The sequence below is a fragment of the Sceloporus undulatus genome, chromosome 6 (genome assembly GCF_019175285.1).
Source record: "Sceloporus undulatus isolate JIND9_A2432 ecotype Alabama chromosome 6, SceUnd_v1.1, whole genome shotgun sequence".
NCBI lineage: Eukaryota > Metazoa > Chordata > Lepidosauria > Squamata > Phrynosomatidae > Sceloporus > Sceloporus undulatus.
The window spans coordinates 161534351-161606130 of NC_056527.1; the positions used below are offsets into that span (position 1 = coordinate 161534351).

The 71780-nt window shown below is 41.2% G+C and overlaps 4 protein-coding genes and 1 long non-coding RNA gene across 9 annotated transcripts in view; 2 read left to right on the forward strand and 3 right to left on the reverse strand.

The window, feature by feature from the left end:
- The window catches only part of IL16 (interleukin 16), a 38448-nt gene extending 31830 nt beyond the window's left edge, over positions 1–6618 (reverse strand). For all 3 annotated transcript variants that reach the window (XM_042474227.1, XM_042474224.1, XM_042474225.1), the window contains exon 1: positions 6045–6618. The gene's annotated coding sequence lies outside the window, so the exon portion shown is untranslated. The remainder of the gene's footprint in view (positions 1–6044) is intronic.
- Positions 6619–17201: 10583 nt separating this feature from the next.
- CFAP161 (cilia and flagella associated protein 161) lies at positions 17202–26877 on the reverse strand. 3 transcript variants are annotated; one of them, XM_042471334.1, is made up of 8 exons: positions 26456–26874; positions 25299–25388; positions 23892–24130; positions 22670–22754; positions 21133–21291; positions 20523–20530; positions 20327–20400; positions 17312–17445 (listed from the first exon to the last, which is right to left on the reverse strand). In XM_042471334.1, exons 1-7 carry the CDS (start codon positions 26543–26545, stop codon positions 20328–20330), a joined length of 744 nt encoding a protein of 247 aa, XP_042327268.1. In that variant the 5' UTR covers positions 26546–26874; the 3' UTR covers positions 17312–17445; position 20327. The 3 variants fall into 3 exon arrangements, 2 of the variants coding, with proteins under 2 accessions (XP_042327267.1, XP_042327268.1); XR_006104380.1 differs by having other exon boundaries at positions 17401–17445; positions 20523–20697; positions 26456–26877; XM_042471333.1 differs by lacking the exon at positions 20523–20530 and having other exon boundaries at positions 17202–17445; positions 26456–26870.
- Positions 26878–27846: 969 nt separating this feature from the next.
- Positions 27847–39539, forward strand: LOC121934652. Its single transcript, XR_006104660.1, has 2 exons — positions 27847–28071; positions 39323–39539. It is a non-coding gene; the product is annotated as an uncharacterized LOC121934652 (long non-coding RNA).
- A 14092-nt stretch (positions 39540–53631) lies between these two features.
- Positions 53632–59487, reverse strand: TLNRD1 (talin rod domain containing 1). Its single transcript, XM_042476496.1, has 2 exons — positions 59110–59487; positions 53632–57199 (listed from the first exon to the last, which is right to left on the reverse strand). Exon 2 carries the CDS (start codon positions 56779–56781, stop codon positions 55723–55725), a length of 1059 nt encoding a protein of 352 aa, XP_042332430.1. The 5' UTR covers positions 56782–57199; positions 59110–59487; the 3' UTR covers positions 53632–55722.
- A 5814-nt stretch (positions 59488–65301) lies between these two features.
- MESD (mesoderm development LRP chaperone) lies at positions 65302–70439 on the forward strand. The gene is made up of 3 exons (XM_042475742.1): positions 65302–65521; positions 66403–66635; positions 69158–70439. The coding sequence occupies exons 1-3, from the start codon at positions 65351–65353 to the stop codon at positions 69420–69422; spliced, it is 669 nt and encodes a 222-aa protein (XP_042331676.1). The 5' UTR covers positions 65302–65350; the 3' UTR covers positions 69423–70439.
- The last annotated feature ends 1341 nt before the right edge of the window (positions 70440–71780 follow it).

Below are 71780 nucleotides of genomic sequence, written 5' to 3' on the forward strand. Positions count from 1 at the left end.
TCAGTGGTGTTGAACTCAACCCCACTGTTTCAACCTGAATGTATCTAAAGCAGCACTTTCTTTGATATAAATTAAGCCTGTTGACTGAGCTGGTCAAAGACTCTTTTAGGAGATTACAACTCGTGGCTTTTAAACCACAATGACACCAGGAAAAAGGTGGTTTTGGTAATACCTATTGCACGATGACATCTTCAATGGTAGCTGTCGTGTTCCCCAACCATGTTCACAGTGGCATCATTAGGGGAGTGTGGTGAGGCAGACTGCACTGGGTGACACCCCAAAGGAAGGAAATATCAGTAGCAGAGCACATGTTTTTGCTCAGTGAATGGAAATTACTTCTGAGTAGATTTTTAGAAATAAAGATAGAAGCAGGAGTGTAGAAGGTCATGAATTTAGCTCAATGTATCTTTTAGCTGCAAGCTCCACATTTACCAAATCCTGCAAAGAGTCTGTCCAAGGAGGAAGTAGAGGAAGAATAGATGGGGTGGGGAGAAGAGAAGAGGAGAGGAGAGGAGAGGAGATGGAAATGAAAGGAGTGAGGAAAACCTTCCATTTAATTACTCAAGTGGCCAGCACTGTATGGACAATAATACACACACTAAAGGATTATGAAGGCATTCAGTGAGTTTTATTTCTGAGTGCATGAGTTTAGCTAAATGAATATTTTGGTTCCAAACTGATAGATCTAAAGTGGAATTGGGTGACAGCAGAATAGGGAAATGGGGAAATGGGGAAAGAAGACAAGAGAGAATGAAATAGGGGTGTATTTGAGGAAAACCTTCTGTTTTATCCACTACGCATCACCTAGAAATAGACACGGGCTGATGGGGAGGGATACCTGTCTTTCAGGCCTAAAGAACCTGGCATAGGTGGCACAGAAGCATAAATATGCCACAGTGTTGGACCTTGGGCCCTATTTGAAAAAGTGTGATGAAAGAGTATTAATTGGGATTGTTCTTGCCAAATCAGGGCAGTTGGAGGGTGTGCAGAAGAAGAAGAGGTAAGAATATCTTTAAGACATTAGTTTACTTTCTTACACCAAAGAACAATTTAGTCCAGAATTCTGTTTGATTCCCTATTTCAAAAAAGCTATTTTGGGACATGAGATGGACTGGACAGAAAGGGGTGTGGCAAAATTGGCTTCCATAGCTCATATGGGGTATAGCCAGGGATGATTCTGGTAGAAACAAAAATGAGTTTCTGGAAGGCCTTGAGGGGCTGCATGGAGCCCACCAGATGTAATTTCCTCACCCAGATCTATGACATGATGATTCCATAGAAAAAGAAATTTTGGAATGGAAAATGTTCATTGCAAATAGAGCAGGCAATTCCAGGACAACTTGTCTGATGGTGCCTTGCCTTTTCTAGCCTTCCTTAGCCAGATGCTTTGGCAGCCAGTAAGATACTGTGTGTAGGTAAAAATGTGTGGGCTTCTAGGAGAAAAAAAATGTCACATGCCATATTATATGTAAGAAATATGAGTGCCGCATATGTTGTGCATAAAAGAATAATACAACTACAGAAAAGACCTCTGAAGAGCCATTGCTGTTTGGTAAGACACGTGGGCCATGCTAGGAATGTCACACTTCAAGAAAGCTTTTAAGCAAACATGTGTTTGGAGACTGAGAATAGTTGTAGGTGGGTGAGAGAGGAGGAGGCAAGAATGTCTTTCAGCAATGCCTTGTTAGATCAGGCCAAAAAACTCAGTGTTTTCTCATTCCACAATAGGGGTGAGCCTGGCTCCCACTTTTCAGAGCACAGTCCTCTATCTGAAGATGTCTTCTGTTTCAAGGACTGTCCAGTCAAAGTCTAGATTAATACCAATTGCTAAGTTACAATAGCAACCAGGTCCCAGTGTGAGAAATGGGATCCTGGAGGCACAGCAACTTGTGAGGCTTTAAAGAGCAACCTTTCCTCTTGAACTAATTTCAAAAGCCCTCTACTGCAACCAGCTGTCCCAGACTTCAGGCAGAAGTATCTTTCCCTGACCTGCTGCTTGGAAAGAAATTGGGCAGGGAGAATCAGGAGAGAGAAAGAGAATAAAAGACAGAGCAGGAGGTGCAAGAATGGGAAATAACAGTGACCTGAATGATTTCAATGTTTCATTTTCTGCAATGCTGGAAATTTGAGGAAGGAGAATTTCATAGGATGGCAGAAGACCCTCATACCTTCCCACATTTTACAGATGAAAACCAGGACACGTGTAGCCAAGTAACAGCAAAGTATGGTCAGGATGGCAAAAGTTATTAAAGAGGAAGAAAACAAAACAGGCTGCTGCAGTTTGCTGTTGCCTTAGCCTACTGAGAAAACAAGACTCTGTCTCTTCCTCCTCTCCTAATTAATGGAGTACAAACTACTTTTGCACTGTGAACTCAGTTTGCAAAAGCAATAGCAGCTTCATTTATATACCACTTCATACCACCTAAGCATTCCCTAAGTGGTTTACAACTGTAAGCTAATTGTCCCCAATAAGCTGGGTATTCATTTTAGCAACCTTGGAAGGATGCAAGGCTGAGTCGACCCTGAGCCCCTGGCTGGGATTGAACTCACAACCTTGTGGTTTCTGAGTGTGACATTTAACCACTGTGCCACCAGTTTACAGCAATGGCAGCAAACAGGACAAGGTGGTGATGTGGGAGAAGAAGAGAGAAATGTGGAAATTATAAAAACAGCTGAAAAAGTGGGATAAGACACGATTACTTGGAACTAATCCAGTCAAATCAGGACATTTGGAAAGTGTGGATCCTCCTTACTATGTAAGCCACCATAGTAAGAGGACTACATGAAAATGCCATGGAATGGTACTTTTTAGGATTTTCAAACATTTAATATCATCATTGTGAAGAGGAGAAAGGCTTTCCCTCTTCTGTTTAGCAAAGAATATTGTCACCTCCTTTCCCCCTTGGAGACGTCTGGGGCCAACTTTCAAGAATTTACAGCATCTTTTGGAGCTGTTGTTATTTCAGCTGCAAGAATTTAGCAGTACAGTATATTCTTTAGGCCTGTCCTATGTACCATGAACCTGGCAAAGGCAGAAGTGTTCACTTCAAATGTTTATTCCTTGGATCTCAGATTAATTTTGAAACCTTGTTTTCTTATTTATACTTCTCTCCTTCATTCCTCTCTCTTTTTTAAAATGTGAGATTGTACTACCAAAGATTGTAAGAATTACATTCTTGTGGGCAGGCGGATTTCTTCAGCAGGAATTCTGCAACATTTGAAATTCTTTTCTGTTGCTCTTGTGAAACATCTCAGCTTTTATAGTCAGCATTATCATTATTAAACATAAAGCCATTATGATGCAGACAAGAAGGCATGGACTCAGTGTCAGCATAAGCAGGTATCACAGCCACACGTTTCCTCTGCAGAACTTGTGTTACCATTGCTAGAGTGAGGTACTAACCTATAGGAGATGATGCTGGATGCTTTGGGCATGTGGTCCAAGCAAGAAGTTTCCTCACACTGCTAGGGAAAATCTCATCTCAGTTTCCAGTGGGCAAATCATAGAGTCATAGAGTTGGAAGAGACCATAAAGGCCATCCAGTCCAACCCACTGCCATGCAGGAACACAGAATCAAAGCACCCCTGACAGATGACCATCCAGCCTCTGTTTAAAAACCTCCAAAGAAGGAGACTCCACCACTCTTCAAGGGAGTGTGTTCCCCTGTTGAACAGCCCTTACTGTCAAGAAATTCCTCCTAATGTTTAGGTTTTCCTGTAGTTTGCATCCACTGTTCCGTGTCCTATTCTCTGGAGCAGCAGAAAGCAAACTTGCTACATCCTCAATATAACATCCCTTCAAATATTTAAACAGGGCTATCATGCCACCTCTTAACCTTCTCTTCTCCAAACTAAACATACCCAGATCTCTAAGCCATTCCTCATAGGGCATGGTTTCAAGACTCTTCATTATTTTAGTTGCTCTCCTTTGGACATGCTCCAGCTTGTCAACACCCTTCTTGTGTTGTGGCGACCAGAGTTGGGCACAATATTCCAGGTGAGGTCTAACTGGAGCAGAATAGAGTGGCACAATTACTTCTCTCTATCCAGACACTATACTTCTATTGAACTACCCTAGAAGTGCATTGGCTTTCTTAGTTGCCACATCACATTGCTGACCCATGTTCAACCTGTGGTCCACTAAGACTCCTAGATCCCTCCCACATGTACTGCCTTCAAGCCAGGTGTCACCCATCCTACATCTGTGTACAGTATTTCATTTTTATTACCCAAGTGTAGAATCCTACATTCCTCCCTCTCAAAATTAATTTTGTTAGTTTTGGTCCAGCTTTCTAATCTATTAAGGTTGTGTTGAAAGCCAATTGTCGCCAACAAGCTGGATATTCATTTTACCAACCTACGAAAAGATGTGCGGCTAAGTGAACCTTGGAGCCATGGGATCGAATTCACAACCTTGTGGCTGCAATACCGGCATTGAATCACTGTGTCACCAGGGAATCAAGAATCAAACCCTGGTTTTCAAAGTCATAGTCCAATGCTCAAAGCACCACAACATGCTGGCTCTTGTTTATTATGCCACTGAATATGGTATGACTGTAGCATCCATCGATTTTGGTATCCATGAGGGGCGGGTGTCCTAGAACCAAACCCCAGCGGATACTAACATATTGAGGACGCACTTCCAGTATATAGAAACACATACACAAAACAGACTAAGCTAGATTCAAAGCAAGATTGACAAATGCAAATCCAAAAACTCTTTCAAGGAGCCAAATCCAGCCTTATTCAATTTTGCTTCAATTCAAATTCTGTGACAGGGGTGAACATAGGTGATAGGGAATATTTTCATGTAGAACTTCATGTCTTTGTTGATGGTCGGGATCAAACACTATATGGATACATGTTGTCCAGAACAGAAAGGATTTAAGTATCCCAGCAACCAAGCAACTTCACTGCTAGAGGCAAACAGTTTGTGCCATTATCATATTATCAGTAGAAAAGAAGCAAGCAAAATTTGCAGCAGGATAATACTAGAGTTGCTACACTTTCCAATCCAGGTAGTTCAGTGGTTCACAGGATTGAGTACCATGCTCTCAAGTATCTCACAGATGAAATCTAGCACACATGAGACCAAACAACAACATCAGAGGATCACCAAGATGACAGAAGCGATCAATGGGGGAGAACATGTACACTAAGAAAGGCCACAGCCGTTTGCTTTTGCCTGAGCCTACAGGGAAGACCAAATTCTAGCAAAATGTCCAAATGGGGACATTTTAAGTGCAGCTGAAAATGTGGGATGACAGAGGATTTTTCCAGATTGTCCCTATCTAATCAGGGCAGCTGGAGGGTATGTGAAGCAACAGTTACTATGAATATGATTGTAGCTTTTATAATTATAGTTATGCAATGTAGTACTAATATACTGTACTACAAATTGGCCAAATGGCCTATGCAGATTTTGTGCAGAGTCCTGTTTTGTTTGTCTGGAATCAAGCTCTTTTCTTTCTTTCTTTCTTTCTTTGGCAGTGCATAAATTGCCACCCTACTTGATGTGGGGGAGGGCAGCCATTGTATGTCTGGCCCTACAAACACCTTTCTGTCAAAAGCCCTGCCACAATCCCATAAAACGGCACACTGCCTGCTTTTGTTGGACTTCGCATCTGTATCTTGGTTGTGTTTCTCTCTTTTTCTGTCTAGCACTGTATTTATTTTAAAAGCCTTGCAAACACCGTCATTCTCACATCACACTGAAGCTGAAGTTGGAACATTTAAGCCAAGTCTCATTTTATAATCTTAAATCCTTTTTAAATTTGGTTATTCTTTCTTTATTTTGATTATCTATCTATCTATCTATCTATCTATCTATCTATCTATCTTTTTAAAATCCTAGTAGAATTTTCCTTCTCCTGACTCAATCCCTTCATTTTTTTTTTTTTTACAAAAACTGGACCTTTCAAAGCCTGGATTTTAAAAAAGTATCTGTTAGCAGCACTTACTCAAAAATAAATGTGCTGGATATCACAGCGTTTACATTACATTACAGCAAAGACTTTATGCATATGTTCAGCAGAATCACTTACCATCTTTGAGAAGCCCAAGCCATCTTTGCATTGCATAGCTGTAAGAAAAATGCAGCACGGTAACATTTCCACCGATTTAGAAGTTGTTGCTATATATATATATATTAAAGGGGGGGGGGAGCACAGCACATCTGAAGTTTTGCAGCACTCCCAGGCACACAGTCAATGTCTCAAGACAAATCTTTCCTTCTGCAGCATATGGCTTAGTTTGGTTTTCCTAGGCCGGATGGTTCGGTCAGCTCAGCATCCCGCCTGCCATTCAGCTTTCTGGAGAGGCGAGAGTAGTAAAGAAGATGTGAGTTTACCAAAGCCACTGTCAAGCTTGTTGTCTGTCAGTTTCCCAAATCACAAACAGAAATTCTGGATCTTTCCTTCTGGGCTTCTCCTGACTGGCCTCTACAGAAGTGGCAGCAAGGAGGAGGGTTAGCCCAAGTATTCCAAGCTTTTTCTTACACACACATGGAAAAAGTGTTCGACTGTTTAGATAATCCTCTAACATCCATGCCTTTCCACTCACTGGTGGACTGGCTGCGCCTATGTTTATGTAATTGCATGGTTCACTTCAAATCCAGCACCTCAGACCCTTTGCCCAAGGTTGAAATGAAATGATTCATTTATTACTCTTTTTTCCAAAGGCGGGGGAGCAGGGAGAGAGAGAAGGAGGGAGGGGAAGCGAACACACTGGGTTTGTTTAACACTGGATGAAAACGCCTTTCATAGACAGTTCTGTTAAAGGTACTCAGGAGAACGATGAGCTTTTGTGATTGAAATCTGCGAAGTGAACAATGGGAGTTAAACGTAAAGGAAGGGGAAGAAGGCAGAGCTTCATTGTAGGCTGCGGCCAAAAATGAATTACTTGCAATTAATTCATTTTTTTCTATAACTAAGGCATGTCTAAATATCGTGACTGCAATATGTCAAAGGTATACATGTACTGGTTTTGTTGTTCCAGAAGATAAGGTAGCCATGTGATCCAAAGGAATAAAACAAATACGTAGACAGCTCATACCTTTATTAGAAACGTTCAGGTACGAATGTGTCCAATCTTGTGTTTTCTCCAGAATAGTTATTACCATCTCTATATGGTAATAAATGCTAAGGCAAGGAGATAAGTGCGGTCTTCATCTTGAGAAATAGTTTAATTTTAAACCTCAATGACATAACAAATCTAACCAATTTGGGGGTGAATTCCATTATACTTTCCACCATCTTTTTTTAACCATCTAACCTGATGAAGAATCAAACCATCGAACCATCTTGCTTGATGAAAGGTTTGCACCCTTTTGTATTAAGAGATCCTAATAAAAGTATTATCCGTTTTGTGGATTTTGGATTTCATTTAATTCTTTTGGGTCCCATGGCCACCATCAGTTCTGGAACCACAAAAGGTGGTTCCAGAACATCCCTTGTCCTGTTGCAATCATAAAGTAATTTAGTCATCCATTAGTTTTAAGTAAGTACAAGTAGCTCTCCTTTTTCTTTTGGTAACGGCTTACTATCAAACTCTGCTTCTTTTCACCCTGTGTTACATTTTTAAACAAGAGAAACTAATTTGTTGCTGAATTTAAAGATATAGCCACGTTAGTCTGTAAAATTAATATGTATAGAGGCTAGATCCGCAGTTGCCAACATCCCTTTTCAGTTTTCTTCAGTTAAACTCCTGCACTCCTCTCTGAACCTCACTTTGACTCCATCATAAGCATCTGAAGAAGTCTACAAAAAGCTCATGCTACAAACTTCTTTTTCCCCCCCGTTAGTCTCAAAGCTGCTACAAAATCTCTATGCATATTAATTTGCTGCCATTTGAATCATAATGAATGTTGCACGTACAGTATTGAAAATAAAGAGTTGCCTTTTTAAAAAAGACACCAGCATAATAGTAACAACTTACTTTTTCACTGCTGAGAAATATATATATATATATATTGTAATTATAAACCTCATTAACTTTCAGAAGCAAGTTGCCAAGCTTTAAAAAGTAGATTTGGGGCAAAATACCCAAAGTTCTACATTTAGTCTAACAACAATAAAAGAAAAGGAGTTGAAAAGGGTGCAAACATGCTAGAGCAGTAAAATGTTTTGTTGTGCATTCTCTTCCCACCCCCTATATATGCAAGTTTGCCTGCCTTCGCTGACTTAGGAGTTTGTTCAGCTGTTTTAAATCATGCACTTTTCAGTTTCTTCTACTCTACCAAGGGCTCTTACCTTTTTGAGCATTTCCAGATGGAGGCTTCTGTGAGTGACAAACATCCCCTGCCCCCTTCGCCCACAGCACTCTCTCTTTGCTTTCCTTCTTTTTCAAGGAGTCACAGAGAACTTTGCAACTATTGTATTGTATTCACTTTTGCAATGTGAAGCAGGTCATAGTTAATCCCATTTTACAGATGCAAAGTTAGGGCTGGGAGCCTGTGACTTTACGCTGTTGTTGTTGCTATGCACCTTCCAACTATCATAGGATCTTCTTGGTGAGATTTATTTGGAGGAGGTTTGCCAATGTCTTCCTATAAGGTTGAGAGAGTGTGACTTTCCCACATTCATGCAATTGGTTTCCATAGCTGAGCAGGGATTCAAACCCTAGTTTCCTGAAGTCCAGCATTCAAAGCATAACACCTCTTTCTGTCTCTCTCCACTTTTCTCTGTCTGGGCACACACACAAACACACATATCTGCTACAAGCCTAAATGCTACAAATCTGTTAGAAATCTAGGTGATTAGTTGGAAGTCCATCACTTGGAGAGCCAGTGTGATGCAGTGATTATGACTTTGGAGATCAGAGTTCAAATCTCTGCTTGACCACGGAAACCCACTGCATGATCTTGGGCAAGTCACCCTTTCTTTGCCTCGAAAGAAGGCAAAAGCAAACCTCCTCTGAACAAATCTTGCTAAGAAAACCCTGTGATAAGTTCACCTTAGAGTTGCCATGAGTCAGAAATGACTTGAAGGCACACAACAAATACCATCTTGAAAATATGTTGAAAATGGGTTCCAAGTTGGAACTTGGAGCTTCTTTTTTTATTATTGTTATTTTTAACTTTTCCACACAAAACAAAACATTGCACACATTACAAATTTGACAATAGACCACCCCCACACCCAGACTGCATTATTAAAACTACATATAACATAAATTGAGCTTCCTAATACTACTTGAGGCTTGTTCTGATGTTTTCTTCCATCTTGTTTTATCTTGAAGTGTTCTCCTTCTTAGTTCCTTCACCTGGATCTGTCCTTATGTTATATTGATTCCCCCCCCCCCAAAAAAAAACATTGTTGATCTTCTTCGGAACTTGGAGCTTCTACAAAGAGTTTGGACCTTACATTCCCATAAGTCTCAACCAGCCTCATTGTGGAGGTTTGGAGCACTTGAACAGATCTTTTCTTGAACATTTAAGTATTCTTTCCATTGCTATCCTCCTCCCCATTCCATTGATTTTGATACTGTGTGCGCTTCAAGTCATTTCTGACTTATGGCAACCGTAAGGTGAACCTAGCATAGGGATTCAAACTTTGGTCTCCCAAAGTCCTAGTACTACATTCAAACCACTACTGCTTACAGAGTACAAAATAATTCATTTTTAAACTCCTAGCCTGAAAAACTGACAAAAAACTACTTAAGAAGTTGCTTGTTATTTTTCGCCAATTTGTTTTTAAAAGTTTTTGTTTTACCAAGTAATTATTTCCCTCTTACAACGAAGAGAACAAATTATTTGGGGTGGGACAGCAACTCTCCTAGTTCTGTACTACACTGTGTAATTGTTGTTGTTGTTATGTGCATTCCAGCTGACGCTGACTTGTGCTGACCATATCATAAGATTTTCTTGGCAAGATTTATTCAAAGGAAATTTGCCATTGCCTTCCTCTAAGGGCATAAACCCATGAGCCCATTCTCACAACAACTGCATCAGTTTTAAAAAATGGAAACATAATGGTTGCAAAGCAGCCATTATTGTGGTTGCAACTGTCTTTGCAATTGTGCAGTGAGGGTTGCTGCCACCATCATATGTTGGAGAGGCACAGAGAAAGCCACTACTCTCCTACTCTGTTTCAGCTTTCTTTACTCATGCAATAAGACTACAAGAAGGAGAGTAGGCTCTCTCTGCATTGATATCTCTCCAGACCATCTCAACTGACAAGAGAAGTAACATTTGGGATGAAAAGTAGGCTTGTGACTCTAATATCGTCACTTTTCTTCCTCTGCATCATTTTTAACACCTTTGCCTAATGAAGAAGCCAATGAAGCTTTGAACGCTTGTGTGATGTATTTTGTACATTTCGGTTGGCCAATAAAGATATTACTATTTTGTTGATTTTGGATTTTGTTGTACGTTGTGCCACGGCCAACCCAGCTACCTCTGAATGCCTCTCAACTCACTGTAACTTCTTTTCTAAAGAAAAGAAAATATGGAGCACATGTTGCCCATTCTATAAAAGTCAGTACTGTTTCATTTTTTCCTCTCCTGCTTTCATACTTCAGCCCAGCAAAAAAAAAGCCTTGTGACATCTTCCAGATACTTTAGGGTTTGGTTATAGACGTCCACGTTCTGCATCAGAAAACAACTCCGTTTCCAACCACACCCTTTTTGGGCCATGGCAGCGCTGATGGATTTCCCATCTTGGTCACTTAGGCTCAGACTAAACAGTGCACAGTTGGCAAATCCTAGTAGCTATTTATAGAGACAGAGTGTGTCTATCCCAGTAACTAAGGAGGTTGATGGATATCTACCAAGGAGGTGGGCAAAGTGTGCAAATTAATATTTGCACAGTCAATCTTTCCACCTGGAATGTAAAGTCCTCAGCATAGCACTTTCCCAACAAATTAATGAGTAATGCCAGACTTTTATCTCTACTTTGGCACTTCACAATAAGAAATTCATCTGAGCTTTAAATCAGAGGTGAGAATTATCTGAAATATTCCAAATAATCAGTACAAATATTGCTTCACTACAACTCACCTCATCCCTAGCAAGCATTGGCAATGAGTGCTCTTCTGGTATATCCCCTGGCAAGCAAGAAATAGCTCAACAGATTTATTACTGCCACCATGGCTTCTGCAAAGGACTTGTTTTCACCAAGCAAACCCAAATCAAGTTTTATTATAGGCTGTAACTGGCACAGAAACCCCATAAAAACAAACAAACCAACAAATATATGGGAGAGCTCAGGGAAAAAGTGGCTTGAGCTGAGAACAGGCTGGCTGGGCAAAAGAAGGGGAGTAGCATGTGCACAGAGGTGGCAGCATCAGTATGGGAGACAGCCAAAGATGTAGTTTTTGGTATTTCAGGATCTCAAGGGAAGAGGAGAGAAAGAAGGAGCCTAAGAAGATTGGAAGGTGCGGGGGGCAGGGATGGAAAGAGGACTGATTTAAACCAAAATAAATTCATCAGAAAAATACGGTTTGAGTGTATAAAATTATTATTATTTATTATTAACCTTTATTTATGAAGCGCTGAAAAGTCCAAATATTGCTCCACTGCAACTCAGCTCATTCCTAGCAATGGGATGCAGTGGCTCCGTGGTTAAGATGCTAACACTAATGATGGCAAGGTCAGCAGGTCAGCAGTTCGAGGCCCAAGCACAACATGATGGAGTGAACGTCTATCACTAATCCCAGTTGCTGCCAGTCTAGCAGTTCCAAAGCATGTAAAAGTACAAGTTGATAAATAGGTACCACTTTGGTGAGAAGGTAACAGCGTTCTCTGCAGCCATGTTGGCCACATGATCATGGGGTCACCTTTAACAATGATGGCTCTTCAGCTTAGTAACAGAGATGAGCACCACCTTCTACAATTGGATATGACTAGACAATCATGTCAGAGGGGAAACCTTTTACTGTACTGTATATGAAATATAGCTGTAAATAAATAATATGAAATGAATTTATATTAGCATTTTTAGCTTTTATTGTATAAGATTGTAAATTTTTGGGAATGTCCTACATTTTGCAGTGCCTTGTCCCCCTTTGCAGTTATGACATCTGGTCCCCCTGGCCACCAGAGGAGGATTGTAGAGACTCTAAGTAATTCCAGTGCTTTGAAATGCAGAAACTTGATTCCTGGTCTCCTTTCATGCCAATAGTAGTGAGTATTTAGTAATGATTTAAAGAAATGCATCTTAGGTATGGATACAAGATCTGATAGTCATAGAGCACCTTAAATGTGCAAATGCCGCTATTAATACCAACTTTTATTTAATCTAACCTCTTGTCTTTTTTCTCTTTCTCTAACATTTGTAAACTACCATTTAATTCCTTTTAAGCTCAATGCTTGGAGCATGCCACACGTTAATTCTTTCTTCTTAATTCAGCTTTCCAATAACGGCAGCCTACATTAGAATTGCAGCTTTACGAGGGATAACTTCTTTTCGGGGTAATGATTCCTTTACAGATGTTTTTATAGTGACAGGGTGGAGCCGGCTAAATGGGAAAGCAGGAATATCACATGATTGAGAGCTGGCGCATGCTGAGCCTCTTGCTGTGGAATGAAAACACTTGGATGCTTTGTAAAAGCAACCGAAAAGGCCAGTTTTAGTTACTTTTGACACAGAGCAAAATAAGAATTACATTTTAAAATTGTAACCATAATGGTAAACTGATTACTTTAAAAAAACCAAAACTTCCCAAGAACTGCTATAGCCAGAATGTCTTTAAACCAAATGTTCCCTCTATGCAGCTGTTAGAACCGTTTTTGTATAAACTATTCTTCCTAATGTAGTTTCTAATACAGCCCCACAGTTTTGTTTTGCTTTCCTTTTTTTGACCACTACTATGTGCTGAGCAGAAGTTTCCACCAAGCAGTGTATAGGAATTCCTAAAAGCTGCCCCCGTCAAGAGGCTAATTTGGAAACAGGACCTTTGAATTTATACACGTGTTCGGTCTCCCTCCAGGCCTGTACAGTATTACCTTATGCTTACCTACCTATAGGATGGCTGATCTGGATAACATTTATATGTGCACAATTATATATGTTGGGGCAACACTAGAAATAATTACTTATATTTAAATCCTGACACATTTAACCAGACTGTGGAAGACGGTACTTAGATGTCCTGAATGCTAACCATTGATGGTTAGCCAGCTTCAAGTCGCCCATTCTCTTGGCTTCTTATGCTTCTTGTTTTTTAATGTAGACTTAAGAATGGATGGCTCTCCAAACAGAGAATGCTTTCAAACTGTAAAGGGTATGCAGAGTTACCTTACCTCCACTGGATTTTAGCCATCGTGTGTTTGTATCTGGGATGGGCAACCTTTCTGGGCTTGAGTGCCACATGCAGTGCTGGGTCATGCACACCTTCCAGTGTTTTACAGATGAAAATGGGGACACACAAGGCCAAGCAACATCAGATCAGAGTGCAAAGTGCATTGTACAATGGGCTGTTTGACAATGGAATATACTCCCTCAGAGTGTAGTGGAGTCTCCTTACTTAGAGGTCTTTAAACAGAGGCTGGATGGCCATCTGTCAGGGATGCTTTGATTGAGATTTCCTGCATGGCAGAATGGGGTTGGACTCGATGGCCCTTGCAGCCTCTTCCAACTATATGAATCTATGGTTCTATGAATCTATGATTCTATTATCTTCAGGGGACATATGTCCTTTTTAAGACGCAAGCATCCTAAGTTTATGCTATAGAGAGCCAAGTGTCAAAAGCATACCCATGTTGGTCCCCCTAGTTTTATCCTCTTGCACACTCCTGGAACTACTGCTTGGCTGAGTGATATCTCCTCTGGCCCAACCTTGTCCTTTCCATACCAGCTTGCTGTGTCCTGTTGTGCATTAAGCAGAAAACGGTAATAGTTCATGCACAACCATGCTGTTGAGGATATATGAGAACTTAAGTGTCTGTAGTTTCCACAGTTACTTGGGGGGGGGATGTTCAGTTTTAAATCATTTCTTGAATGTGCCTGGAGAGCAACAATGTCTGAAGCGACAACAAGGTGTTAGTTTCTTATAAAAGGTGCCGTTATGGACCCTACTCATTCTAAATTAACATCCTGTTTATACAAAAAGGCTTGTTTTATTGCAATATGCATGCGCACACACATAAAACTTGAGCTACATTGTCACCTACATAGGACAAACAAAAAGAGCTTTCAGTCTGACTCGAATCTTTATATAATGTGTAGTGTTCTTGAAGCTAAACAGCGCACACTGTAGTGTTGTGTAAGAAGCCTAATGTTTGGCATAAATCAATTTTGCCTGCTGGAGCTGGACTTTGGGGTGGGAAGCAGAGAGAGAATTGTGTGTGTGTGTGTGTGTGTGTGTGAGAGAGAGAGAGAGAGAGAGAGAGAGAGATGAATGAATGCTTTGTTCAGGAAAAAAATAATTGCTTGCAGAGGAAGGTTGAGCACATTGTGAACATGCTGCTGTTTGATGCAAATGGCCATTCCTCATGTCCTTGTAACTGCATTTTGCAGAAAGTGAACTCTCTTTTTTGGTATTCTGTTGATCTTTCTTTCAATATGTGTATGCAAAATCTGCACTGGAGGCTTTCACTTCCAGGGATGCTTTAGAGACAGCATTCTGCTGTCTCCAAATCGAAAATAAGGCAAACAGCAAGAAGGCTTGTTCTCAAAATTCACAACAGTTTGGAAGGGAGTATTTTATATCACAGATTTTTAAAGGGAGAAATGGAAAAGTGGCATGTGCATTTCAGTGTCATTTCCCTTCTGAAAAGCTCACAGGCACGATTTTCACAGTACATCTTGTGTTTTTGGGTGTCCTAGGCCAAGGGTGGGCAGACTTCAGACTTGCAGAATCTCTTATGGCTTTTACTCACATGTAAACCAAACACACAATGCTGGAAAATATTGCATTTTGAATTACAAGTTGCAGAGCCCCAGCCGGCATAGTAGAGATGCAAATCTTGGCTTATTTTGTTCCCGGCTTTAAGAGACAAATAGATTCAAAAGTTTTCTCCCAACTGAGTGAGAGTACAAGCATTCTGTGCATTTTTGTTGGGGAGGAGGTGGTTTTGTGTTCTTTCGGGGAAAAGAAAATAATTTCTACACCTTTTCCAGCTGAGCACAAAAAATGTGAGTATTCCACTATTCCAGGTAAGGCCTGACCAAAGCAGAATAGAGTGGCACTATTACTTTCCTTGATTTAAACACTATACTTCTATTGATGCAACCTAAAATTGCATTGGCCTTTTTAGCTGCTGCATCACACTGTTGACTCATGTGATCTACTAGGACTCCTAGATCCTTTTCACACATAGTCTTGTTAAGCCAAGTGTCCCCCATCCTATATCTATGCATTTCATTTTTTCTCACTAAGTGCAGTACCTTTCATTTCTCCGTGTTGAAATTCATTGTGTTAGCTTTGGCTCAGCTTTCTAATCTATTCTTGAATTTTGATCCTGTTCTCTGGGGTATTAGCTCCTAACTTAGTGTCATCTGCAAATTTGATAAGCATGCCTTCTGTTCTTTCATTCAAGTCATTGATAAAGATGTTGAATAGCGCTGGGCCCAGGACAGAACTCTATGGCTTCTTCACCTTAGAGTCATACTACCGTCCCCTGAAGGGTATCATGAGACAGTTCCCATCATCCTCACAAGGCATAGCATGTGGGGAAGGGCTTGGAGGACACTTCCCATCATCCTCACAAGGCACAGCATGGGGGTCTTGGAGGACACTTCCCATCATCCTGACAAGGCACAGCATGGGGGGGTCTTGGAGGACACTTCCCATCATCCTGACAAGGCACAGCATGTGGGGAGGGGTCTTGGAGGAGCTTGTATAATTGTATAATTGTATTACTGGATTTTATCTATTTTTTATGAGATGGTTTGTAATAGTTTTTAATAGTCTGTAAACCACTTTGATCTATGAAAAAGCAGTATATAAATTTATTATTATTATTATTATTATTATTATTATTATTATTATCATCATCATCATCCACAGACCATGCAGAAGTTGGGGGAGATCTCCCTGCAGCCTCTGCCCTGCTCAGCCCCCCTTCCCTTCCCTAAGAAGAAGGGGATGAAGAAGAACTTGGAGCAGTCGGAGGGGAAGCGGACTACGTTCTGCAGAGGGAGGCTGGCCTCTCTCCCTCTCTCTGTCCCTCTCCTTCCCTCCTGCACCTTCTTCAGAGGAGCCTGACCAGCGAGTGACAGACGGAGAGGGGCTGCAGATGACCGGCTCCCGGGACTTTTCTTGAAAACCGGGCAGGGACATTCCCTAAGCCCAAAAACCGTGCAAGTCCCGGGTAAAAGGGGGACATGGCAACCCTACATTAGTCTGACCTCACCTGGGTGTAGTGTGGGCATGTCCCCTTGCTTTGGACTGCACTGCAGAGTCCATCTGGGGTCATGTGGAAAATAACTCACCAAAAATCAGAATTATTCCATTTATTGTAACAGGAGTGTGAAAGAAGATGTGATGGAACTACTAGTGCTACCTCCAAGACACGCTGCCAGTGGGGACCAAGAAGCTGTGTGGGTTGTAGCCAGCCTGGCTCTGTCCAACTTGTTCTATATTTGAGCAATCAGAGCCATCAGTGAAGAAACTGTGCATCTGTTTGTAGACCCACAATTCCAGAAAGTGTCCCACCTGTGAAAAATACTCTAACCACTACTGCTTATCTATGCTAACTCACAGGTATGTGTTTTTGGAAACATCTGTTTGCTGGTATTAACATGTAGCTTGTTTTCTTAAGCAGTGAAGAAAATGCGTTAATTGTTGATAATTAAACAAATACTGATTGATATAGCAAGGTTCATTGACACTGCTGTTTATGCATTTATGGAGGTTTGTTCTTGTTAAGGTGTGCTATAAATAATAAAATACATAAAAACAACAACAACCATGCAGCTTGTTCATTAAACCAAAATAATGACTTTGGAAAGTTTGGCTATCACATTAGCTTCTACTTGGAAAACAGCAAAACTGACATGCTTTTTCCCCCATCTTTGTGGGCATCTTTCTTTTTTACAAGATGCTGCCATCTAGGGATCATAATAGAAAATGGTATTGGGATTTTTCATGTCTGTCTTTTATCCACCCTGATGGTCTATAAATTTGTTCTACAGTGTTTTATTTTCAAGGTGCATCGTTATTAGAGAAGAATATTAATATTAATAATATTAAGCATCAAAGAAATTATGAAGCATTTTTTATAGAATCATAGAATCATAGAATGTTCTAAATATGTTCTGTTTATTTATTTTACAGGAGCATTAACAAAATAAATCGTTTTGAAAGCATAGTTATGCCTCTTCATGGAGTTCAATGTTTTGTATTCTCGTCTCCTCTGATGGAGGTTTAGGTCTATCAAACATGGTGGTTGCATCACTACTAGGATTTCCAGTGACCATTACCCAGTAGTTCTTGTCTTCTTCAGCTTTATGGGTATCCAGATAAGTGTGGCAGTTGACTTCATATTCCTTTCCAAAGTATGTCCTTTAAATGAAAAGAACAGCAGGTCTACAAGTGTACTACACTATGCTCACCCTCATACAGTAGTCATGAAGTGGAATAAAAACACAGGCGTGGTATTCAGGTTGAACTGCTGGGTACCTAGCAGCGGATAAGTAAGGGATTTTTATTTTAATTGTGAGATGAAAAACATTGATTTGGCATATTAGATCTGACGTTGGATCACTTTCAAGTAACACTCCAGTCCTGACCTAAATGAAGCTGTGGTCATCAAGTGACTCATATACATTTGGCAGCTTTTCCAGGATTACTTAGGGCCCAGACAGGTCAAAATAAAGCTGCTTCGGGTCACTTTGGAGGTATGCAATTTCAATGACACATGCATCTTAAGAGGCCAGAAGCTGTGCCAAATCTGCACTCCAATGCTTAGGACATGGAGCATGGCTTTGGCGTGGCTTCCAGCCTCTTAGGATGCATGCATCATTTAAATAGCATACCTTCAAAGTGACCTGAAGCAGCTTTATTTTGGCCTGTCTGTTCGGGTCCAATGTACTCTCACACAGACAAATGTGGCACACTAGTTCAAATGATCATATCTTGACTTATGCAACTGAGATACAGGCCTTCAGCTAAACTTGGAAATCACAATTACCAGCTTCAGATTAAGTCAGGATATTAAGCTAACTTGAATCTGTGGCTTTAAAATAGGTGGGCTTTTCTTAATAAACCAAGGTATAATCATCCCATCTTAGCCATGAAGCCATGAGATGAACAAAAAAAATTAACTAGCAGATATTTCCATAATCACAAGAGCACTTTCTCCTCTGTGATCAAAGCTATTGCTGATCATTATAGATTAGGATGGGAATTGTACACACACACACACACACACAGAGAGAGAGATGTTTATCACACTATGCTCTTAAAGAGCTACTATTCCAGTGTGACTCCTCTAGCAGCCTCCTGTTGCATGCTGGGATTGGCAGTTTTAAGGAGCTGAACTTCTCTGCCTGAGAATTCTAAATTCCCCTCCTTAAAACTGCCAATCCCAGCATGCAACAGGAGGCAGCTAGAGGAGTCACACTGGAATAGTACCTCTTTAAGAGCTCGTCTGATAAAGAGTGAGTGTATTGGACAGCCACTTCCAACATTCCTTATCATTTGCCATTGGTTAGGACTGCTGGGAACCCTAGTCCAGTAACAAAGAGCCTCACAGTTACCATCTCTGATGGAGACAACCATTTTGTTACCATCATCTGACCCAACATATCATTAATTTGGGGGGAGATTGGGGGAGCTGTTGTCTTGACCTCTCTGGTCCCCATGATAAGAGAATTGGTCCCTGGAGGAACTGCACTGCTATTCAATTTTTTTCCAACAAAGACAGATTTTCTATGTTTGTAGAGGAAAAAGTAGTGTAGGGAAAATGTAGGAGAAGCACCATTGGAGGACAACATCAGCTGGTCAACGATGGGCAGATGGGAAGATGTATGAAACTCTGGGGTTTTTTTTACTTTCCCTGTCTTCCTCCAGGTTGGTCATCTGTCATGTTGACCAAGGCTGTTTCAGTCCAGAACCCAGTGTGAAACCAAGCTAAAAGGTGTCCAAATAAACTACAGTGTGCCCGCATCATATGCAGGCATGCTTTACAAAGCTTTCAGCATACACTGAAAGCCGCATGGGAAGGAAAGGGCGGCGCGTCCCATAGGGACGAATGGGGAGTGGGTCCATGGCGTGCATGCAAGCCCCATTCATTTAAATGGGGCTGGAGCATAGGCGTTTTTTGTTTTATGTGGAGGAGTCTGGAACAGATCCCAGCGTAAGCAAAGGGTGCACTTTATTTTCTACTACTTTAAGAACAACTGAAGCAGGCCAATGATCCTGGGCTGCACTGCAACATATAGTCTGCATTGTTGACCATAAGAGCAGGACTAGTGGCATCACAGAGGACAGCTGATACTAGTTCTTAAAGTTTGTGGCACATTGCCTGTATGGGATATCAGATCACAAAGAAGGAATTACTGGGGCTGGTCATAGGGAACATATAACCTCCTTGCTGAAGCTGGCTTCCAATCTGTTTCTGGGCAGAATCCAAAGTGCTGGGTATGACCTGTAAAGCCCTATACAGCTTTGATCAAAACTATCTGAAAGACCATTCTCTCCCTATATAAGCCTACCCAAGTTTTAAGATCTTTGGGGAGGGCTTTTTCTCACTTCCATCACCATCACAGGGATGTCTGATGAAGACTTGGGAGAGAGCCTTCTCAGTGGCTGCTCCCAGGCTCTGAAACTCTTTTCCAAGGGAGGCTTGGCTGGCCCCCTCTCTGCTCTCTTGTCACTGGAGGACAAAGACCTTCTTATTTAATTGGGTCTTCCATTTTCAGATTGTTTTAGCTATTTTGTTTTAATACAGTCTTAGCCACTTTGGGTCTCAGATGTGAGAAAAGTGGGATATACATTACATGAATAATTAATTAACACATGACCTGAATAGCGTATGTCCTAAACCTGATCTGTGTCCCCAAGCAACCGCATGAATCACAGAACTCCAGGATTGCTCAGTAATGGACTCCAGAGTCTTTCTCCCTATACTAAACATCTGAAGTGGTTAAATTCTCATGATTTTTTCACCTGGAACCCCAGGAATTGTAATTCTTTGAGGGAGGTGGGTCAACATCTCTGTTTTCTCAATCCTTACAAGATTTGAATCTTAAAGTTTTTAAGTTTCTTTTAAGGTCTAGTAGTTAAAAGCTTCCAATATTGCCCAGCAGTGTACTGGCTGGGGAATTCTGGAAGGTGTTGTCCATGGAAAGAAAGAAAAAAAGAAGCTGGTGAAAACTAATATTACCGGTAAGACCATATATGATGATAATGTTAATATGCCATGCCTACAGAAGGCGCTTACCTTATCCAGAAGGTTCTAGGTACTGCCAATCCTTGGTTTGTATGGCTGTGGACAATAAGGATCTTTGTGTTTGCCTGGGAAAAGTTAGAAAACATTTGTAGGTTTTCACTGTTTGTACATGAATTTGATGTAGATTTCCCCAGGAATCAAAGCCACAGAAGGAGAAGAACATGTACTGACAAAAAGACCAACTTACTTGAACATCTGTAGAAGAAAACAAAACCTCATCATCTAACATGCTTCACCAGAAGAGAAAACGTGGTGATGTTAAGCAAAATCCAATTAACTGTTGCTGTAAGGGTTTCGGGCATCAGAATATTTACACACATATCACACATCCTCAAAACTGCTCCACAATATTGGAGGACCCTCTGGAAAAAGTTTTAGAGGATGCAGAGGAAGAAGAGGAAGAGAGAAAACTTGTGTGAATATAGGTCTGTTTATAGGACATTGTATTCCACACAAAGACTGGAAAAGGCAACAAATGTGCCCATATGGACTGGCCAAAATAAAGCTGCATTGGGTCATTTTGGAGGTATGCTGTTTAAATGATGCATGCATTCTAAGAGGCTGGAAGCCATGCCAAAGCCAAACTCCAGTTCTAAGGATTGGAGTGCAGCTTTGGCGTGTCTTTTGCCTCTTAGGATGTAGGCAACATTTAAACAGCATACCTCCAAAGTGACCTGAAGCAGCTTTATTTTGGCCTGTCTGTATGGTCCTATAGTATAAGAACTTCTACAGAACAGACACAGTAAAAGGAGAAAATAGCTTTCAAGTTGATCTTGAAGTTCTATATCGTTTCTTACAGGAACTGGGAGACCTTCATTTTCCAGGCGTAACTGTGGATCCAGAAAGGTAGCTTGCCAAGAAGCCAGGTAAGTAAGTTCATCTGTCATGATTGCAGACTGGTGGTGGGATTTCTTAGCCATATTCACAAATGTCTTGTGGTCACTTGCTAGAAATAGCTGAAAATGGAAACATAAGGCAGTGATTTGCCAGGAAATTTGACAAGAAGCAGCATAGTTTGAAAGACAAACGTAAGATGAAAACAGGTATTAGTGTAGTTACTAGAGTCTGGGGCTGTATTTGTAGTATTATATTGATCTGGGCGAAGTTGTGTTCTTCAGTTTGCTAATTCATTATGAATTGTTCCATATGAGGAGCACTGCATACTATCAGGAAATTAGCCATGACATAGAAACACTTGTAAGAAACAGGATCCTATCCAAATTTACATTGATCAGTGGGTTATACACTGGAGCCAAAATGAAATGTTTGAAGTGAAACAATATAGAATTATTTTATCTCTTACCTATAACGATCAATGCACACATTCCTTAACTCTGGATGAGAAAACAGAAACAATCATAGAGTTGGAAGATACCTCCAGGGCCATCTAGTCTAGTCCGACCCCCTGCCATGCAGGAAATCACAATCAAAGCACCCCTGAAAGATGGCCACTCAACTCCTGTTTTAAAATCTCCAAAGGAGGAGTCTCCACCATACTCCGAGGGAATGTCTTCAACTGTCAAACAGTTCTTACTGTTAGGAAATTCATCCTAATGTTAAGGTGGAATATCTTTTTCTGCAGTTTGAATCTATTGCTCCAGGTCCTGTTCTCTGGAGCAGTGGAAAACATCTTCAGTATGACATCCCTTCAAGTGTTTAAACATGGCTATCATGTCACGTCTTAACCTTCTCTTCTCCAGGCTAAATATCCCCAGTTCCCTAAGGCTATCCTCATAGCACATGGTTTCCAGACCTGTCACCCACCTGTGGACACACATCAGCTTCTCAACATCTTTTTGGGGATATGGAGCCCAGAACAGGACACAGTACTCCAGGTGAGGCTTAACCAAAGCAGAATAGAGTGGTACTAATACTTCCCTCGATCTAGACACTATACTTCTATTGATGCACTCTAGAATCACATTGGCATTTTAGCTGCTGCATCACATTGTTAACTTATGTTCAATGTCTACTAGGACTCCTAGATCCCTTTTGAAGATGGGGACAACATTTGCCCCCCTCCAGTCTCCTGGGACTTCTATTCTCCTGGAATTGTCAAAGCTTATTGTATTGGTATTATGGACTGTGTGTGTTTTTAATTTTTCTGTAAGCCGCCCTGATCGTTGGAAGGGCGGGGTATAAATAAAAAATTTATTATTATTATTATTATTATTATTATTATTATTATTATTATTATTATTATTATTGACAGTGGCTCTGTCGACTTGATAGGAATTAACAACAATACAGGACTAACTCCTGTGGAACCCCATATAGTTATGGAAACCTAAAAGTACAGTCAACAGTATGATATGGACGCTGTTAATTAATTACCATTCGACCTGGAAAGCCGCCTGTTGTTCCAAGACCAAAGTTCTGTCCATATCGGAGAGGATCTCCCATTGCTTCTCCTTCAGTGCTTTAATAAAAAGACAAAATTTAAACTACTTCACAAAAGGGAATGACTGTTCTGTACTTTGATTCAATGGAAAGGAGCCAGTGTCATATAATGTCAGACTCTGAGCAGTTTTGACTAACTTATTAACATGGGAACAGTCTTCCCCATTATGATGAGATGCAATATATTCTCTTTAAATTGGAATCACTGGCTGGCATTGTACTTGGGACTTAGGTCTTTATAAATGACCTTATTTTTGTGCAAAATCTAATTTAGTTATTTTGTAGCTTCTATATTCTGTGATGTTATGACATATGGGCATCCATTGCACAACAGTAGCTAGTGGAGAGATTGATCCACCATAGCCCAATGGTCACCAATGGGCATTGGGACACTCTCCACTGTACTTCAGGGCACTGTCTAGGAAGCACTAGACTGAAAAAAGAGGACCCACTGTATATCAGAAGTGCCTGGTGGACATTGGAGCCATGGTCCGGGATGCACATGTTATCGATTCATTTTTTGGTGATTTTTTGTGGCTTTCTTGTGTTTCTGCAACATAGCTATGATTCATAATGCTACAAAATGTCAATGGTAAAGTCAGATCTTGGCCATTATTTTTAAGCTTGCATTTATATCTATAAATTTAGATATTCCAATCTATGTTCCTTTGGTATTTTCTGTGCATGCAGGGGTGATCCATAGGTGATGATCCCACCATTGTGTTGTTATCACACATCACTTCTGATTTCATTCTTCATATAGGAAGTTGCATGGAAAGTTGCATGCTTGTGGGTTTATATTATTGAGCAGCGATTTGAACCCTGGTCTCCAGCGTCATAGTCCAGAGCTCAGACCACTACACTACACTCGCCCTCATGACTACATATTAATGTATGCAAATTTTACATAGATTGGTGATCGCTATTTTGATGACATGCTTCCTCTTTTTAGTAATTGTACAATTAACCACAGCAGCCAGAGAGCTGACCTGGTCATTTTCAGAGGTCTTTTGCAGGTAGACTGCATTAAATTAGTCTGGAGACTGCATTGCTTGCCTCTGTTATATTGAAATTAATCCTTTTTAAAAAAAACCTTTTTGCCTTAGAAGGAAAATTACATTTCAAGGAATCTATTAAATTATTCAGTCTCCCTCACCTTAAAATCCGAAATGCATTCCGTCCAACTGGCGACACACTTTTTATCGCACTAACTTCACAGGGGGCCATCAGTTCTTGAGCTCTATGTAAATCTGCTTCGTCGGGATTAACAGCTAGGGAGAGATCCCCGCACAATCCAGGTTCATTCTCTGCAGATGCTTTGCCGTTATCTAGATTCACCAAGAGAACAGTGTCTCCAAAGTGAATAAATCCATCGTTTGAAATGGAGAGCTGTTCCTGTTTTAAAGAAGAATGGATTACAATGAACTGTACCCAATATTCTTTAGACGTTTTGGGAGCTGAAATACAACATCATCTGGAGGGTACAATTTGAAGGAGAAGCAGTGGTTCCCAAATGTTGGTCCTCCAGATGTTTTGGACTTCAGCTCCCAGAATTCTTGACCATTGGCCAATCTGGCTGGAGCTTCTGGGAGTTGAAGTCCTAAACACCCAGAGGACCAAAGTTTGGAAGCCACTGGATTATAGCATGGAAATTCTCTGCAACTGTTACCTTCTTAATATCTAATTGAAATTATCAAAGCACACAAGTGGCTTACATTCCCATCCATCATATATGTATAGTTTGGATTACATATGGGAGGGTTGTAACTCAGAGACAAGCATTATTTTCTTTGTGTGTGTGTGTGTGTGTGTGTGTGTGTGTGTGTGTGTAAATATTTATTTACTGTTCATATCCAAAAATTTCAAAATGGTGTCCACAGTAAAATGCAATATGCACACAATACACACAGACACATAATACAACCTATGAATTCTTTTGCAAGTCCAAAATACAGATATTAGCTGGAACTAAACAGAGAAGATTTGCTGGGGGGAAAAATAAACTAAGAAATATTTTTAACATGCATTAAAAACTAAATACAGTTGGAACATGTCAAAGGTCTGAAGGAAGACGATTTCAAACAGTACTTGCTGCTACACCAGATGCCCTGACCGAAAAGATTGCCAAGAAGACATCTTGGACATGTGGCCCTACTGAGGGGAAGTCTTCAGGTGACCTCAGTGACCAAATGGATCTATTTGGGAGAAGTTGGTCTTATAGGTAACCAATTGCTGGGGCTTTATAAACTAACAATAAAACTAAGCATGGGCTGAAAACAGATAAGTAGCCACAGCAATTCCTTCAGCATTTGTCTTATGCAGTGCCATTAGATTACCCAATTCAGAAACCTAGATGCACTCACAGACCAGCTGCAGTTGTCAGACCATCCTTCACAGGTTCTTGCAATACAGAGTATGGAGGCTCACAAAACTACAGCCCTCTGAAAAGCCTTACAAATGCACATATGTGAGATCAACTGGGAATACTATGCACATCACACAGGGCTCTGTCACAGAAGACAGGTAGAATATAAATCTAAGCAAACTATAATAATGATTATACCTTCTTGTAAAGTAAGTCCTTAATTCTTTGTGATTTCTGGATTAGAAGTTCTCCTTTTTCTCTTTTATGTAAGAAGTCTTTCAGGAGTTCCTGTTTTAAAGAAAAAAGTTGACATGGCATTTAACTTGCATCCCATACATTATCGCTGCTTGGTCTGAGCGGTACAATTTTCACACTTGGGAAACAGATTTTAGAAACATTGTAGAGCCTAAACACAACATTGAGCATTTTTCTTTTTTTAACTCACAAAAAATATGTCCCCAGTTCTGTTTAGAACCATCACAAACTGTGTGATAGTGGATGTTCAACCCACCTTCTCCTGATGTTTCCCAGCAATAGTACCAATGGAGGTGATGGCTTCTTCTTCCTCAATCCTCAAATGGGGAGGGAGCAGACAAGTGCAGGTTTAAATCATCCTAAATACCTAAATGGCCCTAGATCCCATTTTGGAAGCTACAAGGTCAGCCCTGGGTTAGACCTGGATGAGGACCATCAAGGAATACCACCTTTGATAGGCTATGTTTCAGTGGAAGACAATAGCAAACTACCTATGAGTATTCCTAGCCCAAGACAGTTGTCTAAAATTCATGGGAATCACCATAGATTGACATGCAACATGAAGGTGCATACATACACACATCTTTCTGTGGAGATTCTGATCTGATTTAAAGCCACACATGCTTCCTTGTAAGTAAAACAGTAAGTGATCCTAAGCTATAGCCTATGCATTTCATCTCTTACGGCATCTATCTCGTAATATCTACATAAATGTGGCCCTGAATGGGGGTAAACTGAAAGCTAAGCCTGTTGCTATGATCACACAATCATTCACTGCATTTTTTAAATCTGCACAGGCACATTCCAACCTAAACAGAGATCCAGCATGAAATAGTGGTTTGAGTGTTGGACTATGACTCTGGAGACCAGGATACGAATCCCCACTCGGCCATGGAAAACCACAGGGCAACCTTGGCCAAGTCACCCAGCCTCAGAAGAAGGCAAAAGCAAACCCCTTTGAACCAATCTTGCCAAGAAAACCTCACGATATGTTCACCTTAGGATCTCCATAGGTCAGAAACGACTTGAAGGCACACAACCACAACAATGGTGGAAACTAAATGATGCCAAGCTGTGATAAAGGAATAGATATTAGTTACCTCTTCTAAACAGACATCTTCATTCCAGTTTCCTATACGCACTCCTGGGCTGTAGACCCTGCCACTCATGCTTGTCCTTATATTGAACATGTTGCCTGGCTCAGAAGTCAGCCTGGAAGGAGAGTGAAAACATTGACCTTGGCGGTCAAGAATCAAACCAACTGTGCTTTGCTGTACGCTTTTCCAAGCACAACAACGGATCTGTGTTGCATTTGCAGGTTGTCATGGGGATCTTGCATGCAAGAGATTGGTCCAGCTGGAGGAAAGCTGTTAGCCAATCAGAATAAAATGGAATGCATAAGAGAGGCTGCTCTTTTGCATCCCATTCACTATACAGCAGAAATGGAGCCAGCTTGTAGATCATACATGTTTGATAATACATGGAGATTTTAAAGAAAATGTTGTTTTTTCTTAAGTCCTAGAAATTCCCAGCCTGCATAACTATGGATCAAAATAACTGGGGGATTCTGAGACTGGCGGTCTAAAAATAACTATTCCAAACTCTAGAAATACCCCCATTAATTATATATATGTGTGTGTGTGTGTGTGTGTGTGAATAATAGAAAGGAAGATTGTTTTTCCTCCCACAAACTCACAGCATCAAGTGAGATAGCAAACATGAGGAAAAGGCCCTAGCAATGGATGTAAGAGGTGGGATAAAGCCAGAAAAGGATGGCATGTTGTCGGTAAAGATGACTCCTGCGCTCCTATGTTTTGGGCTCGGACATTATATACACCCATTCAAATTAGATTTAGACATTCCATCTATTTGTCAAAATGAAAGCTTCATTAAATTATTAGCATTGCAAAACCAAAACAATCAAGAGCCATGCCTGCTTTGACATATTTGCATATCCTGTTCCAACTACCTTTGCATCTCCCTTTAAAAATCTGTCTGTCTGTCTGTCTGTCTGTCTGTCTGTCTGTCTGTCTGTCTGTCTGGCAGGTTCAGATAAGAGGGGACTGGATTTATCTTTCTATTGTCTTCCCTTTCAATACAGAACTTCTTCCAAGGCAACTTACAAAATAACAGTATCATAACAAACTGAACATAATAGGGTTGAATATAATGAAGTTTAAATGTGCAAATTCCTCTTTTAAGACTTACTCTAAACTGCAGACTTCAAATCCACACCTTCCTTCCTTTTGGGAATTGTTTGTGTCCCTTTGATTTCCTCTGCTTTATACTACATTTTACGTATGGAGAGTTCTAGGCAACTTGAAGGCATGCACAGTATGAAATTTTGGTTAGTTCTGGCAAAGGCACTGCACAGTTTTGTGTTTTGGAGTTTAATACAATAGCTCCATCTTCTGGTACATTTGGTTCAATTTGTTGCCTTTCTTAGCACACTGTGTTCATCTGAAAGCTGGTTCACAAACTCCTCCTCTCCGGCTTATATAAGACCATGAATAAGCATTTGTTTTTGTTCAAATATATTGGGGTTGTCAAATTAGGTTTTTGGAAGGGATGGGAGTGATGATTTGTACTTTTTATAATGCTAATGAAACTATCCAGCTGCCAATCCAATCAGTTTTTGGACATGAAATGGAGGAGAGTACTTGACATTGTGGACTCTGCGCATGGTGGTGTTGGTGTACTTATTGGAGACATTAAGGTAAAGTGTGGATATGTATGAAATGTACAATTAAGGCTTTGCTGCACAAACCCTGTTCTCGTCTCTATTGCACTTGTCAGTGAAAATAGAATTATACCTGTTTGTATTCATGGCATTGCCACATGTCTTCACAATCACACAACTGCCACCCTTGCACTATTTTCCTGACTCCCTTTTAACTGTGCCTCCCTGCCCTGTCTCAGAGCCTCCCCACCCAGGTCCAACATGGGGGACAGAACCTACAGGCTCCAAGACCCAAATCTCAGCCCCAGTGCTGGTGCCAGCTCCGGCTCCCTCCAGCTGATGTGGCTCCAGCTTTGCCCCTAAACTGACCGTGAAGCCAAGCCTGGGGCACAAGCATTGGAGGGGGGGGGAGGGAGAAAGGTGGGAAGAATTCAGTCCAGTTGTCCCTAATGGTGGCATGGCTGCATGCATGCATTGCTACTGGAGAGAACATGGCCTTGCCATCCGCAGATGCTCAAATCCACACACAGGAAATATCATCTAACAGGAAATATCATCTAACAGGATGGCCGACACCTAGCTTGACAGCAGTACATATAAAAATCGATCCAGGGGCTGTAAAAGACCATAAGCAAAATGGCAGTCCACAGTTTGATGTGACACTGGGGGGGAAATGGCGCAGTTGTAGACAGCACCAAAATCACTATAGGGGCCAGGGGTGCCTCTACAGTGTAGAAACAATGCAGTTTGGGAGTTGAAATTTTGTGAGGCACCAGTACTTGGTAGAAATGGCTAAAATCCTTGTAAAACTACAGATCCCCAAATTCCATAGGGTGGTGCTACAGCACTTAAAGTGGTGGATTATTTCTACACTATGCATCTACTCCAGAGCAAGAGGCATAGCAGGCACCAATTTCTATCTGATCTTAGAAGCTAACCAGGGTCAGTCCTGGTTAGTACTTGGATGACAGGCCACCAATAAATGCCAGATGCTTTGGGCTATATTTCAGAGGAAGGAATGAGCAAAGCTACCTCTGAGGACTCCTCACATAAGAAAACCCTATGAAATTAATGGGGTTCCGTACGTTAACATGTGATCTGAAGGTACATACACACTGGAAGAACAGCAGGGTCTTTCCAAAAATGGTCCCCAAACTGTGGAACAATTAGTAATTAAGCTACTACTGCTGCTTCCTTTTAGGTTTTTCTAAATGATTCCAGGGAAGTTTTTTCTTATGTGTATTTGGTGACCAAAAAAGTGTAAAGATGGGAATGCTGTTTTTTTACTTGTTGTGTATATATTTTCTCTACTGAGATCACAGAAGGATTGCTTCTATCATTCTGTTATTTTTTTGGAAGTGGGGTAAAATTTTAGGGGAAAAAGTTTTTAAAAAATACAAGAGGATCAATTATTATCTTTTTAATGCTCATTATAAAATTGTTTTTGGAGCTCCCTTATACACCCTGTTGGTTCTGTTTTTAAGCTCTATGGCCAAAGAAGCTAATGTTCATTGCCCTTCCTCAGAACAGAGTCCGCTAAATTTGTCTTTACTCATCCACTTTGGCTGTCCATTTCCTCTTTAGCAGGAAGTCCCCCATCAGAGGGATTTTCCAAGTTTTCCAACTATTCATAGTAGTGGGAAAGGATATACACCCGACCCGCCCAAACCTCTTAGAAGCGAGCCATTTTTAAAGCTCACTCCTGGGAAGATAAACTTCCCAAAAACACCATTGGGAATCAGGAATGGTCTCTGACCCTGCCTACCATTCTCATGCCTGATTCCTGTTTGGTCAGTTCCCCACCCTTCTAAATTACCAAGAGGTGAACAAAGGCAAGAAATAGAGATTGTAATGGTAAATATTTAATTTCCAAACAGGAAATATATGTCTAAATCAGAAAGGGCTTCAACAAAACACTCTCTCATTGATGCCTATCTACATGGAGGCAGGTATTTTTCGGGCATCACAGTAGCAGTACTCTGAATCAGTTCTGTGCTACTGTCATCAAAATTGCAACACACCATTATAACATTATTATTCCATTTTTAACTCCTATGGAATTCTGGGGTTTGTAATTTAGGGAGTCCCAAAAGCTCTCTGGCTGAGAAATATAGGCTGAATTGACCTTAGAGTTCTTCAAGATGGAATTCACAACGTTGCGGTTACAGTACAGGCATTTAACCACTGCACCACCAGGGCTTAAATATGGCTAAAGTCCAGTTATCCTTTTGATTTCCCTTATCTAAATGCTACAAAATGTGAGCAAAATACTTTTACCATATATACTCGACTATAAGTCGACCTCATGTATAAGTTGAGGGCAGGTTTGGGGGCCAAAATTATGGATTTTGAAATGAGTGGGGCTAAAATCTAGGGGCATTTAACAGAGGATCTAAAGGATGGTGCAAAAGAAAACAGTGCCAAAGAACTTGCAAAATTCTAGCAGGCGTGACTATTTGAACTCAAAATAAAGGCTAGATGAATGAATGAATGAATGAATGAAGGGGGGGGGTCAGTGATTTCAGGACAGATTACATTTTTGCGTTTCACCAGGGGATGGTTCCTTTTTTAAAAGTGTTAGAGTACAGTACTGACAGTAGCTATATTGACCCAATTTGTTTTTTGGGGGGTCAATTTTTTGACTAAAATTTCTAGACTTATACATGAGTATATACAGTATGTGTTAATATATATATTAAGAAATAAATATTCTCTTTCTTTAAAAAAATCAAACATTGATGTGGAAAGAGTCAAATGTGGTTTATGAATGAACACATGCATATTTTACATGGACTGGAAATAGACCTCTTTCCTGGTCCATTCATAATTTAAACAGTTCAAGTTTCAGTTGCATGGACTCCTGATAATATCACCTTGCATCCTTCATTTGAGCACTGCACAGCATATCACTGTCTGCTGCACCAATGTGCACTACTGCTTCTTTCTGCTTCTTTTTTGTCTATTTGGGGACATAAGAGGAATGCTGCTTTCTACTCTGCCGCTGCCTGTTTCTAATATTAGAATGGAGGGAGCAGCTCACTTCCTGGAGGCATCAGCACAGTTTTGTTCTGCAGAATGTCTTCACTTTTTCTCCCTCTCCTTCCCTTTCCACCCCCAGAAGTATCAATGAGCATGTGGAAACAATTGTGATAAACAGCTTTCAATTAAATGCAAAGCATCACCTAGACTTGTAGCAGTTCAGCTTTCAGTTTTATGGGGGATATAAATCTATGAAAGGAAAAAAAGGAAGGTTGCATGGTTTCTTTTAGCATCTAAAAGTACTGTTTTCTTTTGATCAGAGAACAGAAGGTAATCCATGTTCTTTTCAAGTTCCTCACTGATCCAGATAACTCAGGATTACGTGCAATGGAGCTGGAGAACTAAAATGATGTCTTTTTGCAAATGGGTTGGCATCAGTATCTGGCACACTGTGCCCTGGCTGGGTCTACCAAGTTGGTTGTTGTTGTTGTGTGTCTTCAAGTCATTTCTGATTAACATCCTAAGACCCTAAGGCGAACCTATCATGTCATTTTCTTGGCAAACTTGTTCAGAGGAGGTTTGCCATTGCCTTCCCCTGAGGCTGAGAGCATGTGACTTGCCCACTGTCACCCAGTGGGTTTCATAGCCAAGTGAGCAATCAAACCCTGGTCTCCAGAGCCACAGTTCAACACTCAAACCACTATGCCATGCTGGCTATACACCAGGGTTGGTAGCTGACCTGAAACCACTACAGCAGATAACAAATTCTGTGAGGCAGCCATTTTAAATTTCCCACAATGCCCTTGACATAATGTTTCATTGTGGCCCCAACTAGGCACTGCATTTTGATTTTCCACTTGCTCCACCAAATGCATCTGAGAAAGTAAACTTAAGTCTATGAAAGCTAGTCTCAAATGTGTTACAAGATATCTCTACATGCTGAAGTGATGTACATGAAGTACTCTAGGACACAGATACAAATGTTAAAAGGCAGATTCCCAGATACCCACTACTTGATACAGGTTAGTCTACAGCTGGAAGAAGCACACTGTTTTAGGAGCGGACCTGGAATCTGCTCTAGACACATCTGGTGTCAGAGGTAATATCCGCAGGGAGTTCCAAGATCCCATGATGCTGGCATGGACTGCATTTTCTGGCACTCAAATCAGTGCTGGGCAACCACCACTGTAACTGCTTGCAATATTCTGAGTTTTTCATTGCTCCAATTAATTCTGGGTGATAAGGAGCTGAAGGGCCATGCAGGACAGATGATTATTTTATCCTTTCTTCCTGTTGAAGGTCAGGGCTGAAGAAGAACGAGAAGAATGCTGCAAGTAAGCAACTGGTTGCACAGATGGGAAAAGATTTGACTTTGGAACCATGATCTGTGCTTTCAAGATGGATTTTACGAAGGCATGGGTTGCAATGCATGCCAACTGTTAAACATGTATTTGCTAGGAGTCTTACAATCTTGATCAGGAGGGCTTTAAACTGAATCCTGTGGAGAAAGAATGAAATATCTCAGAGTACAAGGAGACCACCAAGTAATAGAGACAATAGTATTAATGAGGAGGGACAAACTAGGCAGGAAAAACACTGGACTAAAAGAAGTGCCAACTGATTTCTGATCTGAAATAACTTGGGACCTTAATACTTGAATGAGTGTCTGTCTCACCAGTAGAAGCAATACATTGTGGGAAGCCATGGATGAGGGCCTTCTCTGATGTAGTGCTTTATTGCAGATCCGATTAGCACAGCACTGGTTCCTTTCTGACAACAGGTCAAAGCACAACCTTTCATTAAAGCCTTTGGAGTCTGATTTACTTTTCAGATGCACACATACATGTAATGGAATGAGCAATGGCAATGAATTAAGATTTTAAAACACAATAGTGATTAACAGGAATGTATCACTTTGAAAAGAAAACATCTTTCCAAGCCCTGTCTTAAGCATGGGCAAGAACAGCCTTTATGTAGCGGGGCTTTTTAGGAAACAAGCATCTTTGATAGGAGCAGGATACAGAGCAGACTGCAGCCCTGCCCTGCGTCTGTTGAGGAAGTCAACTCCACCCCAGCTAAAATGGGCAAAAACATAATAGCTAGTAAACAGATTACTAGGCAGGATTTTTAGATACTGTCCAACTGTCCTGTTCTGGGGCAGTTCCCATTAATCTCCTGTTGCTTCATTTTTCCCACTGCTTTTAAAATGTCCCAGTTTCTCTCTCCTCCTTCTACTTTCCCCCATTGGTCTTGGCTTCTTTCCATAGTTCAAACTGAGTTCAGAGTGCAAAAATAGTTTGCACTCCATGAACAGGGAGAGGGAGGAAAGAGCAGGAGCTTGCCTTTCCCAGTAAGCTCAGGCAAAAGCAAATTGCTGCATCCTGTCCTAGATTATGTAGTCACCTTGATTAATAATTTTTGCCATCTTGACTGCCCTCTGATCTATCATGTTGCTTGGCCACATGTGCCACAGTTTCAATTGGAGGGTATTTTAAGAGCCAGCGTGGCATAGTGGTTTGAGCGTCTGACTACAACTTTGGAGACCAGAGTTCGATTCCCAGCTGGGCCATGAAACCCACTGCATGACCTGGAACAAGTCAGACACTCTCAGTCTTAGGCAATGGCAAACCACCTCTGAACAAACCTTGCCAACAAAACCTCATGTTAGTTTCACCTTAGGGTTGCCATAAATCGGAAATGACTTGAAGGCACAAATGGCAACAGAAAAGGCTGGTTTTTAAGCGATTAGTTCCTGAATTCAGGGCTGGTTCATCACCTAGATGAAGCAGAGTAATCCTTGTTTTCCCAGCTCATTCCAAGAAAGGAATTATTTGGGGGTTTTAACAGTAAAGGACACATAGACATGTTCAGAGTGATTTTTTGCTCTTCTTTTGAGGCTGAGAGTGTGACTTGCCCAAGGTTTCCATGGCTGAGTGGGGATTTGAACCCTGGTCTCCAGAGTCCTGTTCAAACACCCAAACCACTATACTACACTACCTCTTACTTGTTTCTATGTAAACATGCACCAAATTATACCAAACCGTGAAACACTTATAGGATTTCAGCCTGATGGGACTCTTTGCCCCATCCTTTTGCTCACATACTGAACTGTTTGCCTGAGTGCCTGTTTATTTCCAAACTGGTAAATCCCAGCTCTGACTGTATAGGAAGTGTCTGCACAGGGAACCTAATGCAAACCAGCAGGATGCTTTGTTGCACTGCGTACATTCTCTTGCTATGATGTCACCCTTATTGCTGACTTGGGGCAGATGCTTTGCAATGGCGTTGTTTGACCACCTCTGCTTCTAATCCACTTTGATGGTCTGGAGCCATCTGTACATCGTCAGCCAGTTATGACAGCCCACATACACACACTCATGTTACTTACATACATACTACTTCAAGGATAACTTAACTTTCCCACTAACATACACACACCAAGAAAGGACAAACTTTTAGTAAAACCGATGACACACTGTAAAGTGGAGCATAAATATGGACAGTGGCCAAAGTTTTCAAAATGCAACTGCTACAGTTTCTTTCTTTACCAGATTGTGGCTGCGGCAACTGCACACTGCAGCCCCAATCTGGCCTTTCTACAGCACAAGGAGCTGCAAAAAGTGGCTCCTTTCTGCACCGTGGAAAGGGCGCCATAGCTGCCAGTGCTGCAGCTTTTTGGTGTTCCTTTGGTGCTGCGTCATCTGGATGCAGTGCCAGAGGAGCACCGTGATGCCGTCTGCTGTGTAGTGGGGCACGCAGCGTCATGCCAGCGTGGGAGCAGAGTTGGGGAATGCATTTAACCACTGTGCCATCAGGGGCTGTACATACAGCCCCTAAAGGGTGGCAAGACCCTTTCCTAGCTGGATTAGATCCTTTCCTAGCTGGATCAGATCCTTTCCTAGCTGGATCAGATCCGCAGCAACCTCATGCTGCGGCCCCTATCCGGCCTTTTGAAGGTGTAAATACATCAACATATACAAATATTATGAATGTCCATATCCTCCCTGTGTGTGTATGTGTGTGTGTGTATATAATATTTTTTAGTGATGCCTAAGTGGACACCCTAAATAAAACGGTCTCACCCTCTTTGACTAAGCAATGAAATGTACATATAAGTTCAAAAAGAAACAAAGAAAGATTGTGCTATTCACGTTTCCCATGCAGATTTACATGAGGATGCAAATGACCCAATGCTTGCTCAGTTCTCCAGTGTGGGTTAGCAGCAACTGTTTTCTCTTTCCTCCACACCCACTCTCTCTTTTCATCTAATAGTGAAGTTATTTATAGAATGCTTCTTCATGCAGCCTTCTTTGCCAGCGAAACAATGTCACGTGAACAGGCTGTCATTAAATCAGGGTGAAAGGCAAAGGGAAAATATAGAAATCGCCCACCTTTTAAACATTTGAACTCGACAAAAACAAGCTGGGTGTGGATCCACTCTGAAATTGCAACTTGTCCAAAGTTTAGAAGAAGGGAAGGGTGGGAAAACATTTTTTTAATCCCTTTAGTTCCATAGTCTGCTTGATTGAAAACATACCCAACATTATTTTGGGCTCACAAAAATGAGGATTATCTCTGATGTTTTGAAATATATATATATTTAAAATAAAATAAAATAAACCAGTTCTTTTTCCTTGCTTAGTTTTATTTAATTCTTGGAGAACTGTGAATGAATTCTGCAGGATGTATGAAGCTGTAAGAGGGGAAAGAGAGTGTTTGTTACATTCAGGAAGAGTTTCTGAAAAGAATATCAGTTTAAAGATGATCCTGATATCACGATACTTTATATTATTATTATTATTATTATTATTATTATTATTATTATTATTAACCTTTATTTATGAAGCGCTGTAAATTTACACAGCGCTGTACATGCAATCTTTTTAGTTAGACGGTTCCCTGCCCTCAGGCTTACAATCTAAAAAGACATGACACAGAAGGAGAAGGGAGTGGTGGAGGGAAAGGGTAAGAGGTCCAGCAGTTCCTCTCAACCTCCGAGGCCTGGACCAAGGCAGATGGACTGGAGGGAGGGCTTGGCTTCAAAATGGAAGGTTAATCATTATCCAGGGAAAATACATACTCACAAGTAGGATAATACATATACAGTACATAGCAATACAGGAAATGGATCGATAAACAGCCAACAACAGAACATCAGATAGTAAGCGACAATTATGCGATGCCTGGGAAGGCTTCTCTGAATAGGATGGTTTTCAACTCCGTTTTGAAGCTGGTTAAAGAAGTGATGGCTCTTGCTTGTGGGGGAAGGAGGTTCCAGGAGTGAGGGGCAGCAAGTGAAAAGGGGCGAATCCGGGATGGGGCAGAGGAAATCCTGGGCTGAGACAGGAACCCTTGACTACCAGAACGGAGGGCCCTGGTGGGAAGGTGAGGAGAAAGAAACAACATTTGTTGTTGTGAAATGAAATGCTATTTCAGTCTTTATGAATGAGGCATGCAGGCTGTTGTTTACTGTTCCTCTGATCCCATCTGGCAGGGTTTGGTGAATGAAATTCTCTGCCACTGGAAGAAGTAGAAAAATATCTTTCCCAAAAGCAGACATGCACACAGACACACAGGTCTAAATCCTATTGTTAATCCTGACTAAACTAGAGCCTTTAAATCATACCCTCCGAGTAACCCAACCTGGCAAGGACAGTCCAAACTAATTCTCTGTCATCCCACATTTTCAGCTGCTTTCACAATGCCCCAATTTCTCTCTTTTCTTCAGTTACTTCAATTGCTGCAAACTGAGTTCCAAGTGCAAAAGTAGTTTTTACTCAGTTACTTCAGCAGTGAAAGAGGGGGCAGAATCTTCCCCCTTCCAGTAAAATCAAGCAAAAGTAAACTAGTCTTATCTCTCCTAGCTTGTGTGTTCTTCCTTATTAACAACCTTTGCCATCCTGACCACACTGATGTTGCTTTGCACACAATCAATCAATCAATCAATCACCCCTTCTCTGCTTCGGTTGTGTCCTCATTTCCTGTGCAAAAGTTCAGTTGTGCTGTTCTGCTTATTTGGGGTGGTCACTGGGTGCGGTTTGGGTGAGGAAAGGAAAAAGGGTGGACATTACAATCTGATTTCCTCCTCCGCAACTTGCTTCTTTTTCCAACACTCCAGCCCTGTTCAGGAGTCTCTCGGTCACTACAATGGTAAAACACCATGGTGTGCTAATGCTCTCATTCTCTCTCACCAGGGGCCAGATGTAATCACCACAAAAGGAAGAAAAGGCACTGCAAAATATAGGACACTCAAGAAAAATGTAGGCTATCCCCAAATAAAAGCTAAAAACACTTAATATAAATATAAATTCATGCTGCTTAGTGCTGTTCAAAATGGTGGACATTTTGGAATTTCTTCTGTGCAGAAGGCAGAAATATAGGGCCTGTCCTGGAAAAGGAGGGTGTCTGGTCATCCTGTCTCTTACACACAGACATGGACATTCACACATACACACACACACCTGGAAATGTCAGAGGAAAAGGCAAAAGAGTCATACAGTTTAAGGTAGCATTTATTTCATTAACCTGCTACTACACAAAAGCCGGGGATAGATCAGACAGACGGACAGATCAATAACTACTGACTTTCCTCAGTTCGCTATTAGTTTAGTCTGAGAGTCTGATTTATCCTGATCAGAAAGCCCCCCCGCCCCAGGAAAAAAGGTGTATTTCTATGGGTTAGGGTCATTTGTGTGTGTGTGTGTGAACATATGTGGTAGACAATGAAAAAGGGTAAGAATAATGTCTTCATTCATCTAATGGGCAGGCAGTCCCAAATGCTGGGTACGCTAAGGTTTTTGTGCAAGTGGATGAATCCAAGAATGGTTCTGAAAGTGTGAAAGGAAAGAGAGAGATTCCTATTAAATAGCATTTTTACAGATGTCACTCTAGCAAGAGAACAGCCTCGTGAGATAAGGCTCAGAGTGCAGTAATTCTGGGTTTTTCAGGCTATGTGGCCATGTTCTATAAGAGTTTATTCCTGATGTTTCTCCAGCATCTTCTCTGAAGATGCCAGCCACAGATGCTGGCGAAATGTCAAAAATAAGCTCTTCTAGAACATGGACACATAGCCAAAAAAAAAAACCCCACAAAAAACTATGGATACCAGCCATGAAAGCCTTTGGCTTCACATTTTTGAAAGGCTAGTCTGATTGAATTTTGGAAGCACCTTTCTGACTGAGTGACTTCTGTCCATCTATAGTAGAGATGGAACTGTAAAAGACAAACCATGAAAGCAACAAAACCCCATCCAACTTTCTTTCCTACGATGTACAAGATAAATTATGACATAGTAATGTCTGTCTGGAGTTAAAAAATGTCCTTCTCTTCAATGACTTTCTGCCATTTAAAATATCAGACCTAGCTTATCTGAAATTGAAAAATGGCACTCCCAAAATGAGCTTGCTCTTAACTTCTCAAGGTGGTCCTGATCTCTGAGGAAGGTTTATCAGAAGTGGTATATGGCTATGCTGTTAGGTCTGCTGCACTAGTTATCCACATACCCTTTTGTATTTATGTCTTTTGGGGTTTTTCATTTGCATTTGAAAATGAATATTAGCATGCTAATGGAGAACTATAGATTTTCCAATCTAATTATAAGCGGAGGGTTGTGCAATGAGAGAGGGTGAGGAGAAGAGGGGAGAGCACATGAGCTGTGTAATATTCTGCTAACAATTGGAAATATGATTAGTGTGTCAATGTGTTTACTAAAGCATTTTCCATAGAGAATATCAGGACTGTAAGGAGAAGGCGTTACATAACCTGAAGCTGAGGTTGTCCAAGGCCCAGGACCTTTCGTATGGTGAAGCATGTGACAAGTAGGTCCTGCGAATAGAAACAGAATAAGAGAAGTGTGTGCGTGTGCGCGCCTTTGAGTCACCTGTGAACTTATGATGATCCCACGAATTTCATTGTGTTTTCTTAGACAAAGGATCCTCAGAGGTGGTTTTGCCAGGACCTTCCTTTGCACCTGGCATTTGGGCATCTGCCCAAAATGCCATTGTTAGGCAAGGACTGCATTCAAAATCTTTAGCGTGTAAATAATGATCTCTGTGCTGTGGGTCCTTCCTTTGACCTGCAACTGGTCTGCATTTTGCTGTTGAATGAAGTCAGGTTTATTGAAGCACAGGATATCACAGCAAAAAGGGGTGGAGGAGAGGAAGGGGAGAGATCCTTTTCTATATGCAGAAGGCATTACATCACAGAAGAGATGGAACTGGAGAGCCTGGACAGAGGAGCGTGTGCATTCTTTCCTCCTTTTGCAGGAAATGGGTGAAACCTTGCTTAAAATCTTTTCTTTTTTTCACAGTGAAGGAAGTGTCTCCTTGATAGCACAAGCTATCGGTTTCCTGTTGTGAACTAACAGGTTTTTCTGGCATTGCTAAGCATGGACAAAGAGGACAAATATTTGCCATGGCGATACCCTACAAAATATAACTTCAACACCACTTTGCATTTTGCCTAAAGCATGTATTAAATAGCATGGGGGCTTGTTTTTGCTAATATAAAAACAGGTTGGTTGATAAGTAATTGAACATTTTATCTGTGCAAGATTCAGAATGGGGAATGGGTGTGTGTGACTATGAATCAATACCAGGTGCTTACCAGATGGAAACAAACAACTGGAAACCAAGAGCTGTACATATCCTCCAACTTTTCATAGATGAAAACCAGGACACATATGGCCAGGCAATATCAGAGCATGGTCAAGATGGCAAAAATTATTAATGAGAAAGTACACACAAGCAAAGAGAGGTCAACAACACCTCCAGCATTTCTCAGATGAAAACCCGGACATGTGTAGCCAAGCAACATCATAGGGGTAATTCACAAATTGTGGGTTTTTAAAATCAGAATAATGTGAATAACCTCTGTCACACATTCTGGCTTTGTTGTCCACATCATTATTTTATTGGAACCACACTGATGTGCATCTCTTTGAGTTCTGTTGTTCACACGTGCGAGCACTCAAATTAACATGGAATCAATAATGCGAATGCATTTTGAAACACCTATAAGGCATGTAGAATTTAATCCTGAATCATCACATGTCTATCACATTGGTTATTCACATTGCCAACGATGTGAATCTTTTTACAAAACTCAGGGGGGGGGGGACTCCAATATCAATTAGCCGGGGGTAAGTAGCTTTTTTTGGCAATCCCCCACCAACAAACTTAATCGGGTTCATTCAGGATTTTTGGCCCTGGTTCCGAGTTTCCAGTTTTCCAGAGATAAATCCAAGTGAGAGAGAAAGGTGTAAATTCGCTAGCTCTGGGCAAGAGTGAAGGGCTGTAAGCAAATCTCCTGCTCAATTATTACAGCATCAGAATGCTACAGTTTGCTAGGTTTGACTGATTTGTTCTGCCACTTGCAAAGACTGCTCACAGGATCTGTAGATTCACCTAGCAATGGTTCCTAACCTTTGATCCCTTAGATGTTTTGGACTTCAGCTCCCATAATTCTTCACTGTTGGCCAAGTTGGCTGGGGCTTGTAGGATCTGAGTTCCAAAACAAATGGAGGACCAAAGTTTGGGAACCACTAGACTTAGCTTCTTCCTTGCCTCCCAGTTGTTGTAGTGCCTTGGTTCACACTTTGCTCTGAATCTTATCTTCCGGCTAGAAGGAAATAGGCTAGATTCCACATTCCCTTTCCAATCTTCCTAAGTAAATCCCCTCAATAAACCTTAATCTGGGAACTGCTTGTTTCAGAGTCACCTAAAAACAAGGTAGCAAAGATTTCTGTCTTAATTTCCAAACGGGAAATATAGGTGTAGGGCATTTGGAAGATAATATGTGAACAACTGTGGTTGGTGCTTAATGCATAACATTTAATGATATCACCATTGGTGATCCCTAGATCTCAGGTTCAGGCCCAGAAACTTCATAAACTAACAGAGCACAGTACTGTTGTGCCCAATACATGTCCCGCACATCTGAAGGATTTGGCACATAGCTGCCAAGAAACATTGATAACAGCTGCTGTGTCTGTTCACTTCTAAGCTGGTAATTGCAATAAATTCTGCAAGACAGTCCACAGATTTTAATACAGAATGTTTAAAAAATTAAGAGTTTATTGAGGTGATGGGCTCAATAATAACCCAAATAGTAAAAGGATGTTGAGAAGCTGGAGCATGTCCAAAGGTCAAATGTCAAAATGGTGAAGGGTCTGGAAACTGTGCCTTATGAGGGAACTGGGTATGTTTAGCCTGGAGAAGAGACGGTTAAGAGGTGATATGATAGCCCTGTTTAAGTATTTAAAAGGGTGTCATATTGAGGATGGAATAAGCTTATTCTCTGCTTCCAGAGAATAGGACATGGAGCAATGGGTGCAAGCTACAATAAAAGAGATTCCACCTAAACATTAGGAGGAACATCTTGACAGTAAAAGCTGTTTGACAGTGGAACACACTCCCTGGGAGAGTAGTGGAGTCTCCTTCTTCGGAAGTCTTTAAACAGAGACTGGATGATTGTAAGTTCCTGCATGACAGAGGGTTGGACTGGATGGCCCTTGTGGTCTGTTCCAACTTTATGTTTCTATGATTCTAAGATCTGAATATAGTTTTAACTTCTTGCCTTCTGTGTTTGCTCCTAGCCATTCTATTTCTGACAAAACAATAGCTTCTAGTATCTGTGAAGAGTCTCTCACTTGCCTCAAAACATGAAGACATGTGCTGCTAGCAAATTCAAACAGTGAGGAAAGTAGTGAGAAAAGCCAACTTGCAGATGTTCCCTTACGCTAATAAAAGTATTCTGATATGTGTCTAATTTTAGATTGGTTGCTTCATTTCTGTAGAATTACACACACACACAGCTTTCTCTTCTGAGTTCATTAGCTCTCTTAAAAATTCCATTGCAAGCATCCACCACTTAGATATTTTCAAAGGCAAGATGGTGCAGCAGCACAGACGGCTGGATGCCCACAGAGATGCCCAAAGCGACAAACTGTTAAGATGCTTTGCCAGCTCTTAAGAGACAGGGGGTATTCATGGCAATTGCTCTGGCCCCAGGAGTGTCAATTGTGTCATTCCCTTGGCTCTCCAGGCCAAAGTGCTACGAAAATGGAATTCAAAAACTGTTCCAAGCCACCACCTGGGCGATGGAAAGAAAAAGGAAAAACATGAAGAGTGTGCCGCAAAGAACAGCTTAACCCCACACGACATTTGCCTCCGTATATGTGTGCACAGATACTTGAGCAGTAGCTGCAAAAGAAGAGCGCCTCTGTATACTGCATCAAGGCCAATGGAAAGAAGCACAGGAAAAGAAGCACTGCACAGACTCTTCCCTGAGGATTTTGTTCATTAGCAAGGATGGTCTGAAGTCTGGTTTTCATGCTGTGAAAACAAAACTTGGCTCACAATCCCACAGGGTGAACACGTGGGGCGAGGGGAAAGGACAAGCAGAAATGGCTTGAGAAGCCTTCAAACCATGACTTCAGCAGGAAATTAGCAGGAAGTGGAAGGGTGTGGCCCACAAATACTCTCTACTTCTATGGGGAAAAAACCTTTCCCAGCTTTTGGGCAAGATACAGCATTTCTCAGCGGCCGCCTCTTAATTATTTTTAAAGCCAATCCAGGAGTACAGTACATGTTCAGATACAGCCATGCAAGCCATGTAATCCCAGTGGCCACTTCTCCACTGCAAAGAAGTACTGCATATCCTTCTCTGCCATCCCGTGTTTTCAGCCATTTTAAAAACGTCCCAGTTTCTCTCTCTGCCTCCCACTTTCCCTCTTTGTCCTCCACTATAAGTAAAAATAATTATGCCCAAAAACTGACTTGAAAATCTGGGGTCAATTTATATGCAGGTCAATACAGTCACATATATTGATGGTTCAACACTTTGTGTTTGCAAAATCCGTCTCTGGGAAATGTGTTGTGGAGGGGAGGAGTGTAGCAAATACCTTCTGCCCAAAGATTATCCCGTATGTATTCTTACTATGCAAGGTAGCTATCTGGGCTACATTATGTTGAGTAGTGTAGTGCATAGTTTACCATTATCAGCTTCAGCTGTTATGAGAACTATACCCCTTTCTAGAGCTGGAGGACCTAAATATGGTAGTGCACATGCTGGAAACCACAAGGCTGGACTTTTGTCATGTGCTCTACAATGAGCTACCAGTGTACACCCACAAGTAATACCCACACAAATAGCAATAGCAATAGCAAGTACATTTCTACGGTTTACAATGTGTAAGCGAATTGCCCCCAACAAGTTGGGTACTCATTTTAGTGTCCTCGAAAAGATGCCAGACTGAGTCGAACCTGAGCCCCTGCCTGGGAAGCTAAAAGTAACATTCCAAATTCTGGTTAAAGTTACTCCTTCCCTGAGTTAGTGTAAGAAACAAAAAAACTAAAACTAACTGGAATGTTTAACTTTGTCCTGATCTGACATTAAGACACACATTTTTGCAATTCAGAACTTTCCGCTTTCTCTGGTGAAGAAAAAACTAAAAAGGTAGCTTTCACTTTCTGTTTGACATAGCAAGGGCAACAGCAGGCAAACTCCTCTCCATTTTGGTTTATTTGAAAAGAAACAAAAAGATCATAACGTTGAAGAAGCATCCTTGTGTGTGTATATGGGGGGGACCCTGTTACTGAATTGCAAAATACAATTGCATCACGTTTCACTGGTGGATTAATAGCTTCCCTTTCCTGTTTTTTTTTGTAAACCACTACACAGTGTAAACTATGCAGATTGACTGACCCACCTATTGAACCGGTTGAACTTTTGAAGGATGAGCGGACCAAAAGAGCTTGGAAAGTCCCAGCTGAGAAATTAGGTTCCATTTTCAGGAATCTGCACAGAAATCTCAAGAATAAAAGTAATTTTATGTATTGTCAATTCTTGTAATTCATGTGCCCAGATACCTAAATTTAAACTACTATTTACTCAACCTGTGCTCCATGCTAAACGCTCCAAGAGACAAATCTAGTTTTCCAACTATATCTGCCCCTAAAGAAAGCTGCCTGCTGCCTCTCTGCATAATTTATTGGTGCATCCCAACCTTCCACCAGTGTTTGCTGCAGCAAACAATTCAGCACAAAACAAGGACCTGTTTTGTTTCCTGTGTCATGTTAGTAGGACATTGTGTAGACAACAATCAGAAAATATGTGTCCCTCTAGTTCAGGGATGGGCAAAGCGAGGCCCATACTATCCCCAGTGCTCCCTGGAGATTAAAAACATCTTGCAAAATGTTTGGGTTAACCCTAGGGGATGTGGAGATTGTTAGACTACACCTCTCATTAGCTTTTGCCAGCATGGTCACGGTTGAGGAATGATGGGAGCAGCAGTCCAAACTAGTGGAAGGTCATACATTTTGTACTTAATATTTACTGATGGTACAAAACAGGGGTGGGCAATTCCACAGCTCCGGGGAACAATTTTACTCCTCCACAGAGATCCACTGCCTTCTGCATAGTAAAATTTGGGACAAATCAGGAAAAAGCCTCTGGAGCAAGTTGGTAACACTTGTTTGCATGGCTTTGAGTGGCTTGCTGGAATTTAGATTTGGACAGCATGTGTTTGGTTTTGATTTGAGGGTACGGTCACTTCGTAGAACAGCAGCACTCCAATATTTCAATACTAAAAATACTAAAAAAATTGAATAAATTACCTGCCCACCAGGAATTAATGAAGAAACAAAGGAAGGTGGACTTCTCTGAAAGTGAACTTTAGGGCCAAGTCTTAGCCAGTCACAGCAGGACTTACTGTATATGCTTGACTATAAGTCAACCTAATGTATAAGTAAAGGGCAGGCTATAAAGCCAAAATTATGGATTTTAATATGACCCATGGATAAGTCAAGGGTAAAACTTAGGGGGATGTAATGAAGGATGTAAAGAACAAAACCAAGTAAAAGAATGCCGAAGAACTTCCAGAATTCCAGCAGGCATAACTATTTGTGCTCATACTAAAGGCTGGATAGAGGAGAGAATAGAGTGGGGTCAATGCTTCCATGCTTCCAGTGCAGATTAAACTCTTGCCTTTCACCGGGGGGTGGTTTTATATATTTGTGGTTTTGACTTTTGCAGATCTGATTATTTGCAGATTCGATTAATATGTTCTCTCTAGGAATCTCCAGGTCCTCAAAAGTGAGAATAATGATAAAAAGAGGGACCAAAGAATGTGGACCTAAACCAAGTGGATGGAGCCGGATGTATTTGTCCCAAGTTTTGGCTATATCCTCACCAAACCTATAAATGACAGCTCCACTGAAAGTAACCCCAGGAAAATAGCTTCCTGACCTGAAAAGCAGTTTGTTTCCATGAAATGTTTCAGGTTGCAAACTGAAGTCTACAATGGTCAAGCTTGAGAGAGGGACACAATCCAAAGACCCAAGACCCAATCAATTCTAAAAGTCTTATTCTGCTGCCAGCAGAAGTGCTAAAATAGCATCTAAATAAGAAACCCAAGCTCTCAAAAAAAGAAACCCTGCAGATCCTATAACCAATGTTAAAAAGGAAAGTGCAGACTTAAGACAGCATTCCAGACAACTGGCTAAAAGCCAAGCTATCCAAAAAGCAAAGGTTCAAACTCTATAGCTAAATATAACATCTTTGCTTTGGTTAGACCCACCTGGAATACCTCACTCAGTTCTAGGTACCACCATTCAAGTAGGATATTTACAAACTGGAACGTGATCTAGAGACAGGTGACCAAGACGATTAAAAAAGCTGGAAACCAAGCTCTGTGACAGGAAGCTTGTTTAACTTGGAGAAAAGAAGATTGACAGGTGATCTGATAGCCTTCTTTAAATATCTGAAGAAATGTTACACGGAAGATGGAGCAAGCATGTCTTCTGCTGCTTCAGAGACTAGGACACAAACAAATGGGTTCAAATTACAAGAAAAGTAATTCCACTTAAACACTGGAAAGAACTTGCTCACGGTAAGAGTTGTTCAACAGTGGGATAGACTACCTTTGAAGGTAGCAGATTGTTCTTCTTTGGGGATATTTAAACAGAGGTTGGATAGCCATCTCTCAGGAGTACTTTAACTGTGGATTCCTGCATGGCACAGGACTAGACTATAAAGCCTTTATGATACCATCCAACTCTATTATTCTGATCCACAACCTATTTCATGACAAAAATCATTTATAGCAAGCTGCACTAAACAAAAAGCCAGTATTATATTAGCAGTCCAGAATGCACCATCATGAACAGAACAACCTTACCCACAATCCATGTATAGCTGTGGGAGTTTCAGTGGAATTCTATATTACTGATATATACTGAGAATGATGGTTCTCTATCACACATACCCAAATCTAGACTGTGTGACCCTCCAGTTATAATGAAATTGCAACTAACATTGGCCCTCGCCAAAACTGCCAATGGCAAGGGATCGTGAAAGTTGAAACCCAACATCTGGAGAACCACAGCTGCTAATTCTGGCCTAGATAAATGTACATTATGTCTCATTGGCACAAGGATGTCCATGCTGAACACCTGCTACACAGCACCACCCTTCCTTTGGCAGGGAAACACAAGGAATGACAACAGGAAATGCTTTAAGAGTTTTTCACATGTAACATTCAACATGTGTACACTGTACAGACTACTGATCAGTAAATGGTAAAGCTATTCAGATGTTAAGGAATATACTGAGCATGTAACATAAGGGTTTCTGCATTAACATTGCCGTTGAAGCATTCGATCTTTTTGACTAGCAAACTGTAGAAATAATGAACTGTGATAGTAAACTTTACATGGCACATTTTGAAAAGCCCATAACATGGTTCTGATATGTGGATTACATTTTCACCATTTGGAGCCACAGAAAACAAGATCTGGCTGTGTTTCTGAACCATCTGAACAACATCCATCCGACCATCCAATTCATGATGGAAAAAGAAAAGGAAGGAACATGTCCTGGTCATCCGCAAACCGAACCAACAGTTGGTGCATCCTTGTCTGTCTGCTCAACTCCCAAAAGTAGTTTTCTGTTTTTAAAAAGGCCAGAAAACCTCTCAATCTCCTCAAATGTAACATTTTAGACATAATAAGCAGCACTCACTACACTCAAAATCTAATAATTTTATTATTTGTGATGTTATTTTGGGGAGAGGAATGTTGTTGCCCCCATGTCACAACACTGTTCCTCCCACCAGTCCCATGTTACAGGTTACACTATTACTTTTAACACATCACTTCCAAACTGTGACAAGTATGTATATTGGAAGGAATATGTTCCAATTCTTCTGCCTGCTGCATTTGTGTAACTAGGAAACTCACTGATTCTTCACATGGAGTGTCTCTCATCAATAACTAAATGAGATTATGTCCTTGATCTGCATGACAAAAGACATAAATCCTTTCCTTCACACAACTGACTTACACTGATACCACTCCCATTGTTCTATCATGAGCTGGGAAAGAAAGAACAAACACAGAACTGTATCACATCGGGAACTGCCTTGGGCTTTGTCCACTGAATGCTTTGCTACCCATCACCCCTGCTAATCTGAAATAATGTTCCCGTGCACACTTTCCTCCCAGCAAAGGAAGAATACAAATGTGACAAATTATTAGACAATGTTTAAAACCCACATTCAGTTTGCCCTGGTCACATGCATCAATAGAATTACCTTATTTTGATATTTATAAAGAGAAGACAGGCAAAGAGAATGAAAGGGAAAAGAAAGTCAGATACATATATGATAAATCATTTAAGAAAGGGAACCCCCATACAAAATACTGGATTTAGTAGGCCCTTAATTTTAGAAGTTGAGGGCTTCTAGAGCATGGTACCTTAGAGATTTTTAAAAGACTATAACCACTATCATGCCCAACAATCAAACTCTGATGACTGGGTTTGATGACAGTTGTTGTCCAAAACATCTGGGGACAACCTGATTGAAAATGACTGCTGTAGTTCTCTTAAACAGCAACCTTAGGCAGATATGAAGTCAAAGGCTTTCATGGCTGGCATCCATAGTTTTTTGTGGATTTTTCGGGCTATGTGGCCGTGTTCTAGAAGAATTTATTCTTGATGTTTTGTGAGCATCTGGTTTAACGTCAGGAATAAACTCTTCTAGAACATGGCCACATAGCCCAAAAAGCCCACAAAAAAACCTTAGGCAGATATGCTATAGGTACAGCATCTGTCAGTACTAAGATGCAGCAACGGCCATTTCACTTTTGTGCTGGCATCCTGTTAAGTTTCCCTTACTCATGTACAGCCAACCCTTTATATCCATGGATTCAAGCATACATGGCTTGGGGGAAATATATATATATATATATATATATATATTCCAAAAAGCAATTCTTTACATTTAATGTGACTTGAGCATGTCAGATTTTGGCACTCATGGAAGCGGGGCAGGTGTGTGTGTGTCCTGGAAGCAAATACCAAGGGCCCACTATATATGTCCTTTTTGTGCATTGTAGAAGCTGATATTCCCTTCTTCCCTCCACAGTCCCACCTCTGAAGCCCCCCGCACAGCCATTCTGTGCTTCATGGGAAACAGGCAGAATAGGAGATGTGTCTGCTATGTCCCCATAGCCAGATGCAAAATGATGCCATCAACACTGAGATCTACTGGGATTCTCTGGAGGTCTCAAGCACTGTTGTTTTTCCTATTTTGCAACTGTTAAACCTATTAATGCTCTTCTGATATTACCACTTGTTATTTTCAGATACTGTATATACTTATCAATATGTGTATATTTATTCACTGGAATAATCTACATACAACAAAGGGGGGAAATTGAAAAGTCATTTTAGTTCCCTGACAAGTTTCAAAACTTCATATATATAAAGCAGCCATCAGATAAAAACATACAAACGAGGCTTATCTTAGTTATTTTTAAAGTCATCTAATATTACAATCACAAAACTAATTACTGTCTGCTTTTAAAATTGCACATAACTACTAAGTTGGTTGACTATGGCACACCTCACCACAAAAATCCTATACATTCAGAATTCAACGGACTGGGCTCCTAGGCAAGAGCAGTTTAAGGCAGCTGGGGTTTCAAAGCAGTTCCAAAATTAGTCTGAATGTGCACAAATTCTAGAAATACTAGCATAGAAACTGATTAATTTAATAAATCGCAGACAAAATGCAACAGACAACAGCAGAAATTTTTTTATCGTATGTTCACCCATTTTCAGCCCTGTAAGTTCAGTGAAGCCAACAGCCTCATCTAAAGCATTTTTACTGTTATTCAACCTAGAAAGTGTTGATAAGCAAAAATAACCCAATGCAAAATGATACACAGCATACCTGCAAAGCCAAATATGTGGGAGAAGGGAATACTGAGAATTGTGGAGATGATACCCTCAGAGCCACATGGGGTTGGGGCGAAACAATCTATGGAGCATAGCAACAAGTTGTGAACAGAATCTAAAAGCAAACGTCTTCCACAGAGCATCCCTCAAATTGCATGTTACAGAGAAGTAAAAGTGAGAAACAGTATACGCATGTGCATTCAGAATGAAGAAGGACCAGGCAACTCAAGAAAGCACTACCAGCACAATATGTTCAGAGATCATTTATAGTCCAACCCTTTGCATGCAATAACAAGAAAAATAAGCGGAGCTATACAATTGCACTTCTTTGAGGCCATACTTTTACCTTCCACCAACATTCAATGTTATGCAAACATTCACCATCATACAGTGCAAGGAAGTGAATCATTTAAGCTTTTTAAGTTTAAGCTCTCAAGTGCACAACAGTTGTGGGGTGTGCATATTTCTGTGATATTACTCACTCAACAGTCACTCAGTCACCCCATCCCAGCAGAAACCCATTCACTCCAGGAAGGAGTCAACACCGTCACACAGACCCACTGTGACATCCCATTTACGCAGACAGACACATGCCCAATCCCTCAAAGTCAGACACACAAACACACTCATCCCCTACAGAAAACAAGCAAACCCTCCCTACTCAGTCCTGCTTCCACTGAACTTTCCCATCTCCCTTTTCCTTCTCTCTCAACCTCCTTTGTTGTTGTGTGCCCTTGAGTCAATTTTGACTTATGGCTACCCTAAGGCAAATCTATCACTTGGTTTGCTTAGCAAAACTTGTTCACAGAGAACTTGCCATTGCCTTCCTCTTTGGCTTGAGAGTATAACTTGCCCAAAGCCACTCAGTGGGTTTTCACAGCCAAGTGGAGATTTGAACCTTGGCCTTCTAGAGTCCTAGTCCAACATTCAAACCACTACATCATCCTGGCTCTCCCCCTCAAGTGCCCTACAACCCAGGGCAGAGATGCACAGGCAAAATGAATACGTGATATATTTTTAAAGCTTTGTCAGGAGTGGCTGAGCCAGTGTGGTGTAGTGGTTTGAGCATGACTCTGGAGACCAGGATTCAAATCCCAGTTCGGTCATGAAACCCACTGAGTGACCTTGGACAAATCAGACTCTTGCAGCCTCAGAAGATGGCAATGGCAAACCTTATCTACAAATCTTGCCAAGAATACCCCGTTATAGGATTGCCATAAGTTGGAAACTGCTTAAAGCCATATAACAACAACAACAGGATTGGTTATGGGCAAGCTCAACAGGTGTTCTTTTTACAAAACAACATTCTGGGTCTTGTAGAGCTGCAGGAGACCCCTGATATATCCATTTATGGGAGGCAAGGAGATCAATCTTTTCTACCACTCTTTCTATTTACATTCCACTACTAAGCTCAGGGAACGTTTTGGGAATGGCCATCTACTAAGTATGCTCAGTAGCCACTGGCTTTCCCCAACCAGCAATGAAGAAATGTTCTGAGCGTATCCATGGCATGGTCAGTGGCTCCCCAAGGAGCAATGAAGGACTTAGGAGAGGCACAAAGTGGCTGGAAAGCTACACCTTCTTCTCCAGCACTGTGTCCCTTGTCAGTGAGGGGCCTGGAGCAAACAGACAAATTGAACCAAATGAAATTGATAACCAGGCACTGCTTCCAGCTAAGCAAATACAGGATTTCTGCCAAGTGCAGTCTGAATTGCCTCCAAGTGAGCAGTCACCTTTGTTTGTCTTTGCAAAACATCCATGACCTGGACAAAAGCAAGTCAACAGATAGGGAAGACAGCCAGAATGGTGCGTCAAACTATGTGAAGTACAGGACAGCTCTTCCCACCATGTGACAAGGACCAGTTGGCTACAACTGGTGGGTTTTTTCTTTCTTAAAAACTTGCTAGGGACTGGCAGCCAATGGCTCCTGGACCACTGTCTTGAGTAGGACCAAACTAGAAAAACTCCTTAATGGTTCAAAACTTTTGACATACTTCTAAAAATCTCAATATATCTCTAATGCTCTCAATATCAAAAAAATTTCCATGGTGATTATAATGCAGTGGTGGGATTAATCTAGATGTTGCTCAGCTGGAATTCCCAGTCTTCCTGCCTCCTGCAAAAAGCTATTCTGGCCAAGGCAATTGGGTCTTGCAACTTATCATCCAATATAGAAAAACCCAGATTCTACCATCTGACCTCTTATGTCCTTCATACATTTTTGCCATATCTGAAAAAGGCCTAGCCAATGTGAGACATGGAAAAATGGAGAAATTAGGACTCAGTGACCCCATGGGAATCCTGTCATTTTAGCATTCTATCAAATTAGACAGAAGATTTAATAACTTCTTTAATAACTTCTTCACTATAATCATTATATGACAGATCCCTGGGGCTGGCGTGACCCAATATGCAAGTATTAGCAGCTACCTGGGATGGCCAAATTATCAAGGCTCACGGGGACTTTATCCTTCAAAGAGAAACACAATGCATTTCTCCAACTCAACACACAATTTTCACCTGACAAGCAGTTGGACAGTGAGTTCTGTTCACTCAAGACACAATAATGCTTAACATTTATACAATGCTTCAAGCAACTGACATATTTCATATGCATTATCCCCAGTAGCACTTGCAACAATTCTGTAAGGCAAAGATGGGGAATGTATGGACTTCAAGATACTGTTGGATTGCAACAACCATCAGGTTAGCCAGCATAGGCAAGACTAGTGAGACTAATAGGATCTGCAAGGCAACATCTAGAAGACTGAACGTTCTCCAACCCTGCTATAAGATGAGACAATATTATTATCCCCCATATGGCAAAGGAGGGATGTCAGAGGCTAAAAGACTTGCTTAAGATCACTAGTGCCTTTATACCAGAGGCGAGATTCAAGATGACAACTTTCAGATTCCCTTGGGAGTAAATTTTGAATCCTGCTCCTCTGCATGTTAAGTCTCATTACTGTTTAGTATCTTTGCATACTGCCTTTCTTTCAAGGAAATAAAGTGCATCTCTTGATTTAAGCTTCCTGTCCCAAGCAACCTTGTGTGGTACATTAAGCTGAGAGCAAATGGACCACAATTACCTAATGAGCTTCAAGGTTGAATGGGAATTTGAATGCAGCCATCTTCAGCCTAGCACTACCACTCTATCCACAACATTACATCAGTTTAATCTGATTTTACTCTAATTTGTATATTTGGGATTATAGGGATAGAGTAAAATTATATGCATGTCTATTAAAAGATAAATCCCATGGATAAACAGTATGAGGTAGGGTTTAGGATGCTGGACTGAGATATGAGAGATCCAGGATTTAGCCCACACTGAGCCATAAAGTTCACTAGGTAATAATCTGGTCTACCTCACAGGGTTATGGGGAGGATAAAATGTTGAAAATGAAAGCCCTGAACTCACTGGAGGAAAGGCAAGACACAAATGTAACAAACAAATGAATAAATACAATGAATTGGATTTTTAGGATGGATTACAAACAGGTAGTGAGAATTTTATTCTGTTCAATTCTGGTAAGAATGTAACAAAATAAGGAAACGTCTTCAGGGTGGAAAGAGCTTGGCATTTTAAAAAAGCTGAAACATAATGATTTGTCCCTCCACTTCAAGGGCACTTCGCCTTTCTCTGGGGTTTGCCTCCCTGTATATTCACCCTTACGGCTGAATTGGAGTCGTTTCTATAATAAGCTTGAATAAATAAGCTTGAATTTTAAAACTGCACACTATATATGCCTGAATTTTAAATCTGTAGTCCTAAACTGCAAGTCATAAGCAATTTTAAAATTCAAAATCGCAGGCCTAAACTGCAAGCTACATAAGCATGCCTTTTAAGGCTGCAAGCCTAGAACTATTTAGGCTTGGTGTTATGAGAGTCAAGCTTATAAAGGGAATGTGTGGCCCTACATGTGTTGTTTGACTGCAACTCCCATCACTACTTGATAGCTGGTGATGGCTGGTGGGAACTGCAATCCAACAGCATCTGGACCATTCCCCATTCCCAACCCATACTGGGCAGTAATTCCCATTGAAGACTTATTTCTGAGTGGAGATGTATACAAACCTGCTGTTTGAGCTGTCACAAACATCCAAGCCAAACCCAAACCACATCAAATGACCTTCCAAACACCCCCCTTTCCCCCTCCTAAATCATCAGACATATGCAACACACACACACACAACTAGGTTGAAGAAAATACACACAAACAGAAGATCCTGTAGTTTAAAACATAAATTAAGTTATCAGATCATTCAAATGTACATTCGAAGCACACCTGAACCACCCACTCCCTGGGGAACAAGCCGCACAACTCAAAGCACAGGGTGCTGTTGCTTAAATATTAAGAGATGCAGAGAAGGACATCTGAGAAACAATATTTTAATAGATGAAATAAATACTCCAGTACATGCAAGATTAAAAACAATCTGACACCCAAACAAATAATAATAATAATAAAAAACCCAAATCACTTTCCTGTTATAGTGTAATATCACCCACCCCATTTTTTGAAACACACTCACAGTAGCTTTTCCCCGCAGTTTGGAAATCCAATCCAACCTTCACTCCTTTTCCACGCCACGCAGCACTGCTAAGCTAACACTTGATTCAAAAGTAATCACACAAAACAACAAACAACAACAAAAAAAGGAAGCTACATCCATCATTAAAATTTTTGCTTCTTTCAGACCGTAGGAAAACTGAGGTAACTTTTTTTTTCTTCCTGCACAAGTGAATAGTAAAATTTAGAAGGGAAGTTCTGGAAGACTAAAAGAAATAAAAATCGCCCAAAATATCCCACCCTCAAAAAAAAAGTGTTAAAACCGCACCCAGTGCAATTAAGGCTCTTTTTCCTCCAAAAGACTCTCATTTTCATCCCCATCTAAAAGGGAAAAAAAATTAAAATTAATCTGTTGTTTCACTTGTTTGTAGGCCTTAACTAAATTGCTTGTTTGTAAGCCCTGACATATAGTTATTTAGTCGCTTTGCAAATCAGCTTCCCAAAATATTGTGTGCATGTGCCTACACACTGCCTGTCGACTTATGGCGAGCCCATGACTTTCATGGCGTTTTCTTAGGCAAGGAATACCCAGAGGTGGGTTTGCCAGTTCTTTCCTCGAAATGTAGCCTACAGCACCTGATATTCATTGGTGGTCCCCCATCCAAGCACTGATCAGGATTCATCCTGCTTAGGATCTGGTGCCTTTTAGGGTATTTACGCTGCATTTCCCAAAGTGACTAGCTTTAAAAAAAATTGTACGACTTTGATGGGGTCTGGCAGCAGAGGGATAGACATTTCTACTTGTCTTCATCAGAAGCCCATCAGGTTCTACACCCAGAGGACCAGAACTTAGAACAGTTGCTTTTTGAACTAAAATTCTGAGACCAAAATCCTATTAAGTCCCTATTAGAGTACACAAATGCTACCAGTGGGGTTGATCTATGTCAGAGGTGGGCAAAGTTTGGCACATGGGATGCATGCAGTTCCCCAGGGGTCCAAAAATGGAAGGAGACATAAATGACCCAAAATGACCTCTAAGGTTTGTGGAAGGCATTCCCAACACGTCTGGTGCTCTCCTGAACCCTTGGAAGTTAATACAAGGTTTTGCAAAATTTCCCCCCCAAAAAAAGGTTTTTTTCCCCTTCCAATGCCCAAAATACTCTGTAAGGGCCCAAGAAGACTCCAAAACATAGTGAGAATGCCCCAATGTCTACCAGAGAGCATTTGGAGGTGAGACTTCAAAGATCTCCTGTAAGCTAATACAACCCCCTAACCCAGTGGTTCCCAAATTTTGGTCCTCTAGTTGTTTTGGACTTCAACTCTCAGAATTCCAGACTGGTGGCCAAGCTGGCTGGGGCTTCTGGGAGTTGTAGTCCAAAACACCTGGAGGACCATAGTTTGGGAATCACTGCCCTAGACTCTTCCACAGTTGTCCACCCAATTTATGTGTTGACTTGTTATTTAACAATTGATTCAATGGAGCTACCTTAGCTGGGACTAATTCAGGCCAAAAATATCCCTCAGACAGCATGGCCAATTGCTAGAAATTCTGTGTTATGTAGTCCAAAAAGTGGCTTTCACCCCCAATCTCTTCCTCCAGCCTTCTGTCTTGGCTACATGAAACTCCAAAACCTATGGGGTTCCCATTTACCTCTGGCTCCCAGGCAAGGCTTTGAATTTGGTCAATATCCCTCTGCCCTCTCAACCTAAAAATTCATCATTAATTATTTCTGCAAAGATGAAAAAGTGGAGCTTTGCTACCTCAACATGCCAAAACAATAACAATAATGATGATGATGATAATAATAAAAAAAAATCCTTGCAATCCAATGACTGGGCTCATCTACACAAATTCTTTGGTATACACAAAACACAGGGCTGGGGAGAGGACCTAGTTATGTTTCTGTTAAGCAGTGGCCATGCTTTCTAAATGGGAAAGAAAGGAAAAATAAGATTAATTCACAGAATTGGAGTTTGTCGGCGGTAAAGTCCGAGGCGATGATCTTTCTCTTAGTGCCTGAGATAACAGGTTGCAGCCATCAGAGACAGCGCAAGCCGAGTTCCTCAACCTTTCCCTGCATTCAGTCACCTTGGAGCTACTTTCGGTGTGTTGGGCTAGATCCCTGAGGCATTGAGTAAGAAGCACGCAAGCAGAGACGACGCTCATGGCGCCTCCCAAAATGGCTGTCTGCACAGCTTTACCCTCTGGGTTGATGGTGGCTGCTTTGCCCAAAAACTGAGGCTCAGTGGCAAAGCCCACCAGAGCATAGACGGACTGGACCAAGGGCCCACTGAACAAGATGCATCTGTTGCGCGTCAGCTCGCTGGGTGAAGTCTTGACCTCCTTGACGCATGCCAAGAAGGCTGAAGCACTGGTGCTCATGCATTTGACGCTGAGCTTGAACTGCTCTTTGGCAAACTTATCCTTGGATTTCTCACTGGCCGTGACGCAGGCGTCCGTCAGGAACTTCAAATTCTTGGACATGTTCTGAGAAACCTCCAGCAGGAGCTGCGGGCTCATGTCCACCAAAGGGGTGGTCTTCAAGATACCGCACCCATGTTCCACCTCGTGCTTACACCTGGTCACCTTGTAGCGATCCACCAATCCAGGCAATGCCGGTTGAGCCCCTGGCGTCTCCACAGCTGCCAAGTAGGCAGCGTGGGCAGAGCACTCGGTCAAGGAGACCACCAGGTCACCCATCTCCATCAGGATGTCCCCCACCTCTGTGAAACGTCCCATGTTCAGCTGGCTCTGGACATCGTGGGTCAGGATTGAGAGGCCTTTTGTCCGGGCGATGATGGTGTCACGACACTTCTCAAAGGACTCCCCAAATACAGACAGGCTCTCTGTGTTGATTGGCCGGCTCTCGCTGGACAAGAGGAGCAAATCGGCCACCAGTTGCATCTTGATCTTGCAGTGGTCACAGATGGAAATCAGCTTCTTCCTCTGCAATGTGCTGCCGCTGGGAGTAGATACCTCGCTAGTGGACTTGCCAGAGCCACTGCTAGCCATAGTGCCTGGGGAGCAAGCGCATGCCTCGTGGGACCCCACTTCCACCACCACTCCCCCTCTGCCTGCCTCCCAAGGAGTCCCTGCTGAGCCCGGCAAGATCTCTCTGCCTTTTCCGCACCATCATTCCATTAATGTCCCCAAGTTAAAATTAAAGGCCTGGAGGACTGGCAGAAGCGAGAACGGAGGCAGGAGAGGGGCAATCCCAGCCGATTCAAGCAAGGTGGCACCTTTTCGCTTATTCCACAGCCACGGTGAAAGGATACAAAAATGGCTAGGCTTCTTCATTCATGAAGCTAGAGTTGCTGGCCCACCGGTGGGTGCTCTTTCTGCCGCTTGGGAACAGTTCCTCTGGGATTCCTCAACGGCATGATCAGCTCTCTATGTCCTGTCTCTTCTGTGGCGAGCTAATGGGTCATCCCTTGGAGAAATGTCAGAGAGAGAAACCAACATTTATGTTTTTGCCATTGCAATAACAACAATGAAGAAATACAGTCAGTCCGTCATATCCACAGAGTCTTTATCCATAGATTCAAGCATCCACAGATTGAGACTTGATATAATGAGACTTGACCGTCCATGGATTTTGTATCCACGGGGGGTTCCTGGAACCAGACCTCAGCGGAGAACACCATACTGCTATTGATAAAAGTTTCTAACTAAATTAATGAAACTGGATGTATCAATTTACAAGGAAGCACTAGACCCAAGGCACAAACCCAAACGGTCATGTTTGCATTCTTGTTGAGCTTCTCCACGATCAAGGGCTGTCCCCTTGGCCTGGAAGGAGTGAGCCATGGGTTCCTTTAAAACAATCTCTCAACCTCTGAAATAATATTCAGCTCTCAGGGAACTTCTGTTTAAAAACTATGGGTCTCAGGGACCCCCTCTTTAAAAATGATGGACCCCAGGGACTCCCTGTTTAAAAACTACAGGTCTCAGGAAACCTCTGTTTAAAAAATTATGGCTCTCAGGGACCCTCTGTTCAAAAATTATAGGTTTCAGGCAACTTCTCTTTAAAAGCTCTGTATCTCAGGGAACCTCTATTTAAAAATTATAGGTCTCAGGGAACCTTTAAAAAAAACTATGGGTCTTAGGGACCCGCTGTTCAAAAACTATAGATCCCAGGCAACCTGTTTAAATGCTTTGTATCTCAGGGAACCTCTTTTTAAAAACTACAGATCTCAGGGACCCTGTTTATAAACTATGGCTCTCGGGGGACTTCTTTTTAAAAATGCTGGTTTGTAGGGAAACCCGGTTTAAAAACTACAGGTCTCAGGGACCCCTATTTAACAATTCTGGGTCTCAGGGTTTATGGTGACTGTAAAGCAAACCTATCATGGGATCTTCTTGGCAAGTTTCCCCATTTAAAAATTCTGGGTCTCAGGGAATCTGTTTAAAAACTATGGGTGTCAGGAAACTATATGTTTCAGGGAACCCTGCCTAAAAATTATAGGACTCGGGGAACCTCTGTTTAGAAACCTTCGATCTCAGAGACCCCCTTTTTAAAAACTATGGGTCTCACTCCTGGTTTATAAACTGTGTATCTCAGGAAAACCCTGTTTAAAAACTACAGGTCTCAGGGAACCTCTATTTAAAAACTAGGCCTCAGGGAACCTTTATTTAGACACTGTAAGTCTCAGCAGGGAGACATTGATCAAAAGCTCTGGTTCTCAGGGAACCTCTCTTTACAAGTCTCTGGGACCCCCTGTTTAAAAACTATAGGTCTCAGGGAACCTTCATTTAGAAACTATAAGTCCTTGCCCCCCCCCTTGTTTAAAAGCTCTAGTTCTCAGGGAACCTCTGTTTCAAAACCATAGGTCTCTCAGGGAACCTTTCTTTGGAAACTGTAACTCCCAGGGAGCCCATGTTCAAAAGCTCTGGTTCTTGGGGACCCCCCAGTTTCAAAACCATAGACCTTAGGGAACCTCTGTTTAGACACTATAAGTCACAAGGACCCCCTGTTTGAAAGCTCTGCTTCTCAGGGAGCCTCCCTTTAGAAACCCCAGCCCTTAGGGCACCTCTCTTTAGAAACTGTAAAGCCCTGGGACCCCTGTTTACAAACTCTGCTTCTCAGGGGGGCCTTGGGCAGAAAAACACCTCCCAAATATATATATATATAGTTTCTTTTCTTTTTAAGAGACCTTGGGATCCCTTTCCTTTCCAACCTCCCAAGAAAAAGCTTCTTTCCCCCTCTCTCTGCCTTGCAGCTGAGGGTGTGGTCCCATTGAACCGGCCAAGCGGTGCTATCCCGCGATCGCCTCGCATCGTCCGCACCACCACTTCCTCCTCCCATTGCATCCCTTTGGCATCCCTTTGGCCCCCATTTACCCTCTTGGTTAGGGCTGCCAACTCCGGGCCAAGAGGCATCTCCTCTCCTCTCCTCTCTTCCTTCCTTCCTTCTTTCTTTCTTTCCTTCTTCCTTCTCAGGCGTCCAGCTTGCAAGCCTTGGGCCCCAGGAGGCTCCTTTGGCAGCCCAGGCTCCTCTGGCCTCGCTCCTCCTCTCCTTCCATCCTCCACTCCCTCTTCTGCTTCCTTCCCTTCTTCTTTTTTCCCCCCCTTTCCTCCCTTGGCAACTTTGTAACAAATGGAAGGCAACTCCTGGGCTCTTCTTGCAAGATGCCTCCTCCAAGCCTTATCCCCTCCTCCTCCTCCTCCTCGGTTGCATTGGCTTTTCTCCTCCTTTCCTTTCTTTTTTTCCCTCCCTCCTTCCCTCCTCTGCAACCTTTTCTCCCCCCCCCCCCCAGATCCCCGCCTTTTTTCTGCCTCTGATGGCCGCCCTGCCTTTTAAAGGGGCTCCTGGCTTGGAAAGGGCTCCTCCCCAGGAAGAAAGAGAAGGGGAAAGAAAGGAAGGAAGGAGAAGAAGAGAGAAAAGACCAAAGAGAGAGAGAGAGAGACAGTGGATGCAGCATCATGACCCCCTTTCTCACACACGCCTTTGCCATTTTTATTTTATTTTAATTTTCATATTTTATTCTAATATTTTATTTTATTTTAACTTTATTTTAATATTTTAATTTAATTTAATTTAATTTTTATTCTAATATTTTATTTTATTTTATGGCTGTGGCTGCCCACTATATATATATATATATATATAGACTTTTGTGGGTTTTTTGGGCTCTGTGGCCACGTTCTAGAAGAGACGTTTTGCCATCACCTGTGGCTGGCATCTTCAGAGAATGAAGATGCCAGCCACAGATCTCTGAAGATGCCAGTCACAGATGATGGTTTTCTTAATATGCCCTCTCTAGGAGTATGTAGGTCCTCCAGCTCAACTCCATGGTCAACTTTAACCAAAGGTCATGCTGAAGGGCCTACTAGAGATTCCTAGAGAGAACACTCCACTAGACATTTGCAGCTCCTCCAGCACAATTCTGTGGTCAATGTCTGGCAGATGTTGACCATAGGGTTGCACTGGAGGACCTAGAGATTCCTGAGAAGATAAAAACATAGTGTTTTTGTTATTTGTGGTTTTTCCACATTCATGGGGGTCCTGTGCCCCTAACCCCAGCGAATGAGGAGGGATGAGTGTACAGTCAGCCCTCAGCTTTCGCAGGGGATATGTTCCAGACCCCCCCCCCCCCCCCCGCAAAAATGGAAACTCACACATATTCAAACCCCATAGGTTTGAACAGGGATGCATGCATGTGAGTGGCTGTGGGCACGCGCCTAAGACATGCGCCCCATTTTAATCCCCTCCGTTTGCTCCTCGCAAGTAAGCAAGGGTCGCAGATCTGAAGTCCATGCAAACAGAGGGGGACTGTATTTTAAAAAGAGAAATACTAAAAAGCTTTCCAGTTTTCCAAGCGTTGGGTTTTTTGCTAAGTTCTCTCTCTCTCTCTCTCTCTCTCTCTCTCTCTCTCTCTCTCCTGGTCATTGTCCACCGCCTGCTCTTCATGGATGTGTGTGTGTTGTTGTTGGTGGTTTGTTTTTGTTTGTGAGGTGGTGCTAGGTCTGGAATCATAGAATGATAGAGTTGGAAGGGCCATCCAGGAACAGAGAATCAAAGCACTCCTGGGAGATGGCCATCCAGCCTCTGTTTAAAAACCAAGGAGACTCCACCACTCTATTCTACTGTCACTTTTACTATCAGAAAGTTCCTCCTAATGTTGAGGTGGAATATCTTTTCCTCTAGTTTGCATCCATTGCTCTGGATCCTATTCTCCGGAGCAGCAGAAAACAAGCTCCCTCCATTCTCAATATGGCATCCCTTTAGATACCGAAACATGGCTATCATATCACCTCTTCTCCAGGGTAAACATCCCAGCTCCCTAAGTCTCTCTTCATAAGACATGGTTTCCAGACCCTTCAGCGTTTTGGTGGCCCTCCTCTGGACATGCTCCAATTTCTCAACATCCTTTTTGAATTGTGGTGCTCAGAACTGGACATAGTATTCCAGGTGAGGCCTGGCCAAAGCAGAATAGAGTGGCACTATTACTTCCCTTGATCTAGAATTCAAAGATATAGCCATGTTAGTCTGTAGAATCAGTATGGAGCAAGATCTTGTAGCACCTTTCATAGATCTAAAGTCTACTTCCTCAGATACATTGAAAGGAATGGAAACCAGGGATAAATTAATGTGTTGCTTGAAACAAACTTTTTTTTTTTTTTTAAATAGATGATGTGCATTACAACAAACGAAGTGGAGGTTTTCACCCCTGTTCTTGAGCATGCTAGTAGCACATTCAGAATTGCTTTTTGTCATTTTAAAATGGTCTTCCTGCTACCTGACATTTTCTTCCAGGTGGACTACAAAGCCCACAATGTGATTGTTGGCTGGTAACACATTCTGCCATGAGGAGTAAGGATGTCTTAAAAACATCTTTTACTGGCATTCTCACTTATTTCTGCATAGATGTTTCACCTGGCCTTCAATCACGTTGCCTGTTAAAGATTAATAAGGAATGATGTCATAGGTTTGTAGTGAGTGATATGTTTATTTTACCTAGACAGCATGATCTACAGTAAATAACAGCAATAAGTGGCTGGCTGCAATGATCCCTCAGTAAATCACAGATTGGTGAAATTACTTGTGGTATATGCTGTATCACTACCTCCTTTCTGCCTCCTCTCTTCCAGTCAAGAAGCGTGGTCTGCAAAATTCAGAGTTAGAGCATGTTTTAATTTTAGGAGACTAGGGTCCAAACCACACTGCAGAAATAATCCAGTTTGAGACTGCTTTAACTGCCCTGGCTCAGTGCTAGGGAATCCTGGGAACTAAAGGGAGGTGTTTTTATGAAAGGGCCCCCTGAGAACTAGACTTTTTAAACAGGGGGTCCCTGAGACTTACAGTTTCCAAATAAAGGTTCCCTAACGTCTATGGTTTTTAAACAGAGGTTCACTGAAACCTATAGGTTTTTTTTGGGGGGGGGGCACAGACTTAGGACTTTATCACATGAAGGTGATCGGGAGTTTATCCCATGAATACCCCAGAAAAATCGCATCATTACGTAAAACGATTTCAAATGACATTTCAAAAAACCCACCATTAAAGTGGTCACAAAAAAGCATTAACATGCATCTTTCCACTTTTGGGATCTCAGCAACAATGCATTTCCTATATCACTTTATTTGCGCAATTGCATGTGATAATAATTCGTACAGCTACCATATTTGCTTTATTTGCGGGATGCTTTAAATGCACTTTAATCCCTCTATGTTGCCAAAATTGGCTGAAAAGGGGGTCCCTGAGATCCATAGTTCCTAAAAAGAGGTTCTCTGCAACCTATAGTTTTTAAACAGAGGTTGCCTGAGATAGGTACACAGTCTTTAAACCAGGAGTAAAACCTATAGTTTCTAAAAATGAGATCCCGGAGATCCATAGTTCCTAAACAGAGGTTCCCTGATACCTACAGCTTTTAAACAGGGGGTTCCTGAGATTTATAGTTCCCAAACGTAGGTTCCCTGAGACCCATAGTTTTAACAGGGGGTCTCCAGTGGGTTCCATGGCTGAGCTGGGAATTGAACCCTAAACTTCAGTGTTGTAGTCCTGAATTTACGTTAATTCGAATTGTGTTCGAACTGACTTCCCATTGCCCGAAAATAGCTTGCCATTGCCCGAAATTGCGTGTGATCACTTCTCACACAATAACGTGAAACCCTATGATTATGTTCAAACTGACTTCCCATTGCCCGAAATTACGTGTGGTGGTCTATCATGCAATAACATTAAACCCCATGATTGTGTTCAGATTGCCACTGGATTATACTTCCAGTTTCCCTTGTCTGATAAAGTCCTATATCTCTTATTTGAGGGTTTTGAGAGCTTGTCCCTTAATAGGTCTGGCAGCTGTCCCTTATTATATGAGATGTTGCCATATTTGAGGACTGGAGACCTTTTCCTTTTGTACAGACTGAATGACACACCAAAAAGTGTGCACCATACAGTTCATTAATGTGGACAATATGTTAATTTTGCAGAGAAACACATGGCTCAGTTAATTGAAATCAATACTTTCATTTGGTATCGTGGATAGATGAGCACAAACTTTCCATAGTGACTTCCCGGTTATAAACAATTACAATTCTCCCTTATTGCTGTTTTGAAACTTTAGCAAAGGCAACACTGCATATGTAGTTTTTAATCTTATACTGTTTAATCTGGTTTTAAGGGGGAGCACTATGTATATATGGATGTATTTTAACTTGTTGTATGCCGCTATGGTTGCCTGGCAAAAAGCGGGATAGAAATAAAAATTATTATTATTATTATTATTATTATTACTGTATTATTATTACTGTATTATTATTATTATTATTTACTAATGGCACTTTTGTTTTATTTTCATTGATATTTAGTTTATTTTAATACACTAGAAAAGCACAGCTAGCACCAAACCCAATGTTAAAAAAAAATCTAACAGAAAATGTAGGCCGCATCCACACTGAAGAAATAATCCAGGTTGACACCACTTCAGTTGACGCGTTTCAATGCTGTGGAATTCTGGGAACTGTGGTTTGTTGTGGCACCAGAGAGCTCTCTGACAGTAAACGCTAAATGTCTCGCAAAACCACAGATCTCAGAATTCCCTAGCATTGAGTTGTGGCAGTTAAACCGGAGTCAAGCCGCATTATTCCTGCACTACAGATGAAGCCAAAGAGTGATACAGTATAAGTACAAAACACACTGCAGAAATAATCCAGTTTGAGACTGATTTAACGGCCCTGGCTCAGTGCTAGGGAAGTGGGATTTATGCTTTTGAGAGACATTTTAGCCTTCTCTGACAGAGACCTCTGGTGCCACAACAAACTACAATTCCCAGGATGCCCTAGCACTGAGGCGTCACAAATTGTATTGTTTTCTCCATTGTGTTTGGGACCATAGTAGCATTGCCTGGTTCTGATGTGGCCTCTTGCTTATATACTTACAGATTCTCTCACGTTCTTTAATTTAGCTAATAAATATACAATATAATATTTCTATGTAATATACAATATACACAAAATATAATTTCACATACGCTATTTTATTTTTTATTTTATAATACGTATATATATATATATGTGTGTGTGTGTGTGTGTGTGTGTATAATATGCAATATACATATAATGTCATATACTACACTTTTATTTTTATTCATTTTTGGAATTTGGAAGCCAAAACAAAGTAAACAATATTATATTGTATATTATTTACAATATATTATATTATAGTATATATGCACATATGTATATGTGTGTGTGTATTATATATCTATATCTCTATATTATAAATATACATATTATATTGTATATAAAATAAATAAAAATAAAATAGTGTATACAATATATATATATACACACACACATATCTTAAATAGTGTGTGTGTGTATGTGTATATATATATATATATATATATCATGTCCATTGTTTTATTTTACATGTAATATATGTAAATATAAGTGTGTGTGTGTGTATATATATATATATATATATATCCAATTTTATTTTTATTTATTTATTTTACATGTAATATATATAGATACATATATACCCTTATATTTATTTAACATGTAGTATATACAGTATATATATATATATATATATATCATATACACTATTTTTTATTTATTTTGTATACAATATAATATATATTTTATAGTATATATACACATGCGCACACATATGTGTGTGTGTGTATATATATATATATACTATAAACATATATATTATATTGCATATAAAATAAATAAAAATTATATATAACATAATATATTGTATATCATACAATATAACATTGTTTCCTTTGTTTTGGTTTCCAAATAGAAAATTAGTGAATAAAAATTAGCGAATAAAACTTTTCTGAAGGAGTGGATTCTCCCTCAACCCCCCCCGTCAGTAAGGAAATGGTACAGTCCATGATGTAACTTGTATAGAGCCGCTTTCGTCACCAGCGCGTTCCACTGAGTTTCGAACGCTGTTTGTCACGCCCGCTTTCTCCGAATCTATCACAGGCCGCGCCTGCGCAGTGCGCACTCCCCACCACCGAGTTTCGAACGTTGGTAGTCGCGCCCCCTTTCTCCGAATCCTCCCCAGCCCGCGCATGCGCACTGGCCAACCAGGCCTTCCTTCGAGGAGGCTGACCACAAAATGGCGGCCGCTTGCAGCTGGCTGGGCCTAGTCGTGGCGCTGGGCGTTTTGGCGGCGGCTCTCGCCTCGGAGGAGCCCGAGAACAACCCAACCAAGGCGGGGAAGAGGAAGAAGAAGGATATCCGAGACTACAACGACGCCGACATGGCTCGGCTGCTGGAGCAATGGGAGGTCTGTGTGTGTCTTTGCTCCATAAGCAACACATGGACGAAGGCTGCAGAAATACAGTAATCCGATTTGAGACCCAGGCTCAGTGCTAGGGAATTCTGGGAACTGTAGTTTTGGGAGGCATTGAACCTTCTCTATCAGAGAGCTCTACTGCCACAATGGACTACAATTCCCAGGATTCAGATTGCTTTAACTGCCCTGGCTCAGTGCTAGGGAATCCTGGGAATTGTAGTCCATTGTGGCGCCAGAGCTCTCTGACAGAGAAGGCTAAATGTCTTACAAAACTACAATTCCCAAGATTCCCTAGCACTGATTCAGGGCAGTTAATGCAATCTCAAATTGAATCCTGGGAATTGTAGTCTATTGTGGCACCAGAGATACTGTATCTCTCTGACAGAGAAGGCCCAATGCCTCCCAAAACTACAGTTCCCAGGATTCCCTAGCACTGAGCCAGGGCAGTTAAAGCGGTCTCAAACTGGGTTATCCCATATATAATGTATATACAATGCACAATATACATGTAATATAATATACACTACTGTTTTGTTTTTTGTTAATAATGATCCAGTTTGAGACTCATGGTCCCAAACACACTTCAGAAATAATCCACTTCGAGATCGCTTTAATTGCCTTGGGTCAATGCTAAGAATAGTGAGAACTGTAGTTTTGGGAGACATTGAGCCTTCACTTTTAGAGAAAGCTCTGGTGCCACAATAAACTACAACTCCCAGGATTCACTAACCCTCATCCAGAGCAGTTAAGATCCCTTTGCATACTGATTTCCCAGACTAACACAGCTGTCTTTAAGTTGTATCTGACCTTACTCAAGCATTTCTCTTTTTTGAAGACATCCTTAGCCCTCTTTGTGTTTGTTTCCCAAATAGAAAGATGATGATATAGAAGAAGGGGATCTTCCAGAGCATAAGCGCCCATCCGCACCCATAGATTTCTCCAAGATTGACCCCAGCAAGCCTGAGAGCATCTTGAAAATGACGAAGAAAGGGAAGACCATCATGATGTTTGTCACTGTGTCTGGAGAACCTACTGAAAAGGAAACTGAAGAAATTACAAATCTGTGGCAGGGGAGTCTTTTCAATGCCAACTATGATGTACAGAGGTAAGCATTTTGTTTAGAGTTGCAAAACCTTTTGCTGCCCAGTTTTAATTTTCATTTTGAAAATGTAGGCTATTGGAGGTTTCTTAGGCCCCAGACAGACAGGCCAAAATAAAGCTGCTTCAGGTCACTTTGGAGATATGTTGTTTCAATGATGCACGCATACTAAGACTCCGGAAGCTGCACCAAAGCCATGATCCAGTCCTAAGGACTAGAGCGCAGCTTTGGCGCAGGTACGGACTCTTAGGACGCACGCATCATTGAAACAGCATACCTCCAAAGTGACCTGAAGCAGCTTTATTTTGGCCTGTCTGTATGGGGCCTTAGTTTACCGGTAATAACGTAAGAATGTGTTTTCTAGAAGGATGGTTGTGTTGCCGCAATGTAGCCAAATAAAGAAAAGGAAAAAAGCTCCAAAAGATTTTGTGGGTGATGTTGTTAATTCCTCTAGAGATGGAGACACAGTTGGCATCTAAGGGTTTGCAAGGGTTGTTTCCTGTGAATGTAATTCAGGAGTGAGAAGTATGTGGCCATCCAGATGCAAGTGCAGCTCCTCTCAGTCTTAGCCAGCATGGCCAGTTGTGAGGAATGATGGGAACTGAATTCCAGCCACTTCTAGAGGACTACATGTTCTTCTAAACTGTTTAAACTTTCCTTTGTCTCAATACACACTTTTAAAACAATCTTAAATATGTGTAATTTACATTATCAAGTAGACATTTCCATAACAGTAGGCCTTGTTAAATACAGTAGTGCTGATTAAGTTGTGAGATTGGGCTGCATATCCGTTGCTTCTAAGCAGAGCAAAGCTAAGAAGGCCTTTGGCCCTCCAGATGTTTTGGACAATAATATATACATTTCCATTTGGCCATGCTAGGTGGTCATTCTGGCAGTTGAATCCAGCACATCTGAAGGTCCAAGGATTCTCCACCCCTGAAGTAGGGGATGGGTTGTCAGCCTATTTAGTTGGCAAGCTTTATGGGACCTCAATCATCAAATTAAAATTTGCCAGTAGACTGTGACTGAGACCTTTCTACTGTGGCTTTGCGGCATCCAGATGCTGGAGCGCCAAAATGCTGCCACTATTTGGGCAGCGGAGTGTTGTAACGCCGACTTTGGGGCATATGTCATGCATATGCCATGCTCCCACACCACAAGGAAGCTGGCACTTACTGCCTATCTGTTTCAGCCCTTTGTGTGTGTATATTCTTCTGTGTACACATTTCTCCCCCCCCCCCATCCCTTTTGCATATTTGTTGGAATCTATACAGAAAAATACTACAGAGCAACCACTGTGGACATGAACATGGATTTTGGGTGGGTGTTATGTTTCACCTTATCCAAGATGTCATCTCTCCCAGCCCTTTTTGAGCCATATAGCCAAACTTGGAGAATGTAATTCAAAAATAAATGCGAAAGAGAAGTACGCTGGGCTCTTGGAGCCCCCTGATGTTGGGGCCAGCCAGCTAACCAAGCTTGGCTTGTGATTATTTCAATCTTCTATGAGAATATTCTATACTGTGTCATACAACAGAGGAGCAAAACACATTACAGAAATAATCCAGTTTGAGACCACTTTTACTGCCCTGGCTTAATGCAAAGCAATTCTGGGAACTGGAGTTTTGGGAGACATTTAGCCTTCTCTGTTAGAGAGCTCTGGTGCTACAGCAGACTCCAGTGCCCAGGATTCCCTAGCACTGAGCCAGGCCAGTTAAAGCGTTCTCAAACTGGATTATTTCTGCAGTGTGTTTTGGACCTAAGTTGATATTTTATTGTGAAATACTCCTTGCATATGTGAAGGTTTTCAGGCCAGTGAACTAGAACCTTACTATCATAGTGATCATCTTCTGTCAAATGACATTCCCAGTGGCTGCGCTATAGTCCTTGAAAATAAAAGTTCACAATTTCAGCTATAAATGTTTTAATAAATAAGAAATTGTCAGCTCAAGAAAACTGCTGGATGGCCATCTGCTGAAGGTGCTTTCTTTGGTGTTCTTGCTTGGTAGGGGGTTGAACTCGATGGCCCTTGAGGTCTCTTCCAATTCTATGATTCTGTGATTCTTCTAGTGTGCCAGTATTTTTTAAAATTGGCTATATAGTAGACTACATTTTGAACAGGCACTAAATTACAGTAATGTTACTTCTGAAGTTGGTAATAAATCCTCTAATGTATGATTTTGATGAGTTCTGAGATGAGCATTGTTTGCTTTAAAAGATGCCGATGTGCCACATAATGTCTGCCTTAAAGTCATTTTTGACTAGCCTAAGGATTTTTTCCTGCAAGATTTGTTCAGAGGGGTTTTGCCTTTGCCTTCTTCTGAAGCTGAGAGAGTGTGACTTGCCCAAAGTCACTCAGTGGGTTTCCATGGCTGAATGGGGATTCAAACCTCTGGTCTCCCAGAGTCTTAGTTCAGTGCTCATATCAATATGCCATGCTGGCTCTTTTGGTTATTTTTGACTAGCAGTCATTGGGAAATTTAACACTTCAAAGGCTTACACTAATTGGAACATTTTTTTAAATCTAGGTTTATCGTTGGTTCAAATCGTGCCATTTTCATGCTGCGTGATGGAAGCTACGCCTGGGAGATCAAAGACTTTCTGGTAAAACAAGAGAGGTGTGCAGATGTAACTTTGGAAGGTCAGGTATACCCTGGCAAAGGAGGCAAAGGAAAAGACAAGGAAACAAATAAGACCAAGCCTGAAAAACCCAAAAAGAAAAAAGATACTGAAAAGAAAGCTGGAGCTTTCAAAGACAGTAATCATGCAAACAAACTAAAAGAAGATCTATGATGTAAACTGCACTGAATACAAGAAGGAGAAGTTTTGGGAAGAAGAATACGGTTGGAATGGGTTTCTGAGTTGTGATGATCAAAGGAACAGTTTACTTATTAATGTGAAGCATTCATTTAGTAACAGCGAAGTTAATGGATAATATCTGGGGACTGCCTGTTGAGCTGTGGCTCATTTACTTTCAGTTAATTGTTGAACTCTAAAGCAGGCAGCTTTGTGTTTATTTTCAGTATTAGGAACTTTGCTCAGTGGGAGAGGAAAATGAGCTTTTTCCATTTGGAGTCTTGTTGGTTGAAGGTTAATGAACAGGCAGACAAAAAATACCCGACTTTCTCAAAATTTTTACATTTCTTTCCATTATTTGCATTAGTTCAAATCCGAACCACTGAGTCTTGAAATAGACATCCTCAAAACTCCTCTGACAGAACAAATTATTAGAAGCACAGTTCTGAGAGACACAAAGAGTATTTTGTCTATTCAATTTCTTTCAGATAAGTAGCAATTAAGTGCTTCTAAAATGAAACCTTTTTTTACATTGAATGAACAGGGTTAGCGTAGTAGATTACCTTGGATCTCATATACTGGGGTCAAGGCAGGATATAAATTAAATGAACTAAATGGACCATTTCACTTACTGCCTTAAGACGTTTGATTGAAACAGAGGGATTGAAAAAAGAATAGCAAAGTGTACGGTTAACTCTGAAGTCAATGGGAAATATTTTTCAGTGGAATATGTTTTAGAGGTTGTGTTGTTTCTTCAAGGATGTTAAACAAAAAACAATAGAACAGAAGTCTGTTTCAAGTTAATGATTGGATTTGGCAATGCCACACTTTGTTATCCTGAAAGCAGCTTTTGAATTCTTGTGGTGCCAAAAAACCAACCCTCAACACTTCAGCTATTTCAAATATCCTCTTTTGATATTTATTTTAGAAGTTTTTTTCTTTGAATAATGGAGAGCATCTTGTCCACATGATCCTTCCAGAATGCCAATAAATTTATATACTTTTCAAAACAGATTGCTGTTTGAAACATAAAATCGGATCCTCTTTGGTCATTGCAGAATGAAAGTGGGGAGATACTTTCAACAACATCTCCCCTTGTTTGCTTTAAAAATCTGGAAAACAAAGGTACACAAGGGTTGTTTTAAATGGTTTGACACATGCACACGGGGGCAAGGTTATGTTTCTTGGTGGTGGGCATGGAGAGGTATATTTTGATTTGGGAAACACTGGTTTAATTTGACTTAGAGAATGGAAATAAAAACATCTTGTATATGATGGGAAATCCCTGGGAGTATTTCAGAATGGGGAAAAACATTGTATAGATTGCCCCCAAAACTTCTTTAAAATTCAGAAAGGACAGGAACAAAATCAGGGACATACTGGTTTATCCAGTCCATTCAGATGGTCCTTCAAAGGCTAATGAAGTCCTTATTTGAACCGTTCAGGGCAATACCACTGGCATGTTTCTAAAGTGAATTCTGCTTTCCCTCATGCTCACAGAAAGATTCTGTGTTTTTCTTGCTTCGTCTGTCAAAGACACCAGAGCAGGAGTATCATGCATAGTATGTCAGAAGAGTCATACAGTTTTGACTATAGGTCTTCAGACTCTGTTTCCGTAATGAGCCAAAAGCTGTCCAGCTCACAATTAGCCAAACAGGTAAAATGTAGTATACGTTCTTTGGGGTACTGTTAACTAGAAGGTTATTTCTTACTCCACCAGACATATAATGTGACATCTCTTGCTCTGACTGCCTTTACTCGACTGATTGATATCTGTAGATCTTGCACTTGGACGTCTGTTTCTACCTTTGTGATATTATTGGAGTCATTTACATCTCTTTCTTTGGAAGGCAGGTGCTTCAGCACATGGTACAGTGGTAAATGGTTTTTCCTGCCATGCCTTGGGGAGCTCTGGTATATCTCTTATGTGGCCATAGCGACATTGCCTGAGGTGCATCTCCCCTCAAAGATACCATTCTTACCACTTTTTCTTACTTTCCTTGCTTGTCCTATTTTATAGCATAACAGCTTTTCTAGATGTTGTCCACAAGAGGGCACTCTCACAACATTTTTCAATTCTGCCTATGGGAGCAGGAAGAAGGAGATAATGCACCCTTCGGCTGCATCCACACTGTAAAAATAATCCGGTTTGGCACTACTTGAACTGCTATGAGTCAATGCTGTGGAATTCTGAGAAGTGTAATTTGATCTGGCATAAGAATGGCACCTAATGTTTAGGCTTGCTTTTCTTGTACAGTAATTTGAAACCATCGATTTGTGCTCTTGTCTCAAGAGCAGTAGGACAGACACTTGCTCCATCTTCTACAGATACTTAAAGATAGGTATCATGTCACC

Coding starts and splice junctions, on each gene's coding strand:
- CFAP161 (XM_042471333.1), bottom strand. CDS start 26,545: ATGTTCAATATAAGGACAAGCATGAGTGGCAGGGTCTACAGCCCAGGA. Junction 25,389..26,455: donor AAGATGTCTGTTTAGAAGAG/GTAACTAATATC, acceptor TCTTTAAAACAG/GAACTCCTGAAAGACTTCTT. Junction 21,292..22,669: donor GCGGCTTTCCAGGTCGAATG/GTAATTAATTAA, acceptor TTCCATTTTCAG/CTATTTCTAGCAAGTGACCA.
- TLNRD1 (XM_042476496.1), bottom strand. CDS start 56,781: ATGGCTAGCAGTGGCTCTGGCAAGTCCACTAGCGAGGTATCTACTCCC.
- MESD (XM_042475742.1), top strand. CDS start 65,351: ATGGCGGCCGCTTGCAGCTGGCTGGGCCTAGTCGTGGCGCTGGGCGTT. Junction 65,522..66,402: donor GGCTGCTGGAGCAATGGGAG/GTCTGTGTGTGT, acceptor TTTCCCAAATAG/AAAGATGATGATATAGAAGA. Junction 66,636..69,157: donor GCCAACTATGATGTACAGAG/GTAAGCATTTTG, acceptor TTTTAAATCTAG/GTTTATCGTTGGTTCAAATC.